The following is a 72,089-nucleotide window of genomic DNA, read 5'->3' as shown; positions in this document are numbered from 1 at the left end:
ATGGCGGAACATGATGAGTTCCTCCAGGTTGTTAGAGATCAATGGCAGTTACAGGGAAGAGAAGAAGGAAGGATGAAGAAGGTTTGGAATAAGCTCAAGTATGTTAAACTGAGGCTTAAAGAGTTGCATAAAGCTGAATTTTCTAATCTACATATTAGAATTGATAATATTAGGGAGGATTTGCAGAGAATTCAATCACAATTACGGAACTCCCCTTCATGCAATGAGCTTATTCAGCAGGAAAAAGATTGTATTCTGAACTTGCAGAAATTTTTAAATGTTGAGGAGGCAGCTTTAAGGCAAAAATCAAGAATCCAGTGGCTGAAATTGGGTGACTCTAACACTCAATTCTTCTTCAATGCTATGAGAGAGAGGTTTATGCTGAACAACATTGAAGTTTTATACAATGCTGATGGTGACAAGCTTACAACTATGGTTGCTATAGAGTCTGAATTGCTTAATTTTTACTCAAGTTTGCTAGGCACAAAGCTGCTAGCTTACCTTCAGTTGACATTCCCTTGCTGGGAAGTGGCCCTCAGGTTCAAGCTAGGGATGCATCTTTGCTCATTCTCCCTGTTACAACACAGGAAATTGAAGCAGCTTTGTGGGCAATTGATGATGACAAAGCCCCAGGTATTGATGGATTCAATAGCCATTTCTTTAAAAGAGCTTGGCCTGTTATCAAAAATGATATTTGTGATGCTGTGATACAGTTCTTTAACTCAGGGATCATGTTGCCTGAAATTAATTGTACCCTAGTTACTCTTATTCCTAAAATCCCTAATCCTTCACTTGTTAAGGATTTTAGGCCTATAGCCTGCTACATAGTTTTATACAAGATTATTTCTAAAATCTTGACTAGTAGAATGCAGAATATGATTGGTAGTGTGGTTGATTTAAGCCAGGCTGGGTTTATGCCTGGTAGAAATATATCAGACAATATTCTTCTTGCTACTGAGCTTATCAAAGGCTACAACACTAAACACATCTCTCCAAGGTGCATGCTGAAAGTTGACTTGAAGAAGGCCTATGACTCCATTGAATGGTCCTTCCTGGAAGCTGTTATGAATGAGATTGGTTTCCCTTCAACATTTGTGAGATGGATTATGACTTGTGTCACATCTGTTTCTTTCTCTATTCTCATTAATGGTAACCCCTGCAAGCCTTTCCATGCTAGGAAAGGATTGAGACAAGGAGATCCGATGTCTCCCTTTCTTTTTGCCCTAGGGATGGAGTATCTATCAAGATGTCTAGGACAACTGAAAGCAAATCCTAGATTTCAATTTCATCCAAGGTGCAAAAAGCTAAACATCACCCATTTGATGTTTGCTGATGACCTTTTGATGTTTTCTAAAGCTGATCAAACCTCCTTGCAACTTGTATTTAATGCTTTCTCCAAATTCTCCCAAGCATCGGGGCTTGAAGCAAACTTGGATAAAAGCCATCTCTATATTGGAGGGGTGGAGGAGACTCAAAGAGCTATCCTGCAATCAGTGGTTAATATGCCCCTGGGGTGTTTTCCCTTTAAATACCTAGGCGTCCCTCTTACCACCAGAAAGTTCTTTTATAATGAATGTAGGCCTTTGATTGAGAAGACTGTGGCAAGAGTCAGGGCTTGGACTGTCAAAAAACTATCTTATGTTGCAAGAGTCCAGTTAATTCAAGCTATTCTTCATGGTTTTCAATTGTACTGGTGTCAGATCTTTCTATTGCCTAAGAAAGTGATTAAGGAGGTCCAGAGCATCCGTAGGGTCTTTTTATGGACTGGTCAAGACTCTTATTCTAGAAAAGCTCCCATAGCTTGGGATTCTTTTTGCCTTCCTAAGAGCTATGGGGGGCTAAACATCAAAAATCTTGCCATCTGGAATAAAGCTGCAGTGGCTAAGCATCTTTGGGCAGTGTGTCAAAAGCAGGACAGGCTTTGGATTAAATGGTTACATGAGTATTACATTAAGCAGCAGGCCATACATTCCATGGTAGTTCCTAATAGGCTATCATGGGCTATGAAGAAGATTTTGGAGAGTAGAGAGATTTTTCAAGATCTGCAAATCACACATATGCTGCAGAATCAGGAATTTTCAATTAAGAAGTTGTATAAACTCATGCAGGGAGAACATGATCATGTTCATGTTCATTGGAAAAGGATAGTCTGTAATAATAAAGCAAGTCCTAAAGCTTTATTTGTTACTTGGCTTATACTTCATGGTAGATTGGCTACCAAAGATAGACTGTGTTCATGGGGTATTACAAATGATGATATCTGCCCTCTGTGTAATGAAGCCAGTGAGAGTATCTTCCATCTTTTCTTTGCTTGTCCCTTCTCAAGAGAATTATGGAAAACCTGCCAGCAGTAATTAAAAGAGGTGGTGAATTTAAGGAGCTCGTCTGATGAAGTCAATATTGTTGCATTGAAGAGCAAGAGAAATGGTTCTAAAGCACAATTATACTGCATGATGTTTGTGGAGACCATGTATCCGATATGGTTGCAAAGAAATGCAAAGGTGTATGGGGGCCTTATATTAGATACAGTTTCTAATTTTAGGGAAATTTGTTTTAGAGTTGCTAGTAGATGTAGTGAATGTAATAGGCAGCTTTGTTAAGGTTGCTGTTGTGTAACCAGTAGTTGAGCTTGCAGGGTTTGGTTTTTAGGTCTGTTGTTCCCAGGCCCTTCCTAGAAGGTAATAGGAGCACTTTCCTTTTTTTCCTCTCCCTTGGAGTTGTTATGGTGTACTCTATTTTTTTTGGTTATCAATAAATACTTTGAATTGCCAAAAAAAAAAAAATAGAAGAGACGAGAGGAGAGAGAAAATGAGGCAGATCGGTTTGTTGTTGTTTTTTTTTTTTTTTTTGGACTACCACTCTAAACTTAAGTGGACTTGTTTCATTAAAACATAAAACAATAATATAACTTAGAACACTCATCTAGTAATTAATATTAAATTATTAATAACTTCATAAAATTAAATAAATAGATATACTACAAACACGATAAATAAAAATCATACTCCACAACTCAAATAAAATAAGAGTATCCGAAACAAAATTAACTTAATAATTATAATTAGCTTTTAAATAAACGCTCTTTAAAACAGGGCTATTACATCGGTGGTCTGGTTTTCGGCCATTCAGTTCATCAGTTGTGAGAGAGAGAGATAGAGAGAGGGGAGAAAGAGGGGAGAGGAGAGAGAAGAGAGAGACAAAGGAGAGAAAGGAGTCAGGGAGAAAAATGAAAGGCGTGCTTCCGTGCGCGAAATTCCAGTTTTTTTTTTCTTTTCTTTTTTTTTATCTGGTTATTTTTTAATTTGGAGATACATCTGTACCCGATGTCCTCCTCTAGGTCCGCCATTGCCTATGAAACATAATCAAAAAGTATTGAAAGGAGTCTACTAATCTCAACGTTGTAAGACAAGGTAACCTTATAAGTAATATGAAATAAACTTCTATCATCTCGTCTATTAACAATTGGAACAAATAGTGACACTGGCACATTAACTTGTCAGAAAAAAAACTCATAATATAGATTTTGGGTCTTGTATGTAGAATTGTAAATGAGTTGAGCCAAACCGAATAGTACTCTATTCATTTCAAGCTCATTTAATGCAGTCAAATTTCGCAGTGAGCTCAAACGTTTAGGACTTATCATGTTTAGGCTCCGCTAGTGTGCAATTAGGTTTACTTGAGTTTATAACCAAGTTACTGATCATGAACAAATTTTTGTTTTTTATAGCTCATTTAGTTATATAAGCTACAAACTAAGCGTACATATCAAATCCAAATAAATAACTTTAACACAAAAATCATAGTTGGTGAGTTACTAATTAATGTCGAAACTATCCATCATCATATATAAAAAAGATCCATCATGTTAGACAATGATTTAAGTATTGTATTCATGTTTATCCTTGTTTATAGTCAAGCTTTTTCTAGATTTGTTCATACTCGATTCACTTTATACATAAACAAACAAAATTGAACTTCAATCAAGCTCGAGGTTGAGCTTCTCACTGAGAGTCTTAGATCTTTAAAACCCCTAATTGTATGCTTTACATGTTTGCAAGTCGACATGGAGTCAATTCATCTAGTTAACCAGTAGGACATGCAAAATGCTAGGGGTGTTTAGTGCATTCAGGAGACTGACTCTAAAAGCTCATCACACCTCTACCGTACATAAAAGCATTGACAATCTTTCAACCAGAGAATTAAGAATCTCTACAAATAGAAAAGTTATATGATGAAGACATAATAACGGACAAAATGTAACAGCAATAATCAAATTCATCCTTCATAGCAGACCCAATATTATGCTCTCTTTTGAGCTTATCTTTCAAGAACCAATCACAAATTCTTTCATCATTGAGCTCTTCAATTGTGCATCCTTCTTACTCGGCTATCACTCTCAAAAGATTTAAAGATGATATCTGCCAGATAATATCCATGGTCCTAAGTTTTGCTAGTGATGAGAGAGAAACCCCCCTTAGAGAGTTTAACCCCTCAAACCAAATGGGTACCAACCTCCAAAGCCGCCCTCTTGGCCCAAAAAAAAACCCGCCGCCATAGTTCCATCCCGCCGTAAGTTCGGCTCAACACAGATGTAGTGCATCAAAGGAAAATACACTCATTTGCAGCAGTGTCGTTAAAGCCAAAAGCCATCACTTTCGATCATTCAAATCAGGTGGTCATGGAAAGGAAATTAAAGGAAGACCTCCATTCATTAAAGCTGACCAGGTATATGTCCCAATTTCTAAAGAAGATTACGATGATATGAAACCATGGCATGCAACAATAACTTATAAGGTAGTGTATAAATCCTACTCTAGAGAGTTCTTGAAGTCTCACTCTAAAAAAATTTGGAAACTTCCCAACTTTGTGGAGCTTATTACTATTGGTAAGAGATTTTATGTGATTGATTGCAAAGACACAAAGAAGTGTGTATCTATGGTAGCGGAGGGTCCACGGCTGATTCAAGGATCTCACATATGGACGCAAAGGTGGGAACCGGTTTAAGACCCTCCCCAGCAAAATGTCACAAGTATCGTGTGTGCTAACTTGTCGGAACTCCTCTGGAGTTTTGTAAACAAGACATTCTTGTGAAACCATGGAAAACGATGGGGGAAGTTATCAGGATTGATGCTAAATCTCTTGAGGGAGGCAACAAGAGATTTGCAAAGTTGTGCCTTCTTGTTGAGAACAACAAGCCCCAACCTTCAGGAGCTTAGTTGGGCAATAGATTTCAATTCGTGGAATTTCTTATGGGGTTGTGTTATTGCCCAACTAGTCATTCTTTTGGTCATGCGACCAATTCTTACCAGAGCAAGAAGGAAAAAGATGAACACAAAAGTAATAGTACTGGGGAGGTGGACAAGTCAGGGTTCAGGGAAAAAGATTGTCAACAAGTGGAAGTATGAAACACGTATAAAGAAAGCGAAAAGATAAAAGTTGGGATGGGAAAAAAATTTGAGGAAAGTCAAAGCCTTAAAGAGGGAGATCTACGACGAGGTGGTCCCCAAAAAATCGGTAGAAAAGGGAAAGAAGGTAAAGGAAGGCGGCGTGTGTCAGTCATAAACCACACAAATGTCTCATCCTAGGATGCAAAAGTCCTCCCAAGAAAGAAATGATGGAAATACATTTGCCATCCTTGGAAATCTAGCAAAATATCTCGAGGATTGTACCAAAAACCCTCAAACTTCTCCCTACCCAAAACGTTGCTCCTTCCCAGCCAAGTCAAATCAAGGTAGCCCAAAACCCAAACCTGCTTTAGCTACTAAAATCCAACTCCCTCCCGTTGAAATAAACTAAACAAAAAACGCTCAGCTCCCAACAAAAGAAAAAAGGTCAAGTGAAAATGAACCATCTCCTAGAAGAAGTCGAACCCTCAACACCCCCACCACTATCACCATCCTTAAGCCCGGTAATGCTCTCGCCTGAATCTCCACCTCGAGTCCACAAAATAAAACCCGAACCCCTAGTTCTCTTCACAGGGCTAGCTCTCTTGCTCAAACCAGAAACATCTCTACTCTTTGTGGAGTACATCCTTGCGGAGGAGCATAGAGAGATCATTAAAATATCTCTATGCGAAGTGAAGCAATTTCTATTGGACCCAAAGAATGTGGACCCCCGGTTCAAAGAACTACTAATGTAGATCTCCGGGGTTGGGTTGTTTCCCGTTCATCTTCCCCAAATTCAAAACATCTTCCACTCCACCGATAGCTCAAACATTCCTCACATGGCTGTTAAAGAGAGAGGAATGTCAAGACAGCAAAGAGAGGGAATTGCTCCACAATTTCGATCCATGGTTGGACTGACGCAGCCTTCTACCTCACCATCACCAAAAAACGAAACTAAGGGTGAGAAGTAACTCAAATGCTCTACTCCTTGCGGATATACTATTGATGTTAAGACAAATGAACATAATGGTAAGTTGGGGAGAAGTTGTAGGAAGAAATGGCCTCTAGGAAGCCGAAGTAACTCTCAAAATGAGAGACGTATAGATTTACCCTAAATCAGGGAAGGCGTTGCTGACATGGAGGGGGGAAATAAAAGAGTGCCGAGTTTTGGGCACTAAAAGCAAAGCCTCAAATACCCTTTGACATGTCGATTCTCATGTGGAAATATTAGAGGGTTGGGTCACCCATCCTTTACACCAGACATGCGACACTTGTTACAAAACCATGACTCGGATATTCTTATTCTTGTCGAGACCCAACTGTCTCGGCAAAACATCGGCTGCCTTATTCAGGATTTGGATGGGCAGGATTCTTCTCCTATGGAGGACTCACAAAATCAACATCCACATTCTTGGAGAGAATCACCAAGTAATATATGCGTTGGTGGAGGTATGTAATACTGAAATATCCTTAGTAATTACTTCAATCTATACAAGCCCAAATCATGAAATTACAATGAACTTATGGAATGATTTATGTAAATTTGCGGAAAAATTGAACACTCCTTGGCTAGTGATAGGTGATTTTAATGAAGTAATTTGCCAAGCCAAAAATTTGGGGGAGGAATGTTAATTTTAGAAAAGTTAATATATGTGTGGATACTATGAATGATCGCAAGTTAAAATATTTGGAGTACAATGGATCAAAATTTACTTGGACTGATCAACGCTGCCGCAACCCAATTTTTGAAAGGCTCGATCGAGGATGGGGTGATGAGGAGTGGATCTCAACATTCCCAAACTCAAGCCGTTGGCATCTCCCTCGCATAACGTTCGACCACTGCCCTCTTATTCTAAAACTTGATAACCCGATTCCCAAAAATGGCCCTAAACCCCTAAGGTTCTATCGTATGTGGCTTGCACTAGTATAATTTTTGCTTATTGCTAAATTATTGCGGTTTTACCCGTACGCAGCAAGAAACCGCTGCAGAATAAAAAAAAGATCGAAAATCAATCTATTGTTGCGGTTTTGGGTGGAAACCGCAGCGATATACCTCAACAATACCATTTCAAAATGGTCAAATTGAAGTTTGACGAAATATATTGCTGCAGTTTCTTCCAAAAACCGCAGCAATATATTAAAATATTATTTTAAATTAATAAAAGAGAACACCCATCTAGGGTTTAAGTTTGTGGGTGGGCACGCTGCATTCATTACTTTGTTCTCTATCCTCACCCCTTCAAACCTAACACCTTCTCTCTCCTTCGTTCTCAGTTCTTCAGTCCTCCTAAATCTTCCTTCAATGGCACTTTTCAATCTCCTCTCTCTCTCCTCCTCTCGAGATCTCCACTACCGCCATTGATGATTCTCCGCCTCCGCCCTAATTCCTCTTTTAATTCGTTTCTAGAACCTCCTTTTTAATGTCGATGTCGTCAGATAAATCAACAGCCATGAACGATTCAACTCACCATCCTCGGATTCAGATCTACATTTTGGTTTTGGATCCCCATAAGCTTTGAATTCGCTGGTTTTAGGTAGTGGTTCGAATATACTTACTTCATTACTTCATTACATTGAACGAGTCAACGGCCATGTCGAAGTTTGAAGGGACTGAGTTTAGTGTTAGGAGGAGGTTTCAAGAGGTGGTTACATAATATTCGGGAGATCAGCGGAGTCCAGATAAGTATTCAGGTGATTCAGATCTCAAGTTCCTCATTCCTCTCAACTAGCGTGTTATGTAATATTTTATTTTTTTTGGATTTTTTTTTTATTTTCTAGAATTAATATGATGTTAGATTTTCTGACTTTTGGTCTTTTTTTTGAATTTTTTCTTTTTTATCCTTTTCTTTTGTATGAGCTGAATATTTTTTGTATGAGCAAATCTAAAAGTTCTTTGTCATCACCTTGAATTTGTTGTATTGTATATTTTTTCAACATTTTATCTTTCAAATTTGATAACAAATTATTGCAGAAAATATTTTTAACCTATTGTTACGCCCTTAATTGTTGCGCGGCCAAAACCGCAGCAATAGACCGCTTAATGATTGCCGCAATAAGCAATTATACTACTAGTGTTAGAGACTCGACCTTCGAACAAATTGTGATAGATTGGGTTAAAGAGCAGACAAATGTTTGTACTCTTCTCCATAATGTAAAAGAATCGCTCATTGTTTGGAATAAAGACATGTTCGGCAACATTTACAATAGAAAGAGTCGAGTTTGGAAAAGACTAAAAGGAACTCAAATACCACTTCACTGTGATCCGACCTCCCTTTTCCTCCAAAATCTTGAAGAAAGTCTTGAAAATGAAATGCGAGAGATTCTAGAGCAGGAAGAATAGCTTTGGCTAATGAAAAAGTAGGGTTAATTAGTTTTCGGCGGGAAGGACAAATACAAGTTTTTTTTATAAGTGTTTCCATCCGTCAAAACACTAATAGAATTCTCTCGATAAGAAATGAGGTGGGGGAGAAACCTGAGGACATTAAACCTCATATAAGGCAATCCTTTCAAAATCTTTATAGGATGGATCATGACACTATCTTGGTTTATAGGATGGATCATGAGACTAGCCTGGTTTATCAAACCGTGTCAAGTGGGTCAATAAGTATAGCTCACCCCTCCAATCCGGAATAAATTAAAATGGCACTATTTTACATGAAACCTCTTGAAGCTCCGGGACCGGACAACTTTCACCCAATTTTCTTTCAAAATAAATGGAATATAGTTCATAATGGGATTGGTAAATAAATTCAGGATTAGTTTGGGGAAGGAAAAATTCCTAAGTATTTGACAAAGGCCCTAATATGCCTTATTCCTAAGTAAGTGTTCCTTGAAACAATCAAACATTTAAGGCCTATAAGTTTATGCAACACAATGTATAAGGTAGTTACAAAAATTATTATTAATAGACTGAAACCCTTAATCCCCCACTGGATCTCCCCGAATCAAAATAGCCTTATCAAAGGTAGGGGTCCGAAAGTGAATCTTGTTGTAGCTTCCGAAATTCTCCACTCGCTCCATGCACAAAGAAGGGAAATAAGGGTGATTTGCACTTAAAATCAACCTCGAGAAATATGAGATAATGGAATGGAGCTTTGTTAGAAAATGCCTTAATATCCAAAACCTTGACTCACAATCAATTGACCTAATCATGAATTGCATTTCTTCTACTTCGTCCTCCATCTTTGTTAAAGGTCAAAAGACTCAAGACTTTGACCATTCCCGAGGCTTACACCAAGGTGATCCCTATGTCCCCGTACTTGTTTAACATATGTCTTAAGTATCTCACAACCCTCATTAACAAGTCTTGTGCATTGAAAGAGTGGACACCCTTTTAGGTAACAAAGAAAAGAGTCCCAGTCTCCCATCTAATGGTCGTTGATGACCTGTTTTTGTTTGGGAGAGTGGATGAGACTACAACTTTCAAAATTTGGGATGTCCTTAGTACTTTCAGTAAGGAATCATGTCAAAAGATTAATGAACATAAAAGTCGACTGACCTTTTCTCATGATACCCGCACTGAGTTAAAAGACTTGTTTCAAGCAATTAAGGTTAAAGTTTCAGAAAACATGGGAATGTGTCTAGGCCTGCCTCTCTCACATAAACATCCTAAAAAACATGAAGTCCAGTTTGTGATAGAAAAGATGAGGAGGAAACTAGCTGATTGGAAAACTTCATTCGATAATATCCCGTGCTGGGAGATTAGTTCTCATCAAGTCCACCTTGAATACTATCCCTAACTACTATATGCAAGTCAATCTCTTCCCTACTACAAGCTTTTTTACCATTTGAGTTAGATAGAATATGGAACAACTTTTTTTCGGGGCAAAATGGGGGGAAGACTAATCGGGTACACCTAGTGTTAAAGGGGAATATTTTTCTCCTAAAAGAGCTGGGAGGTCTAAGAATTCGAAATCATAAAACATGAGAACTAGTCCTAATGGCTAAACTAGGATGAAAGACGATTCATGGACCTTCTAACCTCGCCCAACAATGCATGCAACCAAAGTTGTTCACAAGTCTGGAATACTAAAGTTTAAGAAAGGCTCTCATATTTGGCAAAAACATAGGAAAAGGTTGGTTTATTCTCGAGGCTAGTTGTAGATGAAAATTGGAAAATGGTGTCCTTTTGGGAGGAAGATTGGCTAGGGTTTGGAACCATTTGAAGTTATGTAGTAGGACCCTTAAACAAGCATGAGATGGGGTTTAGTGTGCGTAATATCTAGAATATGGGAGAATTAAATGGTGTTCATATATCATTTGACCTCCCCCCCCCCCCCCGACATATCCTTCATCATGTGGAATATGAGAGAATTTAATGGTGTTCATATATCCTTTGACCTCCCCCCTCCCCCCCGACATATCCTTCATCATCTCTATAACATCCAATGGAACCCAAATGGGAAACTGGACGATATCAGGATCCGATGAGGGATATATCGTGGGTTTGGGGGTCACCACTCTCCTACGATAAATCTCTTCCTTTGGTTGCTATGACATGGTAGAATCCTGACTCAACAACTCTTATACAATAGAAAAATCGTCCCTAACCCAATCACTAATATGTGTGCATGATACATATGAAGGGAACATTTTACATGTTATAAGGGAATCTCCAAAACCAAAACCAAATACAAGGCCTCCAATGGAGTATCCTCTTTACATTCATATGCCACCAAATTCGGGTAAACCGGAGTAAATTCCTCTTTGATAGAACTCGTCATTCAAACCTGGAGCAAAACTATTAAAAAAAGTTGTGTGCGCGTGCTGGGAATCCGAGTCTTTAGTGCCCCCACACCAACAACAAACTCAACACACTCCTTACTTATCACCCATAGCTGAGATACCATCTTTGTGGACCTTTGTACACAGTGATGCCTCGTTCATCTCTGACTCGATGCCTTCGGGAATTGGTGGCTGCATGCGTTTGAGAAATGGGGAGTGGGTTTCGGGTTTTTAGAAAAAAAATCTACGCTATTGATGTAAAACTGGTAGAGCTACTTGCAATTACTCAAGGTTTAAGCATGGCTAGAGTACAAAATCAAGGATACATTGGGGTGTGTTCGGACTGCAAATAAGCTTTAAAGCTCGGGAAACAAGAAACTGAAAAAAAAAGAACATTTACTCTTATGTATTAAGTGCTTGTAGGGAACACAAACAGGTATACAAGGATGTCCAGTTCAGATTCGTAAAGCTTGAGGAAAGTTGGGTTGTGGATGGCTTAGCTAAATATGGTTAAACTAGCGCATTAGACATGCATGTAATGTGGAATGTAACCCTCCCCCCTAGTTTTTTTAAAAAATGGATTATTTCGGGTTGTAATAGGATATTCAAGCACTAACTTGAATCTTTAGATCTATGCATGCCGTTTTAAACAAAAATAAATTCAAATTCCTAAATTGGTACATTATCCCTGTGCTTATGGGAACCACATGTGTAATGGATTTCTTGTAGCAGGAACTGCCATGAAGCTCACTTCCTGAATCCTAGAATCCAAGCGCCAGGAAGCGCAAGAACGAAATATATTTTACCAAGAATTCCCACATCCCCATCCCAGTAATTTGGACCCCTAAGGGTGAACCTACATATTAGGGTCTATCTCCAGAAATTTCTTTTACCAAGAACTCCCGCATCCACCTCTCCTATGAGCCCTGTTTATAAGATTTTGGACCCCTAAGGGTGAACCTACATATATTTAGGTCCGAATCTTTAAAGTTTTGATTTTTCAATCCGGCCGCAAATAATTTTCCTTTTTCTTTTTTTATATACGGAAAAGAAACTTAGACTTGACCCCTAATCCGGGGCCACTTAGGTCGGAACAAGCCCCACCAACGTACACTCGGGAGCATTGGATATGCACTAGTAGAATAAATGCTTATTGATGCGGTCATTAATTGGCTTATTGCGGCGATTTTGGCCGCATAACAATTAACAGTGCAGCAATAAGTAACTAAACTATTGTTGCGGTTTCTAGCGAAAATCGCAGCAATATGTAATTTTTTATTAGAAAAATACAATGTATTGTTGCAGTTTTCGCTACAAACTGCAGCAATATGCTCTATTTTTTAATAAAAAAAAACATATTGCTGCGATTTTTTCGAGAAACCACAGCAATATGTTGTAATATTGCTGCGGTTTCTGGAAAAAAACGCAGCAATATGTATATTTTTTATTATAAATATACAACATATTGCTGCGGTTTGCCCTAGAAACCGCAGCAATATACTGAATTTTTAAAAAAATATATATTTTTTTATGTACGTATGTTCCATCCAACCTCATCATACAGGATGCAGCAAGCAAAATGCAGCTGCTGCAACAAAATTATCTGCATAAATTTCGGCAGAGCTTTGTTTGTAAATTGGATAAACCGACAATTGGAAATTAACGCGTACAATATTATATGCAACCACCAAGATCCATCATCCAAAATTCATCCAACAACCAACATCTATCCAAAATTCATCCAACATCCAACATCTATCCAAAATCTACCAACATCCACCATCCAAATTTCAAGTTCAATAAGAAATAAATACTATTCAATCCAACATAGATATCATACGAATCCAACATATATATACCATGAAATCCAAGCCAATATGATACATTGGTTGGTACAAGTTGCACTAAATTATATTCGTTGTAAAGATAGAGAAATAAAGAAAATTAACATTAACTAACTTACAAAATGTAATTAGTAATAAAGTATCTTGCCCACTTTTTTTCACCTCATTGATTTGATCTTCCGTATAAGGATCATAGGAAAAGGTACGACAAATCTGAAAATAATTCACCAAAGTTAGCCCCAAATAGTTAAGTATATAAAATATGAAATGAATTATAAGTGAACAAAAACTTACTTCATCGAAATCCTACGAACCATAATATAAAGTGAGTACGTCAAAAATATTACGCATGACAAAATAACCGCACTTCGTGTCTACTTGTTGTTTAGGGCACTTTATCCAAAAGTTTTAAGAAAAAGTGGAAATTTATCGTATAATGAGAATAACATAGGCTTTTAAATGAATAAAATAAGTTTCTTATACCTCAACACGCTTCCGAAAAATCTTGTCCCAACGAACTGTGTTGTCGCTCAACTGAAACCTCCTAAAAGCACTACATAACACAACATCAAATGATCTACATTTTGTTCGTTGTATACTATAATATCAATTCATTTAAAATATATCAAACCGATCAACTTACACTCTTTGTGTAAGTTAGCAGAATAAAATACATAAATTATCCCGAGCGTGAGAGATATGACAAGGAGCATCCAATGACGGCTATTGCAATATTGAATAACAATCATTAATAAAAAATTCACATGTCATAAAAAAATCAATATTTGTATAACAATTAAGATAGAATATTACTCTTGAAAGATTGGCGCGTAGATGATACTAGCACCAAGAACGATGGATCCAGTCAAAGCACAATGAATGTAAGTCGTTACATTCTCCAATGCATTCACATTCGCGGTACTCTCCTGACACATCCAACAAACACGACTAGCATCCACAAATCCATCCAAGTCAGACTTTGTATTGATTTTGGGTAGACATAAGTCGGTTTCTAAATGGGTTTGTGCGGATCAAGTAGGATTAAGCAGATCAGATAAGAGAATTGAAGAGAAATACAAGTACTAGCAAGATAGATTTTGTATTAAGGCAAGATCACAACAACCTTCCTAATACAAACCTTACTTTTTTATAGGTGTTTATGCTGAAATTTGTCTCTCACGACGGAATTAAAGTTTGGGACGATTCAACCAGATTATGTGTAAGACAATGCAATGAATGAATGCAATGGGGATCAAAGGGGATGAACACACAAAGATGGTGACGCGGAAAACCCCAATGAAGATGGGTAAAAATCGCGGGTGGATGTAGATCCACCAATCTACTATCACTGACTGTCGCTATAGGCTAGGGACAATCGTTACAGATCATGTTGTTCTTTTCTCTTAGTACAGAAAGTGTTCTGTAGTCCTATCTAATGATGCTTGTTTTTCTTTTGTATGCCCTTTTCTTTTCCTTGGCTCTTTTCCAAAGAATACACTAATAAATTCTAAGACTATTACAATGGTAACGGTCCCTTAATTATGGGAGATCTTCCTAATTACACTCCAACGTCGCAATCCCTTTTCTTTCTTCGTGCAATTTACTCTCACCAGTGGCTCTCATGGCTGATTTGATGCCTTATTGAACTCCTTCCTTTTTCGGAAAATCCGTTACTGCTTCTCAACTGGTTTTATCCTGGTGTCTCTTTGTCATGTCCATACGTCATTGTCGTCATGTCATCATGTCAATGTCACCCTGCAAAAACTCAGTCATAATAGTTTGCCCCCAGTTGTCGAATCGGGGTAACACAAAAACCATGAGACAATTGTTTAAAAAATCAATAAACTAAGCGAAATATCTTCAATATACTCAAGATACTTTTAGCAAAAAAGTATAGAAAAAATCTTATGAGACAAATATAGAAAATTTCCCACGGAATTACTTAGCAAAAAAGAAAGAGGATCAATAGGGCAGCCCTCAGGTCTCAAATAGGTAGTTTTTTTTTTTAAATAGCCGTTAATTTCTAACCGTTGGCCCGAGTGATGATTGCTTTCGGGGATATAAATACTGTGGGCGGTTGAAAATTTTAACCCACCAAATCTTTCTTTTTCAAAAGCAAGTTAGTTTCCATAACTTCCATAATTCTCTTCGCCGGAAAACTGATCCTTGGCACTAGGTAATCTTTTACTTTTTGTCCATTAATCTCTTTATTTCGCACTTTTTCCTTTCCTCCTCAACTGCGTTCATGGCACCTAGTAGGCGTAGCATTAGGACGTTTGTAAAAAACCAGGAAAAATTGAGAGGTAAAGAGAATGTCGTGGAGCAAAGGAGTGAGACTGAGGACGAACTGTCAACCATGTTAGAGGATGACGTAATGAGGTTTTTAGATTTAGGAAACCTGCCCAACAGCACGGTTAATAGAAACGCAAAGTCGTATGAATCACCGAAGACGTGCCCCACCACCTGGGTGGTGCTTTATGAATACCCTTGCAAAATAGGCGTGAGACTCCCTTTCCCCCCTAGCCAGAGACCTGATGCAGAACTACCAGATCAGTCCTGGGCAGATTATTCCCCAAGTCTGGCGGATTCTGAGCGTCATCGACAAAGTGACAGCGTCATGGGAAGAGGCCTTCACTCTTCACGACCTACTGTTATACTATGAAATTAGGGTTAAAGCCAAAAATAGAATAGCCCTACATGCAAAAGCGAGGTTAGAACCTCTGGTTGGGGGAGCCCAATCAAACGACAGAGGTTGGAAGAACAGATATGTGTTTGTGAAGAAATCGTCACTAGGGGAAGCCGGAAATTTTCTGATAGGCGGCTGGAATACTGAAGGTTTGTTTAATTCCAATCGTATTTTCCTTTTGTGTCGTGTCGTTAACACTACTCTTACATCATTTCTTCTGCAGGTCTGAATCCAAAGTTACTGTCGCATAGTGACGAATCTCAGAATCTTTGTGACAAGTTCCCAAAAGTACCAGGAGAAGACATACAGTTCAGCAGAGTTCTATTCGCTACCCAAGACAGTTGTTCATCTATGGCATCTGGTAAGTCTGCCTTTTACTTCTGCTTTAAGGTATAGTGATGTCAAAATTCCTATTGACTCAAAGCGGTTATTCACAGGTTCATCGCAGTCTCGTCCGAGGGGAAGTATGGATAGCCAAGTGCTGGCTGAAATGCTGTGCAAACGCAAGAGAGAGTCTTCTGTTGACAACGTTTCTGCGTCGGCGACGTCGACGAAAAAGGACACCGCTGTCGTCATTCATCTGGACGACGAACAGGATATTGCGGCTAAAACGCGCAAGACTGAGTTCATGGCCCCTCCTGACAAGGGTGGGCCATCATACACTGTGACCGTTCCCAACGACTTCATGTCGTTGGACAGGTCTATATGGCCAGAGGCTGACAGATTTCTTTTTCCTACTGCTGTGGAAAGGATAAAAGAACATACTCTTCCTCGCATGATGTCAGACGGGTTAGAGCTTTTATTTCAGGTATAGTCGCTTAATTTTACTTAAGGTCCCTACGACATTTTGACAATAGATTATGACTACCCGCTGACATACGATTTCTCTCCTACATACAGTCATCCCAACATTTCTTGATGGCAAAGAAGGAGATTTCGACACTGATGAAGGCTCTTCAGACCATGAGGCAGAGACTCGAGAAGGCTGAAACGGACGTAAAGTCCAAAGAATCAGAGGTGGAGTCCTACAAGTCAGCTGTAAAAAAGATGGAGGAGACTCTGAAGAAGAACGGGGAAGAGCTGGAGCAGATACGGGAGAAGGCGACTAAGCTGGAAGAGTCATCGCGTCAAGAGATCTAGACCCTCCAGGCGACTGTTGACGGACAAAAGAACGAGCTAGACTTGCTCAACGCTGAGGTAACTACCAAGGTCAGGGCCAAGCTTATGTATCAGTTCTTGATGAAGAAGACGACATCGTGGACGCCGCAGAAAGACATAGACCTCTACCTCAAGTATATAGGGTCAATGAAGGACTTGATGGATGAGGATGACCTGGCCGCGACGGCAGATTCTCCTCCAAAGGTGGATGAGAACACTCCGTCCTACGCTGGCTTTATCGTGTCGGACGTGCCGCCCGACCCAGAGACGGAGAAGGAAGTCCCAACCATTGTTCCGTCAGCTGCTGCGTCGCCAGGGAAGGAAGCTGCCAAGATCTCTGACGCTTAGCTTTTATCATTCTAGTTTATGCCTTATTTCTTTAAACTTTATCAGACTTTGTTTTGGGTCACTCAAGGGAGTGACTCTTTGTTTTGTACTTTTTTGGGTCACCTACGAGGGTGACCATAACTCCTTACGTTTGTGCTTTTGGGTCGCCCATGGGGGTGGCCATAACTTTGACAATTATGCTTTGTGCTTTTTAATCTTATCTTTTTACGCTGTGCAACATGCGTGTGTTTCAGTCGTTATTCTGACGTTCCTAAGGCATAGTCAGGCGCTTAGTAAGCCTTCATTGGTCGTTCAGACGTAACGTTTGGACTTAGCAACTTTAAATACACATAAGAAATATATAAACACTTACATGCGATTGCCAGTAAAATAAATCAAACGTCGAAAGTAGTTGTGGCTTTGAATAGCAGTGCCCCTGTCGTAACGTTTTAGCTGGGGTAGGTAAAGATCGAAAGACTTTGGATAATGATGACCATCGCTTCTTGTTTTATTGTATAATAAGATGCAAGTTTACTCATTACGTCGTAAAGACCGACGTAGCGTTATTGGAACAGGTGAGGATGACTTGCCTGGAAGTCAATAACACACAGTGAGAGAACACTAAGGTCGCTAGCAGTTAGCAACGCAGACATGATAATAACATCATTTCTTTCTTACACAACGACGGGAAAGCAAAGTAAATTACTTAACTAAACGAAGTATCGTTTGAGATCTGTAGCGTTCCAACTGTGTGGTATGGAGCTTCCGTCGCGTCGGACCAGTTGGTAGGCTCCATTGCCTACTACCTTACTAATTTAATATGGTCCTTCCCACTTAGGCCCTAGCTTACCAGCGTTAGCTTCTTGTGTGTTTTGAAATACTTTTCTTAGGACCCAATCACCTTGAACAAAGGATTTGGCTTGGACGTTTTTGTTGAAAATCCTTGCGACTAAGTGCTGCTGAGCCGCCATGCGTACCAATGCTGAGTCGCGCAACTCTTCAATGGTGTCCAAGTCGTTCACGAGCTCATCACAGTTCTGCTGCTCCATCGCTAGACCACATCTTGCAGCCGGGACGTTCACTTCAGAAGGCAGGGCAGCTTTACACCCATATACTAGTGAGAACGGTGTTTGTCCTGTCGCACTGCACGGTGTCCTGCGATTAGCCCATAAGATGGAAGGCAATGCCTCCGCCCATTTACCCTTCTTGGTTGTGAGTCGTTTCTTCAAAGTGTCAATGATCGTCTTATTATTAGACTCTGCCTGTCCATTGGCTTGCGGATATTTTGGCGTTGACGTTAACAACGTTATATTCCATTTGTATCTATAAACTCCGACCCATTGTCGCATATTATTTCGGACGGGACACCAAACCTGCAAATAATGTTAGTATCTATGAAAGAAATCACTTCCTTGTCACGTACCTGTTGGAAAGAACTATCCACTTAGAAAAGTAATCAGTTAGTGCCAACATAAAGACCTTCTGGCCTGGGGCTGGAGGTAATTTGCAGACTATGTCCATGCCCCATTTCATGAAAGGCCAAGGTGTTAAAGTAGAGTGCAAAATCTCGCAAGGTTTATGCGTCATACCTGCGTGTCGTTGACAGCTATCGCACTTAGCAGCATACCTTATTGGGTCTTTCTTCGTTGTGGGTGAATAGTATCCCATGCGCAACGCTCTTTTGGACAAGCTACGCCCTCCTGAGTGATTTCCACATGTCCCTTCATGCATGTCATCTGCGGCAGATTTCTTGAATGGTATTCCTTGAATGAGCATGTACCTTGACGCTTTAAACCAAATTCTGTGCGCCTCTGCCTTGTCTGCCGGAAGTACATCGTTAGCAAGATAGTCATAAAAGGGTTTTGTCCAACTGACACTTACCTCCTCAGTGTCAAGGTCGCTTGCAGCTACGGCGTTGCTGATGTTACCAACGACATCTTGGTCGTGTTGAAGTCGCTCAGCTGATGTCGCGACGATTTCGCCATCATCTCTAGTGAGTGTAGGGTTTGCTAGATGGACTATAGGGACGAAAATGAATGAAACTTCCCTTAAGGAGGATCCAAGATTGGCCAATGCATCTGCCTGCGTGTTCTGATCTCTTGGTATCTGCAAAATGTCAAATGGATTAAATATTTTACTCTTACGCTGAGCTGTCTCTAAATACATAGCGATTTTGGAATCTTTTGCTGCGAATTCTCCTTTGACTTGACTAACAATCAACAATGAGTCGCTGAAGAATTTCAACGCCTTTGCTCCCATGTCTTCTGCAACATCATTCCTGCGATAAGTGTTTCGTACTCGGTTTAATTATTCATCGCTCTAAATTCACAGCAAATGGCTCATACTACCTTGCCCCCTTGTGGCGACTTTAGCACGATACCTAGACCTGCGCCACGGAAATTAGAAGATCCATCAACAAATAACACCCAAAGTTCGTGACCGATGTGATTAATTTTGGCGACTTCGTCGTTTGCGAGCTTTTCTAGCTCTGGGCTAAAGTCTGCCACAAAATCTGCCAATGCTTGCGACTTAATGGTTGTTCTGGGACGAAACTGAATGTCGTACCCACTGAGCGTTATTTCCCACTTACTCATGCGTCCTGTTAACTCGGGGCGTCGCAAGACGGCCTTGAGAGGGTAGTTAGTCATAACAATAACAGTATGCGTCTCAAAATAATGCCTAAGCTTTTTAACGGCAACAACTATGGCTAAAATGAGTTTTCCAATGAAGAATACCTGGTCTCTGCGTCTATCAGAGACTTACTTACGTAATAGATTGGGAGCTGCTGACTCTCTGCTTCTCGTGTCAGGACAGCACTGACGGATACACTGCTCACAGCGAGATAAAGCTGTAGTGTCTCCCCGTCGCTGGGATTGGACAACAATGGCGGTGACACTAGGTTTTTTTTTTGAGTTCTTGTAGCGCGTCTTCATGTTGTTGTGACCAATAGAAACCTTTATTCTTTCTCAGAACGTCGTAGAATAAATGACATCTTTCGGACGACCGGGATATGAAACGATTCAACGCGGCCACGCGACCGGTTAACTTCTGCACTTCTTTGAAGTTCCTTGGAGATTGGATATTGATAAGGGCTTTTATTTGATCCGGGCTAGCTTCGATCCCTCGCTGTGTCACGACATACCCTAGGAATTTTCCTGCAGAGACTCCAAATGTACATTTAGTGGGATTTAATTTCATGACATACCTTCGCAGAACGTCGAAAGCTTCCGACAAGTGTTGGACATGATCGCTTGCTTGTTTGGATTTGCAAGCATGTCATCTATATACACCTCCATGGTGTCGCCAAATTGGTCTTTGAACATTTTGTTGATCAGTCGTTGATAAGTGGCACTTGCGTTTTTCAAACCAAAAGGCATAACCTTATAACAATATATACCTTTGTTAGTGACGAATGCAGTCTTTTCCTGATCGTCCGAGTGCATCAGTATTTGGTTGTACCCAGAATATGCGTCCATGAATGTCATGAGCTCGTGGCCTGCCGTCGTGTTGACCATCGCGTCTATATGAGGAAGAGGGAACGGATCCTTGGGACACGCTTTATTCAAGTCTGTGAAGTCTATGCAGACTCTCCACTTTTCGTTCTTCTTGCTCACGACCACGACATTGGCTAGCCAATCTGGGTATTTTACCTTGCAGATTTTCCCAATGTCGATCAGCTTCTGAACCTCGTCATTGATGATTTGATTCCTTTCAGGCGCAAATTTGCGTCTTTTTTGCTTTACTGGCTTGTGCTCGGGATCCACGTTGATTTTATGTGTTATGACGTCGGGACTGATTCCTGTCATATCCTCATGGGACCAAGCAAAATAATCTTGATTAGCCTTTAAAAAATCGATTAACTGACCTCATATTTCTTGCGACAGCGTCGCTCCGATTTGAATGACACGATCGGGGATCGATGGATCGAGCATCACTTCATCCGTGTCCTGTTCGCTGGGCGCGTCGGGCGCTGATCCATCCTTTAATTGATGGCTGCCTTTGGCGGCTTGAGCGACGAGCTGTAGCATTCTCTTGCGGATTTCTGCTCGCCCTTTATTTCTTAGAACCCCCACTTGGTTGGGAATTTCAGCGTCTGATGATAAGTCGACGGGACGGCCTTCATCTTATGTATCCATGGGGTGCCAAGGATGATGTTGTATGCTGACGGGCAATCCATGACGTTGAATCTGGTCGGCAGGTTGACGCCTTTAGCTAACGTTGGCAACGTGATCTCTCCGACAGTGTGTTGAGCCTCTCCGCTGAAACCAACTAAGACGGTAGATTTTTTAGTAATATCTTCATCACACAATCCCATACCTTCGAGGGCGCTTTTGAATATGATATTAGCTGAGCTGCCCCATCGACCAATACTCGCTTCAACAGGCAATTACTGACAGTCAAGGATATGACTAATCCATCGTGGTGCTCCACGACGCAGACGTCGTCGTCATCGAAGGTGATTGCCATCGCTTCCAGCTTGCGTTCTTCTGCTGACCTGCAAGACTTAAAAACGGCGGACGAGGGGGTGCCCTCTCTTGCTAGCCTTTTGGCTACAGAGTACTTTAGTCCACATACATCAGATCTACCAAAAATAACGTTAATTACCTTCACTTGCGTTGGCGACGCTGGCGAGACGGACTGCGCAGGATTCCTTTCGAAGGGCGCTTTGCCTTTGTCGCTTAGGAGATCTTTGAGGTGCCCCTTATTGAATATGAACGCGACCTCGCGTCGTAATGCAATGCATTCCTCCGTCTTATGACCATGATCATGATGGAACTGACACCACTTCGTCTGATCTTTTTGCGTCTCCGGTCGATCACTCATTCTTGGCCAACGAACGGGTGCTCCGATTTTGGTCAAGGCATTCACGACGCCTCCGACGTCGATGGAGAATCCGTAAGAGTCAATATCTGGGAAGACTGGTGACTCCGTCCTTGCGTCGTTACCTGCACTATCGACTACGTTAGTAACATTGTTTACCTGATTTGAGCGACTTTAGGTATGGTTTCGCCAATTATTCTTTTGGGGGACGAAAGCCTTCCGGTCGTTGGGATTTTCCGGTGCACGACGCGTTGATATGGTATTGAGGATGGCATCGTCTTCTTCCACCTCATCTGTGCTAATTCTCGTGATTTGACTTCCTCGAACGTTTGACATGGGTACTTCGTCAGACGATTGTAGAGATTTGATCGCATAATTAGTCCTTTCGTGAAACATTCAATAGCAGTCTTGGTATCAAGATCTTTAATCATTTCTTCATTACATCGATTATAATAATCGCGAACATATTCTTTAGGCCCTTGGACGACGCCATATAGGTCACTCGTCTGCTTTTCTAGGTTATGACTGCCTTCAAACTTTTCATAGAACTTGTTGACAAGAGTGGAAAAATTGCTGATGCTTCCTGGCTTGAGAGGTATGAGCCATTTGAGGGCAGGACCAGTGAGCGTGGCTTCAAAAGACTTGCACATACAAGCTTCTACCAGATGCCAAGGAATTGACGCTTGCTACATCCACTACTTGTACTGGGCGACATGCTCGCCTGGATCTATTGAACCATCATAATTAGCAGCGAGGGTAGGCAGATTGAGCTTTTTGGGGAGCACGGCCCTCGCGATCCTTTCCATGAACGGAGACTCTGCATAGCCATTGGTCGGTCCTAAATGTACCTTAAAATACCGCAAGTATACGGGTCAATTAAAATAAATATAGGGTAAGCAAGATATCGTTTCCCACAAGGAGGTATAATCAACTACCAAATTAAGAGATACTAATATTATCTAGACAATCAGGAAATAGTGATTGGTGGTGATAAACTAGACTTAATAAAATAAACAATAGGTATAAATCAAGTATAAGAAATGGTTCTAGGACTTAGATTTCGCCAATTAATTTCTACAATGAAATTAAACTAATTGCAGGGTAAAATAATTAGATCGCAATGGTCGAATTCCTAATGTATATTAACCCCTCTTCCAAGGCGGAAAACGTATATTTGAATACTAATCTTATGCCTACTTCCGTGGTCATAAAATTTAGAACAAACTCATTAAGAATAAGAATTCATATAAAAGACCACCCTAAGAGTATAACTATTCCTAAAATTATACTTCTTAGCGTTTAATAATCCCACGAACTAATATTGAACTTTCACTTCCGCTAATAATCCAGTACCTTAAACATACAATTGATAGGGCCCTTATCAAAAGTAAGCAATTGAACTCAAGATTATCAAATTGCAATTTAAATTAAACTAACCCAACAACAATTCAATTCATTGACAGAAAATTAAAAGACTACATCTAGTCCTAGAACATGGAAATTTAGCTAGACATAAAAAACAAATCAAAAAAACCAATTGAAACTAAAAATCTGAAATTAAACATAGTAATTAACAGAATTCAATAACATAAACTAAGAGAAGAGAGAAAGAAACTCCAGATTCAGATTGAAGAATCAGATAAAACGCCTTTGCTCCCGCGCTGGCATCTCGCGTCTGACCTCGTCTCTCTACGTTGCTGCTTCTGGTTTTCTTCCTCCGTCGTCTGTTGTCTGCTGTTTGTTCGTCGTCTTTTTTTTTCATCAAAATCGTTCCGCAAATCTCGTTCAACATCTCCAAAGATAAGAATCTAAAAGATAAGATTCTATCTTATAAGATTTGATTAATTCAGCTTCTTGATTTTTGCCGCCCGATTTCTTGGTTGGTTTCATCTGTTTTGTTGCTGCTGCTTCCAATGCTGCGTCTTCTCTTCAGCCCAGCACCCTTTTTCCTTCCTATCTTTTTCCTTTGGTCTTCTTGGGGTTTCCTTTGTGGCTTCGGTAGAAGCACTCCCTAAATTTTTTTTTTCTTTTCTTTTTGCAAATATTACCTACAAAATAATAAAGGAGTTTTAAAATAAATAGATGAACTCTAAAATAAAGTATTTGCATATTAACACATACCACTATTACATATATCAAATAAGCTAAATAGCATGTATAAAAAGTACGAGAATCAAGCAAATAATTTATTTTGCGTATTTTTCATATTTTATTATAACTTTCTTACTTAAGTAACGTAACTCTTAAAATGTCAAAATATGAGAAGAAAACATATCATAAGTCTTTAAACTAATACTAAAAAGTAATATATCAGGCAGAAAACATCTATAAAATAGAGCCTTATCAGCCATCAGGATGCTCCACAATGCTTGGCGTTGGAGCCCCGGGGAGCTGGGACATGAGCTTCATTAAGCGCCTATTCTTCTTTTTGATCTGGATCATGCGCTTTGCCATAAGATTTGCTTCTCCTTCTCCCTGGTCGTTCTCTTTATTATTCAAGGGCTCTTCGCCCTCGGGCTCTTCGCCATTTTCAGGCTCGTCATCGTCTGTCTCAGAGAAGTCCCTCATATAGGAGATGTCGTTTAGATTAGTGCGACGTCGGACCTTCGAAGCTTTGGACGATGCTAACTCTTCTTGCAATTTTTAAATCCTTTCCTGCGACATCGTAAAGACGGTAGCTAACCGCTCATTAGCTTGCTTCATTTCGAGCATCTCTGCTCTCATTTAATCATATTGCCTCTACATTTCATCGAGATTTGGTGTTTCTCCCATTTGACGGATTTTGAATAGTAGTTGGTCTGGTTATGCCCCACTGTGGGCGCCAAATTGTTTACGCTGAAATTTGTCTCTCACGACGGAATTAAAGTTTGGGACGATTCAACCAGATTATGTGTAAGACAATGCAATCGGGATCAAAGGGGATGAACACACAAAGATGGTGACGCAGAAAACCCCAATGAAGATGGGTAAAAAACGCGGGTGAATGTAGATTCACCAATCTACTATCACTGACTGTCGCTATAGGCTAGGGACAATCGTTACAGATTATGTTGTTCTTTTCTCTTAGTACAGAAAGTGTTCTGTAGTCCTATCTAATGATGCTTGTTTTTCTTTGTATGCCCTTTTCTTTTCCTTGGCTCTTTTCCAACGAATACACTAATAAATTCTAAGACTATTACAATGGTAACGGTACCTTAATTATGGGAGATCTTTCTAATTAAACTCCAACGTCGCAATCCCTTTTTTTCTTCGTGCAATTTACTCTCACCAGCGGCTCTCATGGCTGATTTGATGCCTTATTGAACTCCTTCCTCTTTTGAAAAATCCGTTCATGCTTCTCAACTGGTTTTATCCTAGTGTCTCTTCGTCATGTCCTTACGTCATTGTCGTCACGTCATCATGTCATCATGTCAATGTCACCCTGCAAAAACTCAGCCATAACAATAGGTAAGGACTCTGCTAATACAAAATTCTCTTTACTAAATTTCTGGATGATTTAGCCAAAGAGTTGCGCTCCTATTTATTAGGTTTTCCTAGCTTATCCTTCGACCTACTTCCATACTAATTACTTACATAACATAAAACTAATTCTATTAATAGTTCAGTAACTATTTCTCTAAACAATCACTCAACCATCCCTATTCCTTAACCCACCTGCACTCAAATTCTTTATGTCATCAGTAAATATTTGTGATGCATCATAAAATGGACTTTCTGGAGATCGATCACCACCATCTCTGACAACTTCTTACACATCTTTTCTCTCTGTTTTCTTTTTAACCTTACCCACTTAATGACTTCCATAATTGTCACCAAAGCACCAAAAATACCCAACGATATACACAGAGGTATGGCAATCTGAACCGATTTAGGAGTATAGGTTAAATTGCAATAGCTTGAAGCCATGATTCCCATGATTCTAGTTATCACCCATAGAGATCTACCTATCTTTTTGACAAAATAGATTTTGTAACTAAGTGTAACAGGATAATCCTCCCACGTGTCTATGCTTTGAATTCCATATCCAACTTGAAAAAGTTGTTAAATAGGAAAAAAAAATGGAGAGTTGGTAAATTTGGTGTTCATCAGTAATTGACAGTTTTAAAATGGAGAATCCCATAATCCAATCCCCTTCAACAGGAAGCATAAGAACCCAAATGCTCTCCTGATATATGAAGTTGTTCAACGCACACCTATATCCCGTAATTTCTTTTGCCAAGAACTTTCACAGCCACATCCTCATCCCCTACCAGCCCCATTTATGAGATTTTGGACCGCTAAGGGCGAACATACGTATTATGGACCCTAATTAAGTCCAAATTTTTTGAATGTTTGATTTTTCGGTCCATACCGAAAAAATAAATAGTTGTTTAGTCCTAATTTTTTGAAGTTTTGATTAACGGTCCAGACCGCGAATAATTTTCTTTTTTTTTTGTTTTTTTATACACAATATATAACAACTTCTTCCTCAGATTTTCAATTTGTTTTCTCTTTAGCCTTACCACTTACTTATTCACAATTGTGACCAAGTAGCCAATATACCCACCGATATACATAAAGGTATGCCAATCTGAAGCGATTTAGGAGTATAGGTTAAATAGCAATAGCTTGAAGTCATGATTCACATTATTCCAGTTACAACCCGTAGAGATCTACCTATATTTTTGACAAAATAGATTTCGTAACTAAGCGTAACAGGATAATCCTCCCACTTGTCTTTGCTTTGAATTCCAAATGCAACTTATAAAAGTTGATAAAGGGGGAAAAAAATGGGGAGAGTTGGTGAATTGGGTGTTCAGTTGGCAATTTAAAGAAATTAGCTAATGTTCATGCTATAAGGATTTGTATATTTGAATACTCTACGATCGCCAAATTGTCTAGCATTAAACTCGCATTAAGTGGTGTGTGTGTGTGTCTCCTTCCCAATAGTAAACATGTGCATGGGCCACAAAGTAAGGTAGGGCCTAGGCGAACTGACAGGCCAGAATCAATTAAGGTAGGCGGATTGACAGGCCAAAAACATGAGCCTGATCATGGGCCTTTAGTTACAAAGATGACATAATGGTGTGTGGATGATGTAGCGTTTGGTGAGAACTTGTGGGCATCAAGCATGATGCTTGTAAAGCGAGCAATCTCAAGGACTGCGATAATTATTAGTTCAATACTACAGAGTGAATCGTATTTCCTTGTGGCGCAAAATCTTTATGAAATAAGTTCTTTTGATTTCTTCTCAATTGGAAAGGGACTTTATTAAGATATTATATGAGTTGACTATAGGCTCGTAACAAAAACAAAGTACAATACTAAGTAGCTGGGACGCAATGCAATACCATAACGAAAAAAAAAGTCAATAATAAGGTAAGATCATACTAACCTTCCTAATGCAATCCTTACTTTTGAGAGGTAAGGACTCTCCTAATACAAACTTCTCTTTACTAAATTTCTGGATGATTCTACCAAAGAGCTGAGCCCCTATTTGTTACGTTTACCTAGCTTCTCCTTCTCTCTACTTTCATATTGATTACTCACATAAAACTAATTCTCTTAATAAGTTAGTAAATATTCCTCTAAACAACCACTCAACCACCCCTACACCTTAAACCCTCCGAAAGCGCACTTGGAGATTCTACATCAGTAGCAAATTTTTGTGGTGCATCATAAAATGGAGTTTATGGAGATTTATCACCATCATATATAACGTGAGCTTCTCTCTCTGCTTTTCTCTATGCTTTTCTGACCTACATAATTACTTATGCAGTTTTTTCACCATAGAAGTCAAAACCACCCAACCTTATACTCATAGGTGTGCCAATTTGAACCGATTTATGTGTACAGGTCAAACAGCAAACGCTTGAATGATTCCCAAGATTTCGGTTACGACCCTTAGAGATCTACCTATCTTAATTAGGAACATACCTGAAACTCTTGTTATTATTAAAATTGTTCTCTTATTGTCTTCTAGGAGAAGAATCCGATCTGGGAGAATTTTCCCTTCTAGGATGAGACTCCAACCCCTTGATTTATCAACATTTCCACTTCATTCTTCAAATGATTGAGAAATCTTCATCATAGCTTCTTGCATCATCTTCTGAAAAGATTCTTGCATAGTATTTTGTAAACTTTTCTCCCATTTTTTGTTATGCTCTCGCTGATTTTCCCAAATCTGATTGATGAGATTGATTTGTTCTTCCATATCTTGAACCCTTCTGGTTACTGCAGGCGCCAGATTGAAATTTCAATAACTTTTCTTCTTATTCAGGAATTTCAACAAACACCTTATACTCATGAAAAGAAGTGTTCTTATTAAAAAGACTAAAAATGGTGGAGGAAAAGTGAATTTGGCTCTGATGCCAATGTAACAATAAGCTTAATTAGCTATTGTTATTTATAACACTCAATATAAATGGAGGCAACCTCCGAGGTATTTTAGTCAACAATAGAGGCAACCTCCAAAACTCAGTATAGTAGAGAAAGAGAATAAGAAAATAGAAATAGATAGATGAGAAAGAGGAATGAGATTATTATTTCATTATTAACTAGTTTCTACAAAGATTGTACAATGAGTATTTATAGAAAATCAGTTGCTCAATAGCTTTAACAGATTTTCCCGCCAAAACCATCATAACACAATTTAACGACCTTCTTAATTAAACTAACAAACTTCCTTCAATAAAGGAGAGACTAACTTATTCTAAACTACTATACCCTCTCCTATTACACTTCTTGACAATATATATTTCGTAACTAAGCATAACCGGATAATCTTCCTAGAGAGCTTTGAATTCCATATAGAACTTGAAAAAGATCATAGAGGGGCAAAAAAATGGAAAGCTTGTGAATTTGGCGTTTCTCAATAGTAGAATTAAGCAATTTAGAATCTTGAACCCTTCTGGTTACTGCAGGCGCCAGATTGAAATTTCAAGAACTTTTCTTCTTATTCAGGAATTTCAACAAACACCTTATACTCATGAAAAGAAGTGTTCTTATTTAAAAGAGTAAAAATGGTGGAGGAAAAGTGAATTTTTCTCTGATGCCAATGTAACAATAAGCTTAATTAGCTACTGTTATTTATAACACTCAATATAAATGGAGGCAACCTCCAAGGTATATTAGTCATCAATAGAGGCAACCTCCAAAACTCAGTACAGTAGAGAAAGAGAATAAGAAGATAGAAATAGATAGATGAGAAAGAGGAATGAGATTATTATTTCATTAACTAATTTTTACAAAGATTCTACAATGAGTATCTATAGAAAATCACTTGCTCAATAGCTTTAATAGATTTTCCCGCCAAAACCATCATAACACAATTTAACGACTTTCTTAACTAAACTAACAAACTTCCTTCAATAAAGGAGAGACTAACTGATTCTAAACTACTATACCCTCTCCTATAACACTTCTTGACAATATATATTTCGTAAGTAAGCGTAACAGGATAATCTTCCCAATAAGCTTTGAATTTCATATAGAACTTGAAAAAGATTATAGAGGGGCAAAAAAATGGAAAGTTTGTGAATTTGGCGTTTCTCAATAGTAGAATTAAGCAATTTAAAAAAATTTATAGCGGTCAATGTAATAAGGGAATGTGGATATTGGAATACTCTACTATCGCTAGATTGTCGAGGATTGAACTCAATAAACTCAATGAAATATAACACACAAATTTAACCCAACTAGGAATCTTATCTAAAAAAATCAGTCATTTTAGGCTCTAGGTTTGGTAGAGTTTGTTTTTTGCGAGATGAGTTTAGGGGGGGGGATGCACAGATATTATTGGTTGTTTTAGGGTTTTGACATTTTTTTAGGAGTTTTGTGCGACATAATGTTGAAATGCATATCCGGGGTTCGAATCTCGCATGCCTTTTCTCCTTGTTTCTTTTTTCTTTTCTTTTTTTTTTTTTTTGACGAGATCTTCTTGTTTCTTAAATGTTCTCCTTTCTTACTTTTTCTTTCACTACTACAAAAAAGCCTTGAAGAGACCATCTAAAAACACTTAAGAGGTGGTCTCTAGCTCACTCGTATCTTTGAATAAGACACCACTTTTTAGAGGTGGTTTGTTAAATAACAGAAAGGGACCACTATTAAAGATAAGTGACCACTTAGGTGCGGGATCGAAAAACTATGAGAGAAGAAAAAGAAACCACTTATTTAAATAAGATGATATCTTTTATTCTACCAAGAAACCACATAGTCAAATAAGTGGTCTCGTTAGGTCCACAAAAAAGACCACTTAGTAAGGTGGTCAGTTTGCTCAGCAATATTATAACATCTATTCACATCGGCTTTTTAACCCCGGTAAATTTACATATTTTCCCGCTTCATATATGCTTTCTTATTTGCGTAATTATTATTGGTAAAAATGGAACCAAAAAAACTATTCAGAGTGCCACAATTCATACAAATCTTTAAGTTTAAAAATAGTAATTCTTACAATTCTATTATCACACTGAAATAAAGTGAAATTTGCTAGCCCAAAGTTATACAAGTATGCATAGTAACTACATAAAAATAATATTAAAATAAAAAGTATGGTTTTTTTTATTAAATAACCATCTATTGGATTAAAGTGGTCTCTTACTAGTGGTCACTTTACCCACATTTGTAGTTGTACAACAACTCTGTCATGCTTCTTGATTTTCCTTTCAACAACCATAATATTTCATTTTTTAAAATTAAAAGAGTATGATTATATATCTTATATATACCTTAAAATTGTAAATTATTAAATAATAATGTCATTTTATTATATTTCTAATATTCATCTAAGGCTTTGGGTGATAAACTGTATTCAATATTTTGATATTCTGATTTTATTCGTCAAGTTGTTAGTTTATTGTTTATTAAGGACTACTGCATCCGTCTCATAATAGTTTGATGACTTTTATATTTGTTTTTTCCATTTTAGTTAGAACGTTTTATGTTTGTATGGTCCCACTATTATTATACGATTTCCTTATTTTTTAATTAAAGATACCCACCAACTCCTAGCACACCTATTTTTTTTTATGAGAACTACACTCACCTTATAACCTTAAATTACATGACCCAACAAGTGTTCTGGTCTTTATAGGACAGAGGAAATATTGGATATATATTAATCATATAAAAATAACAAAGTTCTTTTTTTTCTGAAGAAACAGTTACTGGTAAATAATTAGTTGTTATCTTATAAATGTGCATATTTTATTAAATCTCTTATGCGTTAGGGGCCCTGTTTTTATACATTATCCTGGACCCAATAATATTCAGGAACAGCCTTGCAAACAATGTGTCTACGGGCCTGATAGTTTTAGCGAGGTGTCTAGGCTGAGGCTTTGGAAAGGGCTTGGAATTTCGGGGGAAGGCCTATGTACTAAGTGTTCACTAGATTCGGATTTCATGCTAGCCATTGTTGATGAAAATTGAGGTAAAGTTTCGGTGGAGTGGTAAGAACTAGGATCATCTGGTGTGCCAGAACCATAATAGGGTTGGTATGGGTTTAGTTGAATCCCATAGGGGGATTTACACCGACTGCATAAAACAGTTGGTTCATTTAGCTATAATGATGGAATCCCATATTTTGAGATGGGCATAGACACATTTGGATTAGGTTGGTCACTAGAAGTAGCTATATTTTTTACTTTTTTGGAGGAGGTATTTGGTTTTGATGCCACTGTTTCAAGAAATTGACAAGAACTAATAATCAACTAATTAAAATTAACAAAAATAACAAGCTACAATTAATATAACTAATTCTAAGAGATTTAGAACCGACAACACGTTATAATTAACTATAATTAACAAAGATAACAACTAATAATTAATATAAAAGGAATCAATTAGCAATAATATAAAAAAATAGCTGATAAAGTACTAATAATATAATTGTAAATAAAAAAATGATTAATATTAATAAACTAAAAATGATTGAAATAAAATTGAGTTAGATCTTACAACCAATATCTTAGGAATAGAATTGGGAAATGCGGGGATCACAACTACAAAGGTTACTTGAATGATCTCGGAAAAATCTTCCCCAAAAGCACAAATAATTTTGTAGTAGTAATTATTTTAAGATCAAAGTGTTAGTTTTTCCCCCTTATGTAGAGCTGATAAAAATATTGAGAGATTTAGGAAGTGATAACTTTGATACTTGAAACTTAAGGAGATTGAAATAATACAGAAAGATGCGGATACGAATTGTGCGGAAAACACTAATGATGTTTTGGCGCATAAATGAAAGATGAAAAAAAAAAATTAGCCGTTAAAACTAAAATATTTATGAACTGGTAAACATTAGAAACCTAATTCAAAGCATATGAACGTTAAATTTTCTTTGAGTAAGAAATGACAGATGAAATTTGAAGATATGAATTGATGAGATTTGAAGTATGTTGTAGCCTTTGTAGTTGTAGCCCATAGGTATTGCCACAACAATACTGACAAAAAGTAAGAAAACTTGCTCTTCTACATTCAGTTGGGTAACGAACTTTGCAGCTTTAATTTCTCTCTCTACAATTATCATTTGCAAGAAGCAGAAAATGAGAGAAATGGTATGTGTATCTCCACAGTTAAACGTGTGCATAGGCCAGAAAGTAATGTAGGACATAGGCAGACTGATATATCAATAAGAATTAAAGAATCAATACTGACAAAAGTAATGTAGGACATAAGCACTAATCCCCATTGCTGGGGTTTGAAATTACTTGATTGAGATATATCAATAAGAATTAAAGAACAACCTTAAGTGGAATAAATACAGTCCAACGCTTAGAAACACGCAAGCTTACAGGGTTCTGACTAACATACTGCATAGAGCAGAAATTCATTCAGTCTCTTGACTAAAAGATTCATTTCTTAGTACCACTTCTATGAGTAAATGTTTGCAAGCATGTTGGGTGCATCACTTCTAAAAGTCTTATCATCATTCTTCAACTCGCATTCGAAAATAATAAATTAAAAAAACAGACTGTGTTTTCCATTCAAGACCTACACCCTAATCCCCGTATCCAAATAGAATCAGAATTCATTGCGTTACTACAGAAAATCATCCATCAATAATATATATGCAAGACGAAACACAAATCAAAAGCTAACCTTCTTCTTCTTGAGAGGTTTGAGGATCTTTATAATACGTTTCTCATTAGCAGGCAAATTGGCGAGCCAAAACACAAGCCTGATCACGGGCCTTTGATTACAAAGATGACATAATGGTGTGTAGATGATGTAGCGCTTGGTGAGAATATCTCAACCGGGACACTGTTTTAAATATTTGCCCTAAAAACAAGTTAAACTTTAGGAAGATGCCTTAACTTCAAGATTCAATGGAATGGCCATTTTAATTTTATTGAGGAAGGTCGTGGACAATCCAAGTTGTTGTTTAACATAGAAGCTTCCAAATTACATTTACTTTCGGCTCATATTCCATGTTTTTCTTTGGAATGGGAATTACACGAATTTTATGAACGGGACTATTGTTGCTAATTTGCACGTGTCCTATACTTATCTTCAATGATGAACCTGCTACTATTAGATTTTCAGTAGTTATTCGTATGTACTCTTAGATGAGAGAATGTTCTCTCTAAGCACCCAATTATCTAATTATCTAAATTTTCCAATTTCTAGAATACTCACAGTTTTTTCCAAAATTACACAAAAACAAAAAAAAATCCTGGGATATTACTCACTCTAAAATCGTGCGATAATTTATGACAAGTACACCTCACAGCTTGAAAAGAGCAATCGAGCAAATTGTAACAACAATACACATAACTGTCAAAACAATCATAGTTGCACAATCCCTGTTGTGATGATATATTATTTTTAAACCGTTTATGTAACAATAAACAAACTATTAATTTAGACTCAGCAGAACATACAATTAACACATCGTCGTGTTCCCGCTGAGAACAAAGTTAAACAACCGCTACTCCGTGGAAGCACTTTCGGTGCTTCCTCACTATTAGCTTACTATGTAAGAATTGTGATGTGGCGCGGTTAAACTCAAAAAATACAAAACCAGTTCTGCATTCAAACCTTTACCCAAAGAGTATGGCTATTTAGCTAACAGTTCTCCACGGAACAAATAGGTATAATGACATTCTTGCTCAAACTGGCAATACCTTAGTTTACTAAAACAAAACGTCAAAAATGTCAATATACCTTTTTTTCTTATGGAGAATGGTTTTGTGAGTAACCTTTTTCGTACCCAGTGTTGAAGTAAAGAAAGAAGAAAGTTTAATGAAGTAATTTGGCGTAAGAAGCAAAAGCTACTGCAATTTTCTCATATCTTCAACAATAAAAGCTTTGCCCATTAAATAGGCTACAAACAGTATACTACTTCCTAAATTGTAGCAACTAAAAACAAAGAAGGTGGAGATCATGCTCCCACTAATCATCCCCACAACGTTTCCCTAAAATATAACAATAAATAACATGATTATAAATAAGTCTACAACTATTGCTACTAACTAGGAACTACTTCAAATATGGAACTCTCTAAACTACCCACTAACTTAGACTTAGAAAACTGACTCCCTAAAAATATTGAAACTAACGTTTGAATCATATATTCCAATACTCCCCTTTGATTCAAACTCCCACGCCACAAGTTCAACCATTGCCATAAATAGCTACCACGAACACGACCACACGACGACGGACTTCAACTTGAACTCAACCACGACTTTCATGACACAACCGCGACACACGAGTTTAGAAGAGCGTCTCTTCTTCTCTAACCTTTTGAGCATAGTTGGTTTTTTCTTTCACTTGCTCATCCCTCTGCTTATCCCAACATCTATCTTCTTTGTGACCATACCTCTTGCAATAGTAGCATTGGATGCTACTCATGGATGAACTTTGTCCTTCGAATTGACTATGACCACTACTTTCTTCACGACCGCGGCCTCGACCACGACCAACACCACCACGACCATAACCTCGACCTCGACCACGACCATAACCACGACCTCCCTCATTATTCCATTCATCTGCCATTTTTCCTTGAACTTGAAATGCTTTTTCTTCTACATTTTCATCTATAGATTTATCCATTCTCTCTTCATGAGCCATCAAGGAACTCATCAACTCATCAAATGTATAAGTTGACAAGTCCTTAGACTCCAATATTGCGGTAACAACACGCTTATAGTTCTTCTCTTTGTTAAGACATCTCAACACTTTACTTACAATAGTCTCATTGGTGATGGAATCACCATAAATTCTCATTTGACTTACAATTCTTGAGACTCTAGATAAAAAATTTTGAATAGACTCGTTACTTTGCATAGACATACTCTCAAAACTACTATGTAAAGTTTGTAGTTTAACGACAATCACCTTTTTGTCACCAAAAAACTCTTGCTTGAGAATATCCCACGCTTGCTTGGCGGTTGATGCAGCGAAAATACGTGGAATAATTTCATCCTCTAATGCCGACTGAATGAAAAAAAGAGCCTTTGCATCTCTATTCCGGTTGTCCCGTAACTTTTGATCAGGTTCCGATGGAGCCTCCTTAGGTTCTTCATAACCTTTCTCCAATATATCCCATAACTCTTGAGACTTAAACAAAGTCTTCATCTTCAAACTCCACAAATGATAATTCACCCCCTTAAACATTGGAATAGAGGTTGACGAATTTCCTCCATTGTTAGCCATGTCTAGAACAACTGACTGTTTTTATACACTCAAATCTCACACGACCAACGATAAATTTTTTTTTTTAAACACTACTCACGACTTTTAAAGACTTACGATCGAACCCGGATTTGCTCTGATACCATGTTGAAGTAAAGAAAGAAGAAAGTTTAATGAAGTAATTTGGCGTAAGAAGCAAAAGCTACTGCAATTTTCTCATATCTTCAACAATAAAAGCTTTGCCCATTAAATAGGCTACAAACAGTATACTACTTCCTAAATTGTAGCAACTAAAAACAAAGAAGGTGGAGATCATGCTCCCACTAATCATCCCCACAACATTTCCCTAAAACATAACGATAAATAACATGATTATAAATAAGTCAACAACTATTGCTACTAACTAGTAACTACTTCAAATATGGAACTCTCTAAACTACCCACTAACTTAGACTTAGAAAACTGACTCCCTAAAAATATTGAAACTAACGTTTGAATCATATATTCCAACACCAAGATTTTAATTTTTGCTGCTGAGGAGACGCAAGTTTTTAGCAAAAGCTGCAAGCTTTCTGACAATCATGGTTCTGCTGAACCGAGATCATCTTGGTCAGCAGTTTCGTCATTATCTGAAGGTTGTGCACGGTTATTGTTGGAAGGAGAGTTCTCAGCTATTACAACTCCACTGCCTTCATCATCTTGGTCCCTAAATATTACAGCAAAAGACAATGGATTATACGTTGAACTTATCCTGAGGCCTTGTATGGTTCTGATTGCAGAAAGGGTACTACGGTATATATCATGGGATGCATCCCCTAATGAAGATGTATCAGATGATGCAGGATCTGTTCGGTTTTGATTCCGAGGACAAGATATTGGTTCAGTGACTTCCTCCTCTAATGGAAAAAGGAGCTCGAGATTCGCCTCACACTCCCGTACTAATCAGGTAAGAGGTTCTGTGGTAAAGAAGGGTTGATGTGCTGCAAGTTGTGTGAAAGGAAGTCGCAGCAATCCTCCTGTTCTTTTGTCATATTTTTTTAATATCTTGACAAGTCCTATCAATTTCAAAATCAGAGGTTGCACATCAGCGTTAGGATATGAACTCATTTTTCTTAATATCTATAGCATAATGGAGATACGAAACAACTGTACCGGCAAAATTTAGGGAGCTATACTTTCGGGATGCAGCATCTCCCTATGATCAGGGAAACCATCTTATGAATCATATTAGGTAATTTATACATAAAGCAACACATATAGCGACTAGACCTGCAAAGTTAAGGGAGCCATAGTTTTTCAGAAGCACCATTTCCCCATGTATAGTGACAAATTCCTTGCGGATGTCCATCATTTCTTCACTGAATTCACTTTCTGATGCAGGAGTTCCATCTCTTCTATTCTCCCTTACCCTTACGATCCTTTCTTTTAGTTCCTATTTTAAACTTTGTCAAATATAGCGACTATCGACACGTGATCATCATAATCAAGTAACATGTCGAGAAGAAATAGCAAAATCATGACAGAACTACTCAGCTTTAATGTCATTTTGTTATACTAATAGTCACTAAGCAGGGCCATCTTAAACAATTTGGAGGCCCTGTTCTAATCTTTAAAATGAAGCTCTAATACAAATAAATGTACGGTAATCAAAATTTTATTTTATTACGATAATATTTGGCAGAAGTATTTGATACAAGTCAAAATTCATGGTAAACTATCTAATCCATAAATTTCAACCAGAATAATGGATCGATATTGAAAAACTATATGTGTAAGTGTAGCTAACAAGAGCATTTCCATTTCATATTCCCATTCTTATTTCAGATTTAGTAAACGAAAAACAACAAACAAAAATCAGAATAACTAACACTTTCACTACTAATCCATCAACACTTCCTAAAAATACTTATCTTTAAAAATCTTAAAAATATGAAAAAACTAAATGCATTTACAATAGTTTTGACAGTTGCATTATAGACATAAATTAGGTGAGACTACAAACTATACCTAAAATTTGATTGGTGACCAATTTAGAAACTTGCTCAACTAATTATATAAGAACTTACACCATGTTTAATCAAATAAAAAAATACACACTAATGAACAAGAACAAAAAAAGTACATGCGAGAGTGAAGTCTGCCTCTAATTATAAAACAAATTTTTTAAAAAAAATATGGGATTTTCTGTAAATTATCTGGTGATGCAATAATAGAGAATTGGAGACTTGGAGAGTATTTCAGATCAATCAAATGGTATTTATATATGAATTTGATTTTTTTCGTCCTATTTATATATGAATTTGATTTTTTTTCGTCCTAAAATTCTTATTCGTATAATGGTTGTTTGAGAAATTATTGAGATCTGGTGGAAATACATAGGAGCTAAAAAAATGTAGCCGTTTGATATAGAAAAGATTGGTAATTTAAACTTTCAATTGATTGTAATTCTTGCCTTAATTGATTGAGAGAGGAAGGGGAAAGATTGAAAGTGTTAAAGGAAACTTTGGGTAAAGCAAGGAAATAAATAACAGTTGCATAATAATTGAATATAGAAAATCTAAACTTTTATGGAAATTACAATTAGAGGAGAAGAATATGGAGAATTGAATGGAGTTTAATCATTAATGGAAGGTTGACAAAATTGAAAAGCATATCTGACGGGAATTGGGAGAGATGAACATGAAGCATTTTTTTTTTTTTACTTTTTTTTTGGGGCCCGTAAAATTTCGGGGCCCTGTGCAATTAGGCAGCTTGCACAGGCCCATAACCGGCCCTCTCACTAAATAGTCGTCTACATCATTATTCCACACGCAACATAAAAGCATGGAAAATTGAAAGAGCTCAAGACATTTTTGAAGCAATGGCAACACTTGTAATATAAATGCACATACCCAGTATCAATGGGAGCCTTGTAAGAGGTACTCTAAGATGTATGGTATTCACCATGTACCCTCGATGTTTTCGAAATTCACCACATATCCTTAATTTCTTTGTAATCCACCATGTGTCTTTAATGATTGATGACCATCAATTTTTTTTATCATTAACCTCTGATTCCATTACTTAACCTTAATTAGTCCTTATTTCACTCATTTACACTAACAACTTAGCAGTGAAACAAAACCTAAGGCCAAAAAAGAAGGAAGACATTTATAGAGGGAGAGTGATAAAAGGGGCCGTTAATTAGGTTAACGACTCAAATAGGGGTTAATTAGGATTTGGTAATGAAATTTGGTGTTAATGACAGAATAACGTGAGGGTATTTAGTCATTAAGATATATGGTGAACACTGAAGAAATTGAGGTATATATAGTGAAATCTAAAAAGTGCAACGATATATTGGTGAATAAAACCTTGTCGATGGTATATGGTGAAAATTCGTACTTATATTTATATTGTGGCAAAACATTTACAATACTTTAATCACCTTGGTCCATATACACACGGTCTTTTTTGTACGATATATCTCTCTCTGTTAAAACAGTGGCGAACCCACAAGGATCCAGGGAAAAACTGGGGGAAAACAGAAAAATAAAGAAAAATAATAATAGTTATAGAATAAATACATGTATTATTTCACTAAATAGCAATGTGGCTCAACAGTAAAACGACAAACACTTTGAGCTCTTGTCTGTTATTTTTCCTTTCATTTTCCCCTTGTCTTTTATGAAAGGGTCGGGTTATAACTTATGTTTTATTTCTTTGTCTTCTATTTCCTTTTTTTAATCCTCCTATTATTAATTGACTCCCCTTTTTATCTGTAAATCTCACCCTTCCACCAAGTATTAATACTTTAAGACATATTATCTCAGATAATCCGATATATAGACCATTTTCCCAAATAATCCCGATATGTTTTCCCCTTATTGTGGATAACCCTAAACTTATATTTTATCATTAAACTCAACGAAATAGCTAACGACGTTAATTCTTTGACATTTATAATTAGTAACCTAATTTTTTAAAATAAAAATATCATTTATGTTCATCATCCGCTCTTGTTCTTCATATCATGTCTTCATCCTCTCTCTCCTTTCCACCTCCGCCACCACCCCCGATTTTCTATCTCCTCCTCCACCCCCTCCTTCACCACTCTCTCCTCTTCCATCCCCCCTGCTTCAATGCTCTCTCTTATCATCCACCACTTGATTTTCGAATAGGAAAAGTGGAGCACGCACTCCATACAATTTCGAGCAGGAAGAAGGTCTATGGGGTTTTGGAGCGTGTGCTCCAAACAATATGTAGCGTACGCTCATTCTAGCATACGTGCCTGACTTTAAACATCCATGTTTCTTCATTTTTCATTAGGATCGGGGTTGTGACCACTCGTTGAAAAGATATCGAGTCAAAGAGTAATATTTAACTTGAATCACTAAAGAATATTTACTGCACTAAAATTTATGACCATTTGAATTTGACCCTTGTGCACAAATCCTTCTAAAAGCTCTTATTTATCCCAAATTGCTCCACTCCTGTTTGGTGTGTGGTATATGGAGACCTCTAAGGTTGATCCTACAATGTGAAACACAAATAAGCATTACTAAACCCTATATAAACAATCAAAATAACCAATATTAACAAATAAGTTATAAATAACTCAATTACATTAAATCAAGCAAAATAAGCTAGAAAATAATAAAGGAAGAGGAAAAATTATTCTAAACATGAGAAAATTAAGGTATTTGAGTGATAAGAATATCACTCATCAATTACCGACTTTTAGTCCACAATATTTTATTTCTAGTGAGTGGTCGAAGATTGTAGTTGCAATAGATGGAAGAGTACTGAAAAGGGAGGAATATAGGGGAATGGGTAAGATTAAAAGTGAATGGTATATAAAAAAAATTTATTATGTATTTAGGGTAACATATAGTAAATACAAAGTGATATTTAGCAATCTAATGATTATTTTAATTGCTTGGAGTACTAAAATTGCTAGTTTATATGAATGATCTTGATTGGTTGTCACCCATATCTTTTACAATATTATCTAGAATATATGTTCTGCGTAAGTTATTAGTTGGTGTTATCATCACTATCCATCCTTATGCATGTTCTACAACTTCAATGAAAAGTTGTCAGCACACTAAAACATGTAAGCTTATAAACTTGAAAAAGATTTATTCTTGGACACGTTTTATTGTGGTTACGATAAATGGTTGCAAATATTCGGATGGTGATGCATGTTATTTTTCAACTTTTCCAAATCAGAGATAAGCATTTAAGCATATCATTCTCCATTCAGAATTCTGCTTGTTTTGAACGCTTTGGAATCACTGTATTTTTGTGACATCAATTATAATGGAAAAATCTATCACTAGCTATACTATACCGTGTTCGTCTAGATTTATTTGTCATGGTTAGATTATACACTATGGATATTATTTTCTCTGCTTATTTCATTAAATGCTACTCCCTCCGATCTTTATTAGTTTACCTGTTTTGACTTTTGACACTATTCACATACATGACTTTGACTATCTCTTGTAATTTGTATTTAAGGAAAAATATAATCATGTGAAATCTTGTTGGATTCGTCTCAATGTGTATTATCCAAATATCGATTTTTGTAATTTTTGCTTATCAAAAATTAGAGATATTAAGATTCAAATTAGTGTCTCGACAAATATGCCCCAAAGAAAGGGGTAAACTAATAAAGTCCATAAAGAGTATATAGTAATATAGATCTATCTAAGCTTATCAAAATAACGAGAAAGAACTAGTTTGAGCTCAATCAAAAATTGAAGAATATATTCGATCAAAGCTTAACCCTAAACTTAGATGAACTGGACTTGCAATCAACTAGACTAGGTAATCATGTGAGCCAAACAACCGGGCGAACCAGAAAAATATTTTGGAGGGGGCCAAAATATAATTATATTTTTAGGGGGATCAAACATAAAAATTAAGCTTTTATTTTTTAAAAATTTCATTTTCGACCTTAATTTTTAGAAAAATTCAAAAGTTGGATGGGATCGCGACTCCCACCGGCCTTCGTGATGTTCAGCCCCTGCAAACTAATATGACCGCAAGTTGAACTGAACTCGACTAAACTTACATACGAATAAGTGGCAAGCATTATGGACCAATAGAATATGTTCTTCGTGATACAATAGCGTAGTATAGGAATATCATTAATTCATCATACAGGCAACATAAAGCCCTTACCTCTTCATGTATAAATAGAGATCTAACCTCCTCAACTTCAGCACATCACAACACACTTACTACTCAAACTTACTACACACCAAGTTTCCATCAACCACTTTCTAAGCTAAGAAAATGGCTCAGGCAATCGCCAAGGTACGGTGTTGCAAATTTCTAATCTTTTTTTTTATCTTTGATGCATCAAATCATAATCCATTTTTCGTTTCCTAATTATGTCATTAAGAAAATAATTGTCAATATTTATATGTACCTCTACTTTATTATGTGTTTTGCAGAACCAAATTGTTGCCAAGTACGGACCCTATGGTTCACAATTGCCAGAAAACTACTGCATGGTACTCCAAAATGTGAGCAGATCAAAGAAGTTATCATAAGCATGGATTCATTGTTGACGCCCTTGGGTTCGTCATATCTAAGCCATGTGGCGTACTGAAACCAAAATGTTTGGTGGCAAATGCGGAAACGAGCCAGATTAGTACACAATTATTTATTCAAGACAATTTTAATCTGCAATTACTTACTAAATTTTAGTATAGAGGAAGCTTTGAAAATATAAAATAGGAAAAAGATGAGAAAATAATTTTTTTTCATCGGTATATTCTCATATAGGATGATTAGGAATGTAGGATCACAGTACATTATCATCCATCTTATAATTGCAAGACGAAATTGTATTTAGCTTCTTGTGTTTCTGAGAGTATTACTAATTTCCCCTTTTTTTCTTACTTCCATGCATTATATAGATCGTGCTCAAGTGTGTGAATCATCACACAAATTTCTGGAACATACGGAAACTACAAGTACCAGAACAATGAATGCCTTATTGGTACACTCAAGATACACACCAACTTCTGCCCATGCAGGATATGGACTATGACAAGGAAATGGTATTGAATGTCCACGCAGTTTCTCTTCTCCACTCCCAACTAAGGGCCCTATAGTTGGATTTTTCGGAAGGCACAACAACTACCTCGAGTCCACTGGAATATTTGTCAAAGAGGTAAATCCTCATTGCCTTTTTTAATACAATCGGCTTTGTTTTAGTTACTAGCATCTTTAAGAGAAAATTTCCTATGATGCCAATATAATTGTAATTAAGGCTACACTATCTAGCTAGACACGTAACAACTAATTTGTTAACTTTACCCAATTGCTAATGCTTTTATTTGTCTTCTTATGAAACTCAGGAGTGCCCATGCGCTTAAGTATGTTGTTGAAGTCTTTGGTTATGAGTATTGATGAATAAATAAAGTGCTTCAACGATGACCTACTACGTTTCCTATTAGAAGCCACACACTTATCTTATGTGATGTCTTGTAATTGTGACTTGTACTCATCATCTTGAATAGCACTGTATTGTTGTCTTGTATGCCTGTTAAATGATATATAAGCTCTTTTTAAAAATATATATTGGACTTGCATATACTTAAAGCATCATGAACCAGTAATAATGCGAACCATCCAACGCCAGCTGAAGGTTGAGGATATAAGTTCCTAAAACCCATCAAATTCATACATTTAGAACGTTCTTACTCTTGTTCTTTTCACATGTATTCACTCAAAATTATTATTACTGATTAAAAACTGATAAACCTCCTAACGGCTTTTAGACCTAATCGATTTCTTCATTTGATCATAATAATTAATAAGTCTTATGTGATCACCAACTATACATGGTTTCATTTCATAAAACAAAAATCGCAAACCTTTAATAGTCTAATTCTATTATATATTTAAATTAGCCACTCCTTGATGGAAGAATACTTGTTTTAAGTAAAAAAGTAGGCAATATTATCAAAGAATAATGTTCGGATAGTCCAATACAACTAGGTCGGAGATTCACATGGGACCATCAAGCTAAAAACTAGAGGTGACACATTTAACAAGATGATGGGTTGTGGATGTCATCTAGCTTAGTTGGTAAAATCTTGTTGGGGGTATTCAAGACCTGGGATCGAATTTCGTCTACATCACTGCGCTTAATCGCACATTTACACCAAAATGAACGAGATGATGGGCTATTTCGTTACATTTTTCACGGTAACAAAAAAAATAATTAAGCTAATACAATATCTCACATCAAGGGAAAACCCATCAATTGTATAAATTTTTCTAAAAATGGAAAGATGATTCTATATTTCACAAGTCACACCGCCAAAAATAACGGCCCCATACTTTAATTATACTTTTCTCTTATGGCCCTTTTTCAATTTACACATATTTGATCTTTCTGACCGAGCTTATAAGCGGATAATACCACAGCTAGTTTAGAAGACCATAATTATTTGTTCATTACAACAACTTAAAATCCAACAAGATCTAAGCAAGTTTATGCCATGCTATAATTATCTTTGGAACACAGATTTCACTGTTATTCGCTTTTAGGAGACCACAATTATTTTGCGAGCTTTCCAAATTTTCCTTGCCTGTGACCAAATGAATATGTGGTGATTGTGGTCTCATTTCATCGATTTTCCTCATTATTAATTTTTGTACAAATCTCATATGTAGCAATTGAAAAAATGAGAAATGTGCTACGTTCATTTTAAATAGTTGCACCACTTTAACCTATACGCAATTTACAAATTACATTTTGATTGTATTTTTCACGACATATACAAACAAAAGTTATTTGATATGTTATTGATTTTGTCTTAATGTATGTTCCAAAATTGTAACTATTACTAATAAATTGTCATAGGTATTTTGTCATAGTTGTACATTAACTAAGCATGATTATTGTCAAAGTGGTACAAATATAATATACCACAAATGCAGTATATTACTAGCTACTTCCTTTATAAGTAGGTGCTACTCGTAGTTAAGATGATTTTAAACATTGCTTATACTTAAGATCATTTTCTCTAAGGAAAATTGATGCTAGTTTTCAACTAGCAAATATTTTTATTGTCTCAATCTCAACCATTATTATACAATAGAGATTCAACTCTAAGTTAAGAGATTTGAGAGGAAGTACGAGAAGATGTTTTGGAAGTAGGCAAAATTATGTCCTCCAATTTCATTAACCAACCCACTTCTCATCTTTTGTTTCGTAACGTTATACTCCCTCTGTTTTTTTTATCATTCCTACTTTGACTTTGCACGTTTGCCAATGCACGTTTTAAAACTTAAATATCTTCTTATATATTAGTAAAATTATAACGATTGAATATTAATAAAGTACTAATTGAGACGAATCAAACAAGACCCCACATGACTATGTTTTTTTCTTAAAATTAGAACATTTGAGAAATTCTCTATGCATGAATAGTGTCAAGATTCTAAGTGAGAAAGATAAAAAAAACAGAGGGAGTACCATTTATACTTTATTTCTATTGTGGTAAAGATTTACAATACTTTAATCACCTTGGTCCTCGTACACACTCTATTCAGTAAGTTGTATATCTCTCTTGAAATAAATATAGTAAACATACACTTTCTTTTTGAGTGATCCATTTTTGCACTTTTCCCGATTTTTGGATCAACAATAGTTAGAGCAATGAAAAATGAAGGGGGTTACAATATAATGAAGTATAAATATGATAAGGGCATTCTTCGTTAGGAAAAAAAAAGATGGTATTAATATGCTAAAGTTATGAAGTTAACAACAAAACCATATGCATGGTTACTTCTAATTTGTAAGTCGGGAATTTCTGCCTTGTAGTATTAGAGATCCAGCTTGCCGGTCAGTTCAGTAACACAAGTTATTTTATTTCCACGTCAAAAAAAATTAATATCAGTTATTTTCCTCCACTCTCATGTACGATTGCACATCTCTCGCTCTGCTCTAAATATTGTCTTCTTTTCCATCTCACTTTCGTTTTTTATTTCAACATAAATTAGGTATATTGATACATAGTTGATAGTACTCCATTATTAGAATATGTTTTATAGGTATTTATTGCACAACTTTAATTTTGATCCTTTATATTTTCAACTGTATAGTAAAAAAAAAATAGATATTGAAATTTTTAATAAATCTAATCAAGATCTTACATACATATTACAATTTGAATATCTATGCGAGTAATATATTTTTAACTCCGAAAACAAACATACGTGTATATTTTAGTAGAAACGTTGGTGATCTTTATTTATAATCCTAATTTATAAAAGTGGGTGACTAAAATCTTTAACTTTGATCCTTTTAATTGCTTCACCCACCCTGACCCAATACAATTAACTCCATTCTCTAACCATATTAAAAAAAATAGTACTCAATTCATTATGATATTACACGATGTTCCTTTGATTTGAAAACGTAATTCTTTTAGAAAATTGACCCCATATGCCACAAGAGAATAAATGGGTACGATTTACCCAACATGGATCACATATTGGTTAAAAATTATTATAACAAATTTATTTTATATTCTCATCCAATAAATGGTTATGAAGTTGTTTCCCACAAAATTCTATTTTTAAAGAAGTGCAAATGGTTTTTAAGTGATTCTGAGAAGAAATTGAAAGTTTTAGTAAAATTTTCGATTTTGTTGTGTCTAAGTAAGTAAGTAGATTTCCTACTTTATTATCAATTAAGCAACCTCATATTATTATATTCTTTAACAAGTTTCACTCTCCAATCTTTTTCAACTAAAAAAAGCACTAGAATGCTAAGAGGGTGTAGAAACGAGTTTTCATATATAACGTCAAATTGTTGGAGCCTTTTAAGTTAAGTTAATACCAAATGAAATTCAATTTTGTATCAAATAAGTGGTACCAAGTTTAAATTTGTTACTCAAAATAGAAATTCTCGATACAAATTTAACTCTTGTTAGGTACCAACTTGACTCTAATTTAGTACTAAATTATCTATCCAACCTTTGAATATACCAAATTAGACTCTTGTTAAAGTTTTTCAAAGACTCATAAGTCAGGCACGTAGTTAAACCAAAGGTAAAGCAAACATGCAAGCCATAAAAACATAAATAGCTTTCAATTGGAGCAAGAAACTAGCTGAACGCAAACATCTAGTTATGTACCAATTTGACTCTAATTTAGTACTAAATTATCTATCCAACCTCTGAATATACCAAATTAATCTCTTGTTAAAGTCTTTCAAATACTCGTAAGTTAGACACATATTAAAAACAAAGGTAAAGCAAACATGCAAGCCACAAAAACATAAATAGTTTTAACACCAAATACCCTGACAAACTCATTATTCACCATATACCCTTCGAGCTTAGTTTTGAAAAATGTACTACTATGTTGGTCATTAAGGAAAATTCTGTTAGTTATCCTTTAAACCTCATAATAACCCCTAACTAATCCTAATTAACCTTTTTTTTCAAAATTTTATTTTTAAATGTTTTCTACTCTCCCTTTATTTCCTTCTCTTCCCTTGCATTTCCTCCTTGGAAGCGTTGCATTTCTACCCAAGTCTTGCTTACGACTAACCGTTGGCCACCACTACTTCCGTCCACATGAACCTTCGCCTCACACCAACACCACCCATAAGTGGCAGACGCAGGAATTTAAATCTGGGGATGCAGAGTTACGGACATACAATAAACACAAAAGTAGTAAAAAAAAGTTCATAAAAATTATTCAATACATAAATCTTACAACCAAAATATCCATAGTCATACAAACAATTTTGTTAAAAATATATAAGATTTAACTTCAAACTAAAATTATAATTGCATCATATGAGCCTTCATATTTTGAAATTGATTTACTTGACTTGGGTGTATCATTTGTCATTTCCTAATTGAGGTCATAAAATTAATTGTCAATTTCAATTTCGAATTTCAATAAGCAAGCACTAACTAATTAATCAACAATGTCCAAATTCAACCATTTACATCAAAATATTCAATTAATTTAAGAATCTAATATATATAAACTTACAAAAGATGGAAAATATGAAATTAAAACACAACAATATAAACTTAACAACTTACAAGGTTAGAATCTTAGGCAGCGAATGACGAAAACGCGAAGTCGAATCTAGGCAGCGGTCGGCGGCAGTCGGCACCTCTCACTGGTTTCGTCGGAAGTCTTCACGACTTCACAGTTACAAGGTTCGAATCTTAGGCAGCAAACGGCGAAGATGTGAAGTGGAATCTTAGGCAACGAACGGTGGTCGGTGGCTAGACGCCCCTCACTGGTTTTATCGGAAGTTTTCACGACTTCGCTAGTGCTCGGTTGTAACAGCCCGAATTTTCCCGACCAGCTTACAGAGGATTAAGCACAGCGAAAGAGACTTTGGTCGAGATAACCCGAACTATTACCATCACACTAACCGAACTACATCGGAGAGTGTGGAACTCAATTCCCAATTCTATTCAAATTGATTAACTATTACAACAACGCTCTGATTTTTAGACTCTATTCTCATAAATTTTTACAGAAAATCCGCCAGAATTTCCTTTGAAAATAGGACAACACTAAAGCGAGAACTAATTTAAACCTGTTATAATTTCAATTTATAAAATATTTTCAAATCCCAAAGCTCAACAACCTCAACGCTTTCGCGAAGCAACAACCAACAAAGAATCAGGTCGGAGCACTAACAACTCTTAAATATAAAGAAGTAAAACAAAAGATTGATAACTAACTATTACAAAGTCAAACGTCCTCACTTTGATAACAACTACAATATTACACCATCTCGTATCAGCTTCAACTTGCAAAAAGACTAACTCACGGCTTCAACCTGAAACATTTAGGATAGTGCAACCCACCAAGTGACAGGCCACAGAGATGACAAAACGACATACACACATCAGCAATGCTGAGTACTAAACCCGTAAATAAGCTTAACACATGCTTTGGTGACTTTTACTATAAAACGACTCAGCAGTCAACATAGTCACACTATCACAACATGCATCACATCAACTCATGTTGACAACACACTTATTATATCTTTATTTGATTGATCCTTTTCTACTACACCATCATTCACATAACAACATATGCAACAAGACTACTTCCAAGCAATCATAACAAGGACATGTTTCATATATATTTAATTAGCCTTCCAAACATATCACAGTTCCTTATGAGGAATCTAAGTCAACCAATTCTGATATAGCTGATATCATTTATTTCCTTTAATCAAATTCTTATCAGAATTTCAAACTTATGCCTTGATACTCTATCAATTATTTTCTTATACTGTTATACACAAACCTTTATCAGCCACAAATAACATAACTTTTACTATAACGATTCCTTATCAGGAATCCGATAACAAGATGCGTGTAACAGCCCGCACTTCCGAGCTGCTAACTAATCACAATTAAGATACACAAAACACAATCAACACTTAATAGCCTCGAATTAATTATTTACTCGCAGCGGAATAAAACCTTCAATACACGATCCTGGACCTGTGGGTCAGGGCCCACAAACACATCCTCAATAACCAATAACATATTACAATAATACCTTGTTCGACTTCTAAAGCACTATAATAATTTCTTCACAAATAAGGTTATATAACCCTAATACAAACTCTGAACCATTACATCTCACTATAACCTTGATACCTAAATTCTTCCTTTACTCCATTCCGAGTTTTCCACGCACGAACCTGCAAGATCACTAACAAAGAACTCTGCCCCCACTAGGACAGGTTCCAAGAACAAAATCAGAAAAACTGAGTACACACACTGTTCAACCAGAAATTCATTTTAGTGGCTTAAAATATAGTTGTGCGGTTTATTATTAATCAAGTGGAACATTCCCAAACTTCAAAAATACTTAAAGTCAAATAGTTAGAAATACATAAGCTCATCCAAAACCTCATTTTGGTGGCTTAAGACCATTCGTATACAATTCATGCTAGAAATTCGGCATGTTTCACAAGTAAAGTACTTGCTTAAAAATTTCAGGATTTCTATCCTTGCACAATCGTATTAACGTAAGAATTTTTATCATGAAGATCACCAATTAGATCATTCAAAAACCCTTCGGGTCTATAGCATTTAATTTTATTGGGTAAAGCGAACACGAATAGAGAGGGGTTCCTTACTCAAGGAGCCGACTGTCTCTAAGCTAATGGAGGTCGTCACCCCACCGTTTAAATATTTATGCTTGCAAGCCTTAACCAGGACATGTCCCATTTTTATTATCTGCTGGACTTCACCCACCCAGCGAGGGATCGAAAGGAGATCACCCATCCTCCAAGGGTTGTTGTTCATACCGTACCTTATTTGGTATCGGCCTTTACCCACTTGTATCCATAGTTTATTTACATAATTAGTTTAAATGCACATTTTATCAATACCACACGTGTTTCAAAGAACACATATTTATCCATGAAGAGGAAAAATAATCACCACTACTATGGTGTTGCTAATCATTGCAAGACTTGGATCTTCTTTTGAAATCTTTTGTTTTACATCAACAATTTCACATATTAGTTACGTGTAAAGATATAAGGAATAATCAATTCTTTACTACTTGTAAAAGTCGTATAGGCACTTAGTGTGCTCATTTAAACTTTACCAAAAGGGTTGAGTTAACAAGAACATTTGGAACTTTTGTCAAAATAATTACAGCAAAAATACTGAACTTAAAATGAACATAACTTCCTGCTCGGTACTTCGAATTAGGAAATTCCAAAACTTAACCTCAATAACTTTTGGATCATGACTACTCAAAGGAACAATACCAGCTCCATAACACATATTGAGCATCTCGCTCCATAAATGTTGTTTACTTTCCCATAAAACAATCGCTAAATCATAATGCTTATTTTCCCAATAACACAAACTTATATCTTTCAAAACTTATTATACTCTTGTTCTTAATTCGTATCGCATACTCAATTCCAAAGTGTATCAACGATTTAAACCTCCGTCCGTAAATTAATACAAAACAAAACAAAGTTGAAATGTAATTAACATATCCAAAATACCTGAACCTCAATAATCTTATAATAACACAACTCGAATATCAAATAATCTCACTTACCTCAAATATTCCTTTCAAGGAAGTAATATACATAGAACGTATTCAAAATCAAATGTCTCTCCGCAGTCGAACTCATAACATAATCAAAATGTAAAATATGTTTCTCAAAGACTCATAAGATAATTAACTATTATCGAGACCCAATTATAAGCTCGTGCGATTAATCTGTAATATTTTACTTGTAGACTATAAGGTATCCTCTAACATGATTTGGCAATTCCCTTCATCATAATAGTTTTTCTTTGTACATGGACTTCCGTCTTTAACTTATAGCATCTAAACTATATCATTCCAAAATTCTCATGATATGAATTTTCCCCTTAAAGGTTTTCTTATTCCCAATACATGAACTTTCATTGCCAGAATATAACCTTATTACTTATCATAAATCACCCACAATTACTATGGCAAGTCAAAATATCTCACTCCCTTCCAATACTCAACTCGTTGTCCTCATCCTTCTTAAATTTATAATTCACAACCATACGTCCCCATGTATTTGTACTGAAAGCTCATATTAGCCTTAACACCATACGCTTAGTATTGTCATTATATAACTTTAATTACCATGCTCTCTATCATCTAGATTTATATTTTTCTTTCCCAATATCCATTTACATAATCTGATTTATCTTACTAGAAAATTATACCTTTAAACTTTCTTACTTAATCCAATTCCAGATATGACCTTTCATAACTTAAATACTGTAAGTTACACTTCTCTATTTCATATTCTTTTAAACTACCGCCCATATCTTGATCCTTTATTTCTCTAATATGACCTTCACATTTCAGATCTTACTCCTCAATATTTAATATTTCGTCTCAAATACTTATTTTGGTTATAACATCTCTTGGACTCACAAAGCTAATGTAACTACTCTATTAACCCTTAGATTAATGCTGAACTTCCAAAATTCACTTCCAAATAATTAGATATCTAACTTGACTTTTATACATAACATTTTATACTCTTCCCACCTTCCCATTTCCTATTTTTACTTCTCCAATTAGAAAATAAGACTCCTAAACTCTTTTGCACTCCTCATTGATACCCATAATAGAAGTTTTCCAAACTCAGTTATCACCTTCCCTCGACTTAGTCAACATAACTCAAATTTAGTGTCTGATACTTCCCTAAACCATCACTCCAGCCCTTTTATGTCGATAACACTATTACAAAACTCATTTATTTAACTCTATGTTACAACTTTGAGTGTTTCTCATTCCCTATATATATATACCTTCCAATATATACTTTTATAGTCGTCTGATCTTTAAGAACCATATAATTTTTATATCGACAACTGACCCATTAATTGACGTTGGCACTCCAAAACTTACACAATCACCCAACTCCACTTTTCAATAATAACTAACATTCTCAAACATAATTCTTCGATCTACTAATTTGTCCCACAACTACTTTGACATAACTTTTCAATATTACAAAACTCAAATTCCTCAAATAGTCCTTGTTGCTATCCTTCTATGACATAATGTAACTTTTTAATCTGAACTTTTTCTCCTTATAATAATAGTTCATACTATTCTAGTTCATAGTTTACTACATGTATATTCCGTACTCAAATAATAGTCCTCCAGAACTCATGTTATAGCGTACTCTGAAATTACAACCACAACTCCAAACCCATATCTTCCAACCTCAAATGCATGTATTTCGAAATGGGTAATCAAACATCATAATTGTTTCTTAAAAATTCATACACGAAACTTGAACAAGAATTAATGTTACCAAGATGTGATACCGAGGTTCTCAACAACTTCCAGGTATTATGTTCTTATAAAGTTTATACATTTATAACCATATATATACGAACTCTTTTCTGAAATTTTAATTGAGCTTCATAACCTTATCCATTCCCCTAATATAACTCACTGAACTCATAGAATCAAACTTATAACTATTGAAAATATAGTGAAACTCTCATTTAGAACCAAATGTACATGCCTTATTCGTATCACAAAACTTGGTTCATCAAACAAATTTATACTATTGAGTTTCAAAACAATATATCTTATAGCCAATAGAACTTAACATGCGATTTAGCTCTACCTTTGTCTTAAAACTCATAAACATGTATTTCAGAAACCATATAGTACACAAATCACATTTTAAATACAACATAAGTTTAACTTATGAAAACATATCAAGATCAGCTTATATAGTTTATATGGTCAATCGAAATATCAATAATATATTGAAAAGTGGAAGAACATGTGTGTACCTCCTTCATTTTCCCCATGGAATGCTCAATTCCATAATAATTCTTCAAGATCCGACATCTCTAAATTCTTTATCAATCTCCAACAATCACCTCACAACAATATGAACAACAATTAACATCCTTACTACCAATTAGATAAACAAATTGAATTACTCATACTTTCTAAGCTCTTCCATGAACTAACCACCACAACTCTTATATATAACCCATTCTACTAATCCAACTCACAACATCAATTCCATCTCTAATTAACATCATTCTGATTTCAAAGAGTATTATCAAACAACAAATTTATAAAAATCAGTTTTTATAAACTTACTTAAGTGGCTTACTTCATATTAGAAGCTTCAATCCAATAAGAAAGATAAATATTCAATCTTTAAGTTTAACAACTCTTATCATAACTATATTTGCTAATCAATAACAAAATTTAGAACCAAGTTTATTTCTAAAATCATAAGATAAAATCCAATTGCACCACACTTGAATTGGAATCGAAGGAGTTGAGGAATTAAGAAAAATTAGCTTATACCTTCATATGGAAAGGAATACCAACAATGGCAGCAACAAGGCAACAAGTTAGCAATGACAACATGGGCAAACAATCCAACCACGACAGCAGCGCAACACAAGGTACAGCAGCAGTGCTGAACTTGTGTGAGGCGTAACTCCCAGTTTCGAACTCCGAATTGAGCGATTTTTGTGCCCAAATTCATTAGCTCGAAGTGATCTACAACTTTCATTCAGCAAAAAATAGCAAAATTGGACTGCATGTTGTAGATAATTGAGGAAACAGATTGTCGGAGTAAAACAGAGGAGAGAGAAATGAAGATAGGGACACCAAACTTACAAAGACCATAACTCATAGCTCCGAACTCCAAATCAAGTGATTTTTGTGCCCAAATTCATTAGCTCGAAGTGATCTACAACTTTGATTCAGCAACAAAGAGCAAAATTGGATTGCATGTTGTAGATAATTGGGGCAACAGATTGTCGGAGTAAAACAGAGGAGAGAGAAATAAAGATAGGAACACCAAATTTGCAAAGACCATAACTCATAGCTCCGAACTCCAAATCAAGTGATTTTTGGGTCTAAGTTCAATAACTTTTCGAGATCTACAACTTTTATTCAATAAGTTTTGGCAAATTCCGACTCCAAAATGCAGAAATTGAGCATGCACAGTACGGGGTATAAAATCAGAGGAGAGAGAAAGTTATTGTTTGGGGTTTTTGGGCTTCCTTTATTTTTTTGTTGCAATGAGACAAGGTTTTGACAACAAGACACTCATGTGGCATTTCCATATAAAGCCACGAGAGAGAAAGAATATGGTTTAGGGTTTTTTTTTTCTTTATGACTCAATTTGTCTAACAAAATTCATCTAAAATATAATAATAAATTTAAAACAAATTAACTAGCTTTAAATTAAATCTGCTTAAGATATTTGGGTTGTTACAATGCGATTCCTTATCGGGAATCCAATGTCGGAATAACATACCACAATATGCTTCCTTATCAGGAAACCAATATCAATATTCATATTCAAACATTGAATAAACATTATCAAGTTACGTGATATGATTCCTTATCGGGAATCCAATATCGAAATAACTTACCACCATATGATTCCTTATCGGGAATCCAATATTGAAATAATTTTCACAATTCGATATAACTTTCTTTTAATTAGGGGGGAAAGAGAACGCGGCGGAGGAGACAAAGCTTACACTCCGACAGTGGGGTCGTCACCCAACCATTTGCTTTACTTTTGGCCAAGAACCGCGACTAGTCCGGACTACATTTTTCTGCTGATTTCAGCAGCCATCCACAGGTTTCACATTACCTGATATATATATAACGCCTGATTATCTCCCTCACAGAGCAATGGGCAGGTTTTCCTGTGGGGCCCCCAAGGTTCACAGTCCATGGGGCACTGTTCGTGTCACCTCATCCGTCGACTCAGACGAGGCTACTTTCCCCTTTTAAATTCTTTCCATTATCGTTCATAACTCAATCAATCATTCTTGGAACTCCTCCGATAGCTTTAGTAATTATAGACAATTGTTGCATAACCAACCATACTAGAAGACTTCACTCTAGAAAACTATACTTACATGCCATTGTGCTTTCTTATGAATTTCAAGTTCAGTGTACTTATGCAACTAGGTTCAACTCAATTTCAATCATAGATATGCTAAACCACAATAATTTATACACAAGTTACTAATCTACAAATGCATAACTCATATTCTCGCTTATAAAAGTTTGTATACTTTTATACTTCATGGTTATCAATCGACATCTATCTCAATAGTGATAACAACTGTCATCAAGCACCAATAACAATTACAATAAGTCTCTATCTTAGAGTTAACTAAGGAGAGTTAACTTAAACTCCACAACCCAAGGTTCACCAATCAAAGGTTAATTAAAGTGACCAAATGGGATTCTAATTATACCATTAGTTGAATTCCAAACAACATAATTAGTAACAAGCCACTAACAAGCCAAGATTATTACATAGACCGGGTTGAACTCATTCTTAATAGAAACTACTCAAACGTATACTCGGACATCTTTGAGGTAATTCACCAACTCATGTTCCACTTTCGTATTTGAACTCTTTAACAAACTTACTTTTGTCGGCATTAAGCAGTTAATCTAACATTATAATATTTCTCTATTTATAGTTATTCAATTGAATTCCCTTTATAAACTTAATCAAACTGAAACTGAATTCTCTTTAATCTCAATAATCTAGACCATAATTAATTAAACTACATCCAATAATCTCCATATTATTATTAATTTACTAATAAATCCTTTTTCTAACCTCATATGGAAAAACGAATAAAAGTAATTCACTTTTACAATCTACTACAATGCTCAACCACTCTAATCAAATGATATACCCTTATTATTCTTCATATACATCCTCCATTTAACCTTCAAACTCATCTTAACAACAATCAAAAGTTATTCCTACTAAGTTTTAGTTAAATAGACCAATCTGATGAACATTGTTGATATAATCACCTTTACCAATCTAGAGATATCCTCCCACTAAAAACTAATTAGACACCATCTTAGAAGTAAACTCTATGATACCAATAATGATAACGATGTTTCACACTCATAAATTAATTCTAATTAAAATCATTTCAAGATAGACAAATTAACAGACAAGCATGAAATTATAATTCATATTACGTATTTAATCCATGACAATACCTCACACAATTTCCATGTAGATAACTTACACAAATTACTCTTTCTAATAGAAACTACTTACTAATGAGCTTGACAATATCCTTTTTGATAAGACCAACTAAACCACATTACGTAATTAAAACACAAACTTGTTGTAATAGAGTGACTTGACAAAATCATAATTTACAACTTATACCCAAACCATTGTTTCTTAATGCTTATAATACCGAAACCAAAACATTGAAGCTGGTTGATTATGTATTCAAAACAAGTAACAATAGCACCACTAGTATAGCAAAATCTCTCCTAACTTTACAACATGATAGTATCCACAAAATATATAGATTAGGCCAACTTTTATAATCATTCTCTAACTTATTAAGTACCTTTGAAATTAGGAATAAAAAATTAGTGGATTAAATTTCAAATAGGAGTAGCTCTATCATAAATATATAGATTAGGCCAACTTTTATAATCATTCCTTAACTTATTAAGTACCTTTGAAATTAGAAATAAAAAATTAATGGATTCAATTTCAAAGAGGAGTAGCTCTATCATAATCACAAGCAACTAAGCAATCCATCAATCTTATTGTCCTAGCTAGTTAAAGATAAATGAAATCATAAATTAACTTAGAGCACATCCCACTACTTGCACTAACAAATACTAATCTGAAATGGTGAAGTTGTAACCCGAAATTCCAAATCACATGTAGTTATGAATCAAAATCATCAATTATATCACACAACAACATCCACAATCCACAATCAATTTATTAATCTTCAGAATAATTTCAAAGGAAGGAGGGAAAGAGGTATAGTACCTCTAAGAACAGAAAATCAAGAAGTAAAGGTGGCCAGCACCACCACCACAAACAACATCAACCACACGACAAGAAGAAGAAAAAGAGGAGCAACGGTCAGCAGCAACAGTAACGTCGGAGCGCTGCAACAACCATGACACGGCAACAGCACGAACAGAAGAGACACGGGGAACACCAAGAGGAGAGAGAAACACGCGATAGCAGCAACAACTCCAACAGCAACTACGGCGAGGCAACACCGCGCATCAGCGGTCGAGGAAGCAGCGGGGCTCCGGCAATCTTAAGACACCGGCGAACAGAGGAGAGAGACACAAATGGAGTTGGGATTTCGCAGGAGAGGGTTTGAGGTTTCTCGGTAGAGAGAAAGGATTTTTGAGAATTTTGGGAATTTTCTCCTCAATTAAGTGAAGAATATGAATGTGAAATGATGAATCAGATGAAATAGCTTGTTGGCACTAAAAATGGAAGACACGAAGAGAGGAAGGAAGAAGCAAGAGCTGCAGCTTGGGTTCCTTGAACAGAAGACACAAGAGGAGAGAGAAAATGAGGGAGATGGGTTTGTTGTTTTTTTTTACTTTTGGACTACTACTCTAAACTCAAGTGGACTTGTTTTTCATTAAAACATAAAACAATAATATAACTTAGAACATTCATCTAGTAATTAATATTAAATTATTAATAACTTCGTAAAATTAAATAAATAGATATACTACAAACGCGATAAATAAAAATCATACTCCCCAACTCAAATAAATAAGAGTATTCGGAACAAAATTAACTTAATAATTATAATTAGATTTTAAATAAACGCTCTTTAAAACAGGGTTATTACATCGGCGGTCTGGTTTTCAGCCGTTGAGTTCATTAGTTGTGAGAGAGAGAGGAGAGAGAAGAGAGAGGAGAGAGGAGAGAGGAGAGAGGAGAGAGAAGAGAGAGAGAAAGAAGAGAAAGAAGTTAGAGAGAAAAATGAAACGAGTGCTTACTTGTGCGAAATTCCAGTTTTTTTCCTTTTTTAACTGATTTTTTTTTTTTTTTGAATTTGGAGATACTGTTGTACTCTCATGTCCGATTCTAGGTCTGCCACTGCCTATGAAACATAAGCAAAAAGTATCAAAAGGAGTCTGCTAATCTCAACGTCGTAAGACAAGGTAAACCTCATAAGTAATATGAAATAAACTTCCATCATCTCGTCTATTAACAATTAGAACAATTAGAACAAATAGTTGCCTTGTCGAAAAAGAACTCACAATATAGAATTTGGGTCTTGTATGAAGAATTGTAAATGAATTGAGCCAAATCGAGTACTACTCTATTCATTTCAAGCTCATTTAATGCAGTCAAGTTTGGTAGTGAGCTCAAACGTTTAGGAATTATCATGTTCAGGCTTCACTAGTGTGCAATTAGGTTTACTTGAGTTTATAACCAAGTTTCTGATCATAAACAAATTTTTGTTTTTTATAGCTCATTTAGTTATATAAGCAACAAACTAAGCATACATATCAAATCCAAATAAATAAATTTAACACAAAAATCATAGACGGTGATTTACTAATTAATGTCGAAACTATCCATCATCATATATAAAAAAGATCCATCATGTTAGACAATGATTTAAGTATTGTATTCATGTTTATCCTTGTTTATAGTCAAGCTTCTAGATTTGTTCATACTCAATTCACTTTATACATAAACAAACAAAATCGAACTTCAATCAAGCTCGAGGTTGAGCTTTTCACCGAGAGTCTTAGCTCATTTAAACCCCTAATCGTATGCTTTATATGTTTGCAAGTCGACATGGAGTCAATTCATCTAGTTAACCAGTAGGACTTGCAAAATCCTAGGGGTGTTTAGTGCATTCAGGAGACTGACTCTAAAAGCTCATCACACCTCTATAGTACATAAAAGCATTGACAATCTTCCAACCAGGGAATCAAGAATCTCTACAAACAGAAAAGTTGTATGATGAAGACATAATAATGGACAAAATGTAACAACAACAATCAAATTCATCCTTCATGGCAGACCCAATATTTTGTTGTATTTTGAGCTTATCTTTCAAGAACCAATCACAAATTCTTTCAGCATTGAGCTCTTCAATTGTGCATCCTTCTTACTCGGCTATCACTCTCAGAAGATTTAAAGATGGTATCTGCCAGATAATATCCATGGTCCTAAGTTTTGCTAGTGATGAGAAAGAAACCCCCCTTAGAGAGTTTAAACCCTCAAACCAAATGGGCACCAACCTCCAAGGCCGCCCTCTTGGCCCAAAAAAAAAAAACCCCGCCGCAATAGTTCCATCCCGCCGGAAGTTCGTCTGAACACATATGTGGTGCATCAAAGGAAAATACGTTCATTTGCAGCAGTGTCGTTAAAGCCAAAAGCCATCACTTTTGATCATTCAAATCCAGGTGGTCATCATTTCACATTCATATCCTAAGAAGAGGCTTGAAGATATGATTTATCCAACTTTGAAATGAACGTGGAGCATTAGTGAGGCCAAATGGCATCACTAAAAATTCATAATGCCCATTATGAGTTTTAAAAGCAGTTTTATACACATCCTCTCCATGCACCCTGAGTTAATGATAGCCAGCTCTAAGGTCTATCTTGCTAAATACTAATGCTACAGACAAGCTCATCAATGAGCTCATCCACATAGGTATTGGAAACTTATCCTTAATGATTTTGTTGTTCAACTCTCTATAATCCACACACAATCTCCAAGATCCATATTCCTTCCCTACCAACACTACTGGAGATGCAAAGGGACTATAAATGTCCTGAATAATGCCCTGCTATTCCATCTCACCCACAAGCTTCTCAATTATATCTCTTTGCTTCAAAGGATACCTGTAAAGCCTAATACTTACAGGATTGCTTCCAAAAGCTAAGGGTATTATGTGATCAAAGATTCCTCTAGCAGGTGGGAAGCATTTAGGTTCCTCAAATATATTCTTATATTCACATAACATTCATCAATGCAACTGGGAACTTCCTGAACATCCATAGAACAGTTCAGAAGGCTAGAATGAGTATAGCCACAAGGAAAGAGTTGTAAAACGTACAACTGATAGAGTTAGCTAACAAATTTTATGGCTTATGTTCCCAACTGTAATGAACTTCTCAAGTTTGTTTTACTTCAATATGTGATAAGACCCCTTGTACTCAAACTTCATAACTAACTACTTAAAATCCCACTTTACAGTCCCCAGATCACTTAGCTATTGGACTCCCAAAACCATGTCACAGCTACCTAAGGGTATTAGGTTTACATCTGACTGAAAGGGTGTATATTTAAGGGTCCAACTAAACTCCTTATATACATTTTGACATGCCAAGTGACTCCCATCAGCTACAGTCACATCTTGGGGTAAAATCTCTTCCATTTTCAATCCAAGATTCTTAGCTTGGTGCAGATATATCAACAAAATTATGTGCTCTACCAGGATCAATGAGAATGTGATGAGGTTTTTTTATTATAAAATCCAGTTACTCTCATGGTTTGGAAGTTGGGGCTACCACTCAAAGCACTCACAGAAATATAGGGCTCCATTCAGCAACATGCACTACTTCTTCTTACACTATTTCTTCCTTCTCTCCCTCATCAAGGCTACTATCACCAATTCCTTGAATTTCAACAATGAATAACTATGTTTACTTAAGCTTACATTTATGGTTTCTATAATTCTATCATATGGTTGAGCACAGAAGAAACATAAACCCTTAAGTTGTCTTTCTCTTCTTTCTTCAGGGGAAAGGTTAATTTGGGGTCTGGAAGAAGGTATGGTTGTGTTTAGGATTTTTTTAAGGGGTTGGTAATAAAGCTGGTAGGTTAATATTTGTAGTTTTGGACAGGCTACTTTTAGTGGTGGTATAAGAAGGTTTGTAATAGGATTTATTGGCTTCAAGGTTTTCTTCTTGGTATCCAGCATACTCAATAGCATCCGACACATAATTTGGTTTAAAAGCTCTCACAAAAGGCTTCACAGTGGATTTAAGTCCCCCAATAAAAAATTTTAGGAAATAAGAATCAGGTAATAAATGATTTTGCTGAAGCATTAAAGACCTCAAATGCTCAAATTCACCAATGTAAGACTCGAGAGTACTAGTTTGTGGCAATTTATTAAAGTTCTCTACCGCATGCATTCTTACTTCATCCTTAAATCTTGCTAACAGTTCAATCACAAACTCAGTCCAATCACTACATTTCCTTTAATTGACATGTAGCTAGACATCCACATCTCAGCTTTATCAGTCATATTTAAACATGTCAAGTCTACCTTCTAATCTTCATTAATATTGCACATATTAAAGTATCTATTGCACTTTTTAATCCACATTCTTGGATTTATTCCATCAAACATGGGAAATTCCATCTTAATTAGGAACATATCTCAAACTATTGTTATTATTAAAATTGTTCTCTTATTGTCTTCTAGGAGAAGAATCCGATCTGAAAGAATTTTCCCTTCTAGAATGAGACTCCAACCCCTTGATTCTATCATCCACATTTCCACTCCATTCTTCAAATGATTGAGAAATCTTCATCATAGCTTCTTGCATTATCTTCTGAAAAGATTCTTGCATAATATTTTGTATACTTTTCTCCCATTTTTTGTTATGTTCTCGCTGATTTTCCCAAATCTGATTGATCAGATTGATTTGTTCTTCCATATCTTGAACCCTTCTGGTTACTGCAGGCGCCAAATTGAAATTTCAAGAACTTTTCTTCTTATTCAGGAATTTCAACAAACACCTTATACTCATGAAAAGAAGTGTTCTTATTGAAAAGACTAAAAATGGTGGAGGAAAAGTGAATTTGGCTCTGATGTCAATGTAACAATAATCTTAATTAGCTATTGTCATTTATAACACTCAATATAAATGGAGGCAACCTTCGAGGTATTTTAGTCAATAATAGAGGCAACCTCCAAAACTCAGTACAGTAGAGAAAGAGAATAACAAGATAAAAATAGATAGATGAGAAAGAGGAATGAGATTATTATTTCATTAACTAGGTTTTGCAAAGATTGTACAATGAGTATTTATAGAAAATTAGTTGCTCAATAGCTTTAACAGATTTTCCCGCCAAAACCATCATAACACAATTTAACGACTTTCTTAACTAAACTAACAAACTTCCTTCAATAAAGGAGAGACCAACTGATTCTATACTACTAGACCCTCTCCTATTACACTTCTTGACAATATATATTTCTTAACTAAGCGTGACAGGATAATCTTCCCAGTAAGCTTTGAGTTCCAGATAGAACTTGGAAAAGATTATAGAGGGGCAAAAAAATGGAAAGCTTGTGAATTTGGCGTTTATCAATAGTAGAATTAAGCAATTTAAAAAAATTTACAGCGAACAATGTCATAAGGAAGTGGATATTGGAATACTCTACCATCGCCAGATTGTCGAGGATTGAACTCAATAAACTCAATGAAATATAACACACAAATTTAACCCAACTAGGAATCTTATCCAAAAAATCAGTCATTTTAGGCTCTAGGTTTAGTAGAGTTTGTTTTTTTGGGAGATGAGTTTAGGAGGGGGGACGGGGGATGCGCAGAAATTATTGGTTGTTTTAAGGTTTTGACATTGTTTTTAGAAGTTTTGTGCAACATAATGTTGAAATGCAAATTCGGGGTTCCAATCCCGCATGCCTTTTTCTCCTTGTTTCTTTTTTCATTTTTTTTTTGACGAGCTCTTCTTGTTTCTTAAATGTTCTCCTTTCTTACTTTTTCTTTCACTACTACAAAAAAGCCTTGAAGAGACCATCTAAAAACACTTAAGAGGTGGTCTCTAGCTCACTCGTATCTTTGAATAACACAAAGGGACCACTATTAAAGATAAGTGGCCACTTAGGTGCGGGATCGAAGAACTATGAGAGAAGGAAAAGAAACCACTTATTTAAATAAAATGATATCTATCATTCTACCAAGAAACCACATAGTCAAATAAGTGGTCTCTTTAGGTCCACAAAAAAGACCACTTATCCTTGTAAGGTGGTCAGTTTGCTCAGCATAATTATAACATCTATTTACATCGGCTTTTTAACCCCGGTAAATTTACATATTTTCCCGCTTCATGTATGCTTTCATATTTGTATAATTATTGATAAAAAAAATGGAAACAAAAAAATATTCAAAGAAGTGCCACAATTCTTACAAATCTTTAAGTTAAAAAAGAATAATTCTTCCAAATCTATTATCACACTTAAATAAAGTGAAATTTGCTAGCCCAAAGCTATACAAGTATGCATAGCAACTACATAAAAATAATATTAAAATAAAAAGTATGGTTTTTTTATTAAATAACCATATATTGAATTAAAATGGTCTCTTATTAGTGATCACTTTACCCACATTTGTAGTTGTACAACAACTCCATCATGCTTCTTGATTTTCTTTCTACAACCATAATATTTCATTTTTTTTAAGTTAAAAGAGTATGATTATATATCTTATACATTCCTTAAAATTGTAGATTATTAAATAATAATGTCATTTTATTATATTTCTAATATTCATTTAAAGCGTTGGGTGATAAACTGTATTTAATATTTCGATATTCTGATTTTATTCGTCAAGTTGTTAGTTTATTGTTTATTAAGGACTACTCCATTCGTCCCATAATAGTTTGATGACTTTTATTTTTGTTTGTTGCATTTTAGTTAGAACGTTTTATGTTTGTATGGTCCCACTATTATTATACGATTTCCTTATTTTTTAATTAAAGATACCCACCAACTCCTACCACACCTATTTTTTCTTAATAAAAATAACATTTGAGAATTACACTCAACTTATAACCTTATATTATGTGACCCAACAAGTGTTCAAATCTTTATAGGACGGAGGGAATATTGGATATATATTAATCATATAAAAATAACAAAGTTCTTTTTTTTTTTTTTGAAAAAACAGTTGCTGGTAAATAATTAGTTGTTTTCTTATAAATGTGCATATTTTATTAAATCTCTTATGCGTTAGGGTCCCTTTTTTTAGACATTGTCCTGCACCTAATAATATTCAGGAACGGTCCTGCAAACAATGTGTCTATGGGCCTGATAGATTTAGCAAGGTGTCTAGGCTGAGGCTTTGGAAAGGGTTTGAAATTTCGTGGGAGGGCCTATGTACTAAGTGTTCACTAGATTCGGATTTCATGCTAGCCATTGTTGATGAAAATTGAGGTAAAGTTTTGGTGGAGTGGTAAGAACTAGGATCATGTGGTGTGCCAGATCCGTAATAGCATAGGGGGATTTACATCGACTGCATAAAACAGTTGGTTCATTTAGCTATAATGATGGAATCCCATATTTTGAGATGGTGGCATAGACACATTTGGATTAGGTTGGTCACTAGAAGTAGCTATATTTTTGACTTTTTTGGAGGAGGTATTTGGTTTTGATGCCATTGTTTCAAGAAATTGACAAGAACTAATAATCAATTAATTAAAATTAACAAAAATAACAAGCTACAATTAATATAACTAATTCTAAGAGACTTAGAATCGACAACACGTTACAATTAACTAAAATAAACAAAGATAACAACTAACAACTAATAATTAATAGGAAAAATTGTCAAGAATAAGTCAACCTTTGCGTTGACCGCTTTTAACAAGTCAACCTTCATTTATTCCAGTAGCAAGTAAAGCTTGTACATGAATTAGATTTTAACGAGTTTTTTTAAATGGTAACCTACAATAGTAGGTTGCAACAGGTAATTAAAGATCCGTTAAGTTTATTGCAATTAATCTTTAAATTTTTTCCCACCTGTTATAAAACCCACCCAACTGCTTCTTCCCCCCTCTTTGAGACTCTGCTTCTTGTTCCCTTCTTCCTCCTTTTCATTTTTTTTCCTCTGTTGTTATCTGATCCCAACTGACATTACTCCTCAAATGAACAACAAAGCTATCTTTCCGATAATTATTTGAGGGTGAGCATCTAATAGGAAAAGCTATCATTTTTATAAGCCCTACTCAAATTTTCATCAGAAATGATAAACCCATTTGTTAAATTAACAAAATTATCACCTACAGCGCCCCACCATTGCACATGATCAGACCCAGGTAGCATATCAAACTCACTAACCCTAAAAGAACAATTGTCAACTACTGTAAAAACACCTCTCAATTGATGTTGCAACATTACAAATTCATACTTTAAACCAGCCAAAGAGGTGTCATTCGAACATTTTAAATCAGAAGAATCAGAAATACAGTAGAGATTCAAAAGTATAAAGAACATTAAAAGGGATCTTAGAAACCCTAAAAAGACCAATTTATATGCCATAGGAAGGGACGATCCAAAACAAATGTAGGCACCCTTCCCTACCTATTCCCCACAACTTAATACTCAAATTTGGAGGATACCCTTTTCAATTGAACATCAAAATACCCGAAATCAGGTCAGAAATTTGCCTAATATTGTGTAGATTCAAAGATAGAGGAGAAAGAATCAAATCAAAGAGTAGCAATAATATAAACAATGAAGATGAAAAGGAAGGTGAAAACATAGAAATAGTGATTGCTTTGCCCTACAAATATGTCGAGAAAAAAAAAGAGATGAAATTCGTGATGGGTTTACCTTACTGGCGGAAACCCGGAAAGTCAGAAACTTTATCGTGTCAATGAAATCGGGACTAAGCACAGTGCAGAAGAAATTGGGAGGAGATAGACAGGGGGAATTCTGGTGCGAGAAGAAATTGCAACCCTAATTGGAGACGAAGAACAGGAGAGAGAGAGTGTGTGTTATACGAACAGTTAGGGGAAACGAAATGTGGAGGGAATTTTTTTTGCCAGAGTCAATAAGTCAAAGGGAATGGTAAGTTTAAAATGAAAGTTTACAGGTTGTTCAGGTCATAAGTAAAAAAACTCGTTAAAATCTAATTCATGTACAAGCTTTACTTGCTACTGGAATAAATGAAGGTTGACTTGTTAAAAGCGGTTAACGTAAAGGTTGACTTATTCTTGACAATTTTTCCTAATTAATATAAAAGGAATCAATTAGCAATAATAATAAAAAATAGTTGATAAAGTACTAATAATATAATTGTAAATAAAAACGATTAATATTAATCAACTAAAAATGATTGAAATAAAATTGAGTTAGATCTTACAACCAATATCTTAGGAATAGAATTGGCAAATGCGGGGATAACAACTTCAAAGGTTACTTGAATGATCTTGAAAAAATCTTCCCCAAAAGCACAAATAATTTTGTAGTAGTAATTATTTTAAGATCAAAGTGTTAGTTTTTTCCCCCTTATGTAGAGCTAAAAAAAATATTGAGAGATTTCGAAAGTGATAAATTTGATACTTGAAACTTAAGGAGATTGAAATAATATAGGAAGATGAGGATACGAATTGTGGAAAAAACTAATGATGTTTTGGCGCATATATGAAAGATGAAAAAAATTTAGCCGTTAGAAATAAAATGTCAATGAACTGATAAACGTTAGAAACATAATTCAAAGCATATGAAAGTTGAAAATTTTCAGTGAGTAAGAAATGACAGATGAAAATTAAAGATATGAATTGATGAGATTTGAAGTATGTTGTAGCCTTTGTAGCCGTAGCCCATAAGTATTGCCACAACAATATTGACAAAAGTAAGAAAACTTGCTCTAAATTCAGCTGGGTCTCAAATTTTGCAGCTTTAATTTTTCTCTCTACAATTATCATTTGCAAGAGGCGAAAAATGAGAAAAGTGATATGTGTGTCTCCACAGTAAACGTGTGCATAGGCCAGAAAGTAAGGTAGGACCTAGGCAGACTGACAAGCCATAAACAGTCAAGGCAGTCAAATTAACAGGCCAAAACACAAGCCTGATCACGGGTCTTTGATTACAAAAATGACATAATGGTGTGTAGATGATGTAGCGCTTGGTGAGAATATCTCAACCGGGACACTGTTTTTAAATATTTGCCCTAAAAACAAGTTAAGCTTTGGGAAGATGCCTTAACTTCAAGATTCAATGGAATGGCCATTTGAATTTTATTAAGGAAGGTCGTGGACAATCCAAGTTGTTGTTTAACTTAGAAGCTTCCGAATTACGTTTACTTTCGGCTCTTATTCCATGTTTTTCTTTGGAATGGGAATTACACGAACTTTATGAATGGGACTATTGTTGCTAATTTGCACGTGTCCCAATACTTATCTTCAATGATGAACCTGCTACTATTAGATTTTCAGTAATGTTATTCGTATGTACTCTTAGATGAGAGAACGTTCTCTCTAAGCACCCAATTATCTAATTATCTAAGCAGAAGTTGATAAATTTTCCAATTTCCATAATACTCACAATTTCTTCCAAAATTACACAAAAACAAAAACAAAAAAAAACCTGGGATATTACTCACTCTAAAATCGTGCGATAATTTATGACAAGTACACCTCACAGCTTAAAAAGAGCAATCACAGTTAAAGAGCAAATTGTAACAACAATACACATAACTGTCAAAATAATCATAGTTGCACAATCCCTGCTGTGATGATATATTATTTTTGAACCGTATATGTGACAATAAACAAAACTATTAATTTAGACTCAGCAGAACATACAATTAACACATCGTTGTGTTCCCGCTGAGAACAAAGTTAAACAACCGCTACTCCCTGGAAGCACTTTCGGTGCTTCCTCACTATCAACTTACTATCTAAGAATTGTGATGTGGCGTGGTTAAACTAAAAAAATACAAAACCAGTTCTGCATTCAAACCTTTACCCAAAGAGTATGGCTATTTAGCTAACAGTTCTCCACGGAACAAATAGGTATAATGACATTCTTGCTCAAACTGGCAATAACTTAGTTTACTAAAACAAAACGTCAAAATGTCAATATACCGTTTTTCTATGGAGAATGGTTTTGTGAGTAACCTTTTTCGTACCCAAATTTTAATTTTTGCTGCTGAGGATCCACACAAGTTTTTAGCAAAAGCTGCAAGCTTTCCGACAATCATGGTTCAGCTGAACCGAGATCATCTTGGTCAGCAGTTTCGTCATTATCTGAAGGTTGAGCACGGTTATTGTTGGAAGGAGAGTTCTCAGCTGTTACAGCTCCACTGCCTTCATCATCTTGGTCCCTAAATATTACTGCAAAAGACAATGGATTATACGTTGAACTTGTCCTGAGGCCTTGTATGGTTCTGATTGCAGAAAGGGTACTACGGTATATATCATGGGATGCATCCCCTAATGAAGAATGTATCAGAGATGCAGGATCTGTTCGGTTTTGATTCCGAGGACCGATTTGGTTCAGTGACTTCCTCCTCTAATGGGAAAAGGAGCTCGAGATTCGCCTCACACTCCCGTACTAATCTGGTAAGAGGTTCTGTGGTAAAGAAGGGTTGATGTGCTGCAAGTTGTGTGAAAGGAAGTCGCAGCAATCCTCCTGTTCTTTTGTCATATTTTTTTAATATCTTGACAAGTCTATCAATTTCAAAATCAGAGGTTGCACATCAGCGTTAGGATATGAAGTATTTTTTCTTAATATCTATAGCATAATGGAGATACGAAACGACTGTCCGGCAAAATTTAGGGAGCTATACTTTCGGGATGCAGCATCTCCCTATGATCAGGGAAAGCATCTTATGAATCATATTAGGTAATTTATACATAAAGCAAAACACATATAGCGACTGTACCTGCAAAGTTAAGGGAGCTATAGTTTTTCAGAAGCACCATTTCCCCATGTATAGTGACAAATTCCTTGCGGATGTCCATCATTTCTTCACTGAATTCACTTTCTGATGCAGGAGTTCCATCTCTTCTATTCTCCCTTACCCTTACGATCCTTTCTTTTAATTCCTATAGCAATATTACGCACAAAACTGTGTCAAATATAGCACCTATGACACATGAACATCATATTCAAGTAACATGTTGAGAAGAAATAGCAAAATCATTACAGAACTATTCAGCTTTACGTAGCATTTTGCTATATTAATAGCAGTCACTAATTAGTCGTCTACATCATTATTCCATACGCAACATAAAAGAATGAAAACTTGAAAGAGCTAAGAACAGTTTTGAAGCAATGGCAACACTTGTATTTTAAGTACCCATACCCAGTATAAATAGGCGCCTTGTAAAAGGCACTGCTAAGATATATGGTATTTCCTATGAAACATAAACTAAAAGTAGTGAAAGGAGTTTGCTGATCTCAACGTCGTACGACAAGGTAAACCTCGTAAGAAATATGAAATAAACTTCCATCATCTACTAACAACTAGAGCAAATAGTCACACTGCCTTGTCGAAAAAAAAAACTCATTATAGACCTTGGGTCTTGTATGCAGGATTGTAAATGAGTTGAGCCAAACCGATACTACTCTATTCATTTCAAGCTCATTTAATACAGTCAAGTTTGATAGTGAGCTCAAACGTTTAGGAATTATCATGTTAAGGTTCGGCGAGCGTGCAGCTAGGCTATTAATCTAGTCGAGTTTATAACCAAGATTTTGATCATAAGCCAATTTCTGTTATTATAGCTCATTTAATTATATAAGCTAAAAACTAAGTGTACATATCAAATCCAAATAAAAAACTTTAATACAAAAATCATAGTCGTTGGTTTATTAATTAATGTCAAAACTATCCATCGTCGTAAAAAAAAAGATCCATCATGTTAGACATAATGAGCTTGTTCATGGACATAATTAAAGATTTAAATAAGATTGTATTCATGTTTATCCTTGTTTATAATCAAGCTTCTACATTTGTTCACAATCAATTCACTTTATAGATAAACAAACAAAAACGAATTCTAATCAAGCTCGAGGTTCAGCTTTTCACCGAGTCTTAGCTCAGTTAAACCCTACTTGTATCCTTTATATGTCTGCAAGTCGACATGGAGTCAATTCATCTAGTTAACCGCCGGGACTTGCAAAATCCTAATGGTGTTTAGTGCATTCAGGAGACTGTCTTTAAAAGCCCATCACACCTCTGCAGTACGTAAAAGCATTGAGAATATTTCAACCAGGGAATTAAGAATCCCTACAAACAGCAAAGTTATATGATGAAGACATAATAATGGACAGCAACAATCAAATTCATAACTTGCTGCATGATCTCTGTCCTATGGTAAGCCACAGGTTACTGGATTTCTTGTAGCAGGAACTCTCATAAAGCTGACGGTGGTGCAATTCCCTTCCTGAATCCAGAATCCTAGCCCCTTCAACAGGAAGCACAAGACACCAAATGTTTTCGTGATATATGAAGTTGTTCAACACACCTATTTCCAGCAATTTCCTTTATTGTGAACTCCCACATCCCCTTCCCTACCAGCCCTAACAAAAGATAGTATAAAAACAAAGGACACAAAAAAGAGAGGCCCTAAAGCCGTCCATAGATACATGGTAATAGCGTGATTTTGGTACCCTTCTCCCTTTCCTACATCACTGTGATCAAAAGGAATTACATGAAAAAAAGAAATTGCACAGCAACAGCATCTCTTTGCCGAGCAAATTCAGTTTCTCCACTCTAGAAATAAGGGGCTTGATCTGGCATAAGTTTACCACTAATGCTGTTGACTAAATGGATGGGCAAGATGTTACTCTAAGGCACAGCCAACTCACACAAAACCTAGGAAGGGGGGAATGAAAAAGAAGCACCAATTCACAAAGCTATCAACTCTGGGTATTAGGCAATATATTCCAGTTACTGAAATTGATTAAATGGACAGGCATCACATTAATCATGAAACAAGACAGCTGTCAACTCACACCTTAAGTAGGAAGGCGGTAAGTATCAATGTCACTTAGCAGATAAGAGAATTAAGCAAGAAATATGAGTACTAGCAAGATAAAAATCGTATTAAGGCAAGATCACAGTAACCTTCCTAATGCAATCCTTACTTTTGAGAGGTAAGGACTCTCCTAATACTAACTTCCCTTTACTCAATTTCTGGATGATTCTACCAAGGAGCTGGGCACCTATTTGGTACTCTCTACTGCCATACTGCTTACTCACATAAAACTAATTCTGTTAATAGGTCAGTAAATATTCCTCTGAACAACCACTCAAATTGTGTCAGCTCTAGCTGCTTGATTAATGACCTTAGTGACCATGTAACCTTCTTTCTCTTGGAGTACGTGTAGAGTATAGGATGATGAGATGAAGCCATAAAAGAAGGGGGGAATATTAAAGATGCACTAAATCATAATAAACGTAGAAGGTCCTCTATTCTCCCTTTCATGCATTCCCCTTAAACAACAGCTTCTCCTTTTTCTTCTGTTCTTTTTTTTTTTTTTTTTTTGTATAAGAAACTTCTCCTTTTTCTGACACCTAATCTTGGTCTTCAAAACTGAGAGCCAAAATGTGTTGCTTACGTGTGAATCATTTATGGAAACTCTGTTCCTCAATATGAAGGGCTACACATTATAGATGGCAGAACCTCAAGAAATTTGGACCGGCCAGCACCGGAAAACTACAAGTTATCGATCACTCATCCTCTATACACATACCTCCTCAAAGTAAAAATCTCTTAGAATATTGAGTCACTCTACTTTTCTTTGAAGCATAACCTGCTATACTAGCTTGGCTTCAAAATTGCTGAATATATGTAATGAACTGACATGGCTGACTGAACTAAAAGATGAAGACGAAGATTGCGAACAGAAATGAAAGAGAATTTATATTGATTAAGTGAGATATACAGGAAATTAAAAGGGTAAATGAAGTATTCGAGTGTTGAGCACTCCCAGGCACTAATTAAACTCTTAAGAATTTTTCCCATGCCTTTTCCTCACTGATCAATTCTATTTATGGAGCTAACTCACTTGTTTCTTTCCACTATTTTTACTCTAAATAAAATTCTCTTACCATGGTGGTACGCACTACTTTTTTTGAGCCATGACATGCTACAAGACTTGTATACTAGTTCGGCTTCGAAATTGCTGAATGTACCACTCTGATTACTTCTAGCCGGAACTATTTCAAATGATTCCCACGTGTTATGTTACCCAAAAAAAGATATGAAAGTTGGATACACATACAGATCCAAATGTCACAGACCCGGAAGTTCAAATAATCTTACGTCTTAGAATGACCAAGGGGCGTGTCCTAAAACTTGGACATGGGTACGAGAAAATGGTATTAATGAAACATGCGCCTCATTCTAAAACATTTTTCCATGTCGTTCA

General features: G+C 35.9%; 1 protein-coding gene, 3 long non-coding RNA genes and 1 pseudogene across 5 annotated transcripts in view; 2 read left to right on the top strand and 3 right to left on the bottom strand.

The window, feature by feature from the left end:
- Nucleotides 1-36,111: 36,111 nt before the first annotated feature.
- LOC125494699 (SPX domain-containing protein 4-like) lies at nt 36,112-38,624 on the bottom strand (annotated as a pseudogene).
- A 3,007-nt stretch (nt 38,625-41,631) lies between these two features.
- LOC130590328 (uncharacterized) lies at nt 41,632-42,078 on the top strand. Its single transcript, XR_008967943.1, has 2 exons — nt 41,632-41,867; nt 42,008-42,078. It is a non-coding gene; the product is annotated as an uncharacterized LOC130590328 (long non-coding RNA).
- A 398-nt stretch (nt 42,079-42,476) lies between these two features.
- On the top strand, nt 42,477-43,138 carry LOC104887318 (uncharacterized). Its single transcript, XR_008967942.1, has 2 exons — nt 42,477-42,732; nt 42,920-43,138. It is a non-coding gene; the product is annotated as an uncharacterized LOC104887318 (long non-coding RNA).
- A 5,849-nt stretch (nt 43,139-48,987) lies between these two features.
- LOC125494697 (uncharacterized) lies at nt 48,988-54,449 on the bottom strand. Of its 2 annotated transcripts, XR_008967944.1 has the most exons (3): nt 53,760-54,375; nt 52,910-53,645; nt 48,988-49,299 (listed from the first exon to the last, which is right to left on the bottom strand). It is a non-coding gene; the product is annotated as an uncharacterized LOC125494697 (long non-coding RNA). The 2 variants fall into 2 exon arrangements; XR_007270980.2 differs by having other exon boundaries at nt 52,910-54,449.
- A 12,971-nt stretch (nt 54,450-67,420) lies between these two features.
- The window catches only part of LOC104887320 (SPX domain-containing protein 4), a 9,464-nt gene continuing 4,795 nt past the window's right edge, over nt 67,421-72,089 (bottom strand). The window contains 3 exon segments of the mRNA XM_010671935.4: nt 67,421-68,157; nt 68,159-68,378; nt 68,593-68,755. Coding sequence (XP_010670237.3) covers nt 67,905-68,157; nt 68,159-68,378; nt 68,593-68,755 — 636 coding nt within the window. The 3' untranslated portion in view covers nt 67,421-67,904.

This window comes from Beta vulgaris, chromosome 2 (assembly GCF_026745355.1).
Source record: "Beta vulgaris subsp. vulgaris cultivar EL10 chromosome 2, EL10.2, whole genome shotgun sequence".
In the NCBI taxonomy this organism is placed as follows: domain Eukaryota; kingdom Viridiplantae; phylum Streptophyta; class Magnoliopsida; order Caryophyllales; family Amaranthaceae; genus Beta; species Beta vulgaris.
This window is presented reverse-complemented; position numbering and strand designations above follow the sequence as displayed.